General features: G+C 37.5%; 1 long non-coding RNA gene across 1 annotated transcript; it reads left to right on the top strand.

Moving 5' to 3' along the window:
• Positions 1-1,987: 1,987 nt before the first annotated feature.
• LOC131507139 (uncharacterized) lies at positions 1,988-33,497 on the top strand. The gene is made up of 6 exons (XR_009259355.1): positions 1,988-2,167; positions 4,427-4,521; positions 24,467-24,591; positions 25,340-25,412; positions 31,010-31,293; positions 32,167-33,497. It is a non-coding gene; the product is annotated as an uncharacterized LOC131507139 (long non-coding RNA).
• The last annotated feature ends 27,451 nt before the right edge of the window (positions 33,498-60,948 follow it).

The following is a 60,948-nucleotide window of genomic DNA, read 5'->3' as shown; positions in this document are numbered from 1 at the left end:
TTGTGGAGAATATAGACAGGAAAATCAACCAAGAAAACTTACGCGGTAGTAAGAAAAACATAGATATTCACGTTTGATTTGTTTTTGAATCCTAGCTCCATCATTAATTTGTTGTGAAAATTCTCAACTATTTTCCTTAATCTATGTGTCTATCCTTAGGCTAGCTAGTTCCATACCCCTTGATTATAGCCATGTACTATTGAAATAGGGAAGTGTGTTTTCTAGCTTTGTTCCTTTTCAAGAATGTTTTTCTATTTGGGGGTCCCTTGAATCTCCATAAGATTTTAAGATCAGCTTGTCAATTTCTGAAAAAAAAATGTCAACAGATATTTTGATAGGGATTGTGTTAAGTCTGTAGATCAATCTAGAGAGTAATTCCATCGTAACAACATTGATTCTTTCCATCCATGAATATATCTTGCCATTTATGTAAGTCTTCATTGATTTATTTTAATGATGCTTTGTAGTTTTCAGTATACGTACACTGCACTTCTTTTGTTAGATTTATTCCTTAGTATTGTATTCTTTTTTGATGCTATTATCAATGAAATTGTTTTCTGGTTTGCTCATTTTTAAAGTACAGTAATATAACTGATTTTTGCACATTGGTTTTTATATCCAGCAGTGCTGAATTCATCTCATTAGCTCTAATAGTTTGTGTGTGTTTAACATAAAAATCACGTAGCCTATAAATAAAGATGTTTTTACTTCTTCCTTTCCAATCTGGATGCTTCTACTTCTTTTTTCTTGTCTAACTGCCTGGGCTAGCATCTCCAGTTTAATGTTCTGTAAAAATAGTGAGAATGAACATTATTTTCTGACTCCTGACCATAGGGGGGGAAACTTTCAATTTTTCACCACTGATGATGTAAGCTGTTATTCTTATTTTTCTCACATTGAAGAAATTCCCTTCTACTCCTCATTTGGTTAAGTGTTTTTATCATGAAAAAAAATTTGAATTCTGTCAAATGTTTGTCTGCATCTATTGAGATAATCATGTGGTTTTTATCTTTTATCTACTTAATATACTATATTACAATGATTGATTTTCACGTGTTGAGTCAAACTGTATTTCTGGGTTAAAACACATTTGGATATTATTATTTTTAAACCACTGGTCTAAAACAATGTTTCCCCAGTGTAAGCATGGAACAAAAACTCCATAGGATGCTAATAGCTGCCCTATGGAAAAAAGAGGTACATTAGGTAAATTTAGGAAATGCTGGATTAGATCAAACAGGTTTTTGTACAGCAAAGTATCTCAGAGACTATAATATAGTAACACACTTTGCAAATCTCCAACAAGTAGGTATGGTATGTCATATTTTATAAACTTATCTGCAAAAGTATTTTGTGAGATTAATTTTCCATCAAACACACTGTAAGCAATGTTTGTCCTAAGAATTTTGATTAAACTTCTCTACCATATAGTAGTGACCGAGAAAAGGTTAAAACTTACAGGATCATCAACTGTAAATTATATGCTAATGTCTAGAAAAATTCTATCAATGTAAAATAAATATTTATAAAGTGTCTATTATGTGCCAGGTATTCTTCTAGGCACTGGAAAGACAGCAATGGGAAAACATGACAAGAGAAATCTCTGCTTTTGTGGAGCTTACATTCTGGAAGAGAGGCAAACAATGAATATAAAACTCATGCAACTTTTAAAGTATGTTAGAAAGCATTACATATTACATAAAAAAGAAAAATCAGGTAAACTCTTTGACATTATTAGCAATGATTTCTTAGATTTGACACCAAAAGCAAAGGAAACAAAAGCAAAAATAAACAAGTGGGACCACATCACTATGAAAGCTTCTACACAGCAAAGGAAACCAGTAACAAAGTGAAAAGGCAATGTACTGAGTAGGAGAAAATATTTGCAAATCATAGATCTGATAAGGGGTTAATATGTTAAAAGTATTTTAAAAAGCCCTCCACAACTCAATAGCAGAGAGAGAGAGAGAGAGAGAGTGAAAGAGGGAGAGAGCAAGGGAGAGAGCACATGTGCAAGCAGGGGAGGGGGGAGGAAAGGGAGAGAGAATTTTAAGGAAGCTCCATGCTCAGCACAGAGCTCAACACGGGGCTTGAACTTATAACCGTTGATGCTCAACCGACAGAGCCACTGAGGTGCCCCAAGAAAGTAGACCTTGAAAGTCCTTAGGTGATGTATGTTAACTAGACTTACTGTAGTTTTATTTTTTATATTTTTATTTTATATCTTATTTATATTTATGTATTTTATTTGCTATATCATATTTAAAAATTTTAAATATATATGATACTTTATATATATGTTTACTTTTTATATTTTATTATATTATTTATATTTATATATTTTATATATTTTGTTTCATATCACAATATATGCAAATATCAAATCATTACATTGTACACCTGAAACTCATATAATGTTATATGTTGATCATACATCAATTTAAAAACAAAGAAAAAGGGAAATTGGTTTAAGAAGACTTAGAAATTCCGGGTGGGAAGATAGGTAACACATTGCAATATTTAAGAGGATGCTCGGGATAAGTCTTGTTTAGAAGAGAAATGTAAGAGAATATCTACCTTGTTCAAAAACAGCAATGAGGTCATTATGGTGGAAGCAGACTGAGTGAAAGGGAGAGTAGGAGCAGCATTATTATGTCTAACCTGGATTATTGCAATAGCATCCTAATTTCACTGCTTCTACCTTTAGCTCTTCCCCCTACCCCATGGGTTGAGAGTAGATTCTGTGTGTGTAAGTAGAGGGGTATGGGGGTGGTTGTGGTGGTGCTGTTCGGTAAAAATAGAAGCAATAAAATTAGTTAGGCTCTTTTTCTTTTTCTTTTTTTTAAAGTTTATTTATTTTGAGAGAGAGAGAGAGAGACAGAGAGAGATACACATTTCATCCTTAGGGCAAAAATGGGCTTTTCCAGGGCAAGTTAAAAACAACAACAACAACAACAACAACAACAACAACAAAACCCTCTAGCAAATGGAGGAGGGACAGAGAGAGAGGGAGGGACAGAATCCCAAGCAGGCTCCATGCTGTCAGTGATGCAGGGCTTCAACCCACAAACCATGAGATCATAACCTGAGGTGAAATCAAGAGTCAGACCCTTAACTGACTGAGCCACCCAGGTGCCCCAGTGAGGGGTCTTTTTCAGTAATTCAGGGTCCAGAGGGTGGAGGCTTCAATACTGAGCAGTGAAGACGAGAAGAAGTGTTCATATTCTGAGCATTTTGAATATCCAATCAACAGTATTTCCTGGAAGCTTGGATAAGAGTTGTGAGAGGAGAAAAATCAAAAATGACTCTAAAGTTTTAATTCTGTGCAAGTGTTAGGATAGAGTTGCATTAGCAGAGAAGGGAAAGTATGTGGGTGGAACAAGTTTGTGGAGGAAAGTCAACATTTTAACATTTTGGAACATGTTGCATCTGCAATTTCTATTAGATCTTTCATGCGTGCTAACTCAGTATAGGAATAAAGACACATACATCTTTTACCTAATACCAGTAGAGACACCAACCTGCCACTAGTTTACATTATGAATAACTAAAGAGAAGAGGGGGAAAAATCCAGAATTGAATAGATGCTATTTATAACATCTATTCTTTAATTTGTGTCCTCCCCTCCATTTTCCAGGAAGTTGACTCCTTTTTAGAATTTGCCTTATTTGTGGACTAAAGAGCTCTTGCTTATTTTTTGAACCTGTTTTACCAAGCCACCCACAAAACAACAAACAGCAAAACATGAAAAGCAAAAAAACTCCTCCCGTTGGTCTTCTACAGAGTGAATAATCGTTCTCCAGGCTTCTGTTTTTAAAATGCACACCCGGGGCTGACACATAACTGTGAATTAATTAATGAGACTACTTCCCTCCAGCAAATGAAGAGGTCATGGAGGCAACAGGGAAAGCACTAGTGACTGTGGAGAGGAAACTATATAGCCTGCAGGCTGTAGATTATCAGGAAGGGTGTGGCACTGCTGCCTGTCATCCCTGGCGTATCTTGGGCTATGTTTCCCAGCTTCCTTTTCACATGACTGAGTTCCAGCCAGTGGACCGTGAGTAGAAGTGGTGTGTGTCTCTTTCCCAGGCCTGGTGCAGAAAACCTTTCCACCTCATGCTATTTATTCCTTCCCTTTGTCTTTGGTCGTAGACCAGCATGGTCATATTAGAAACATGTTGAAAACAATGGAGCCAAAACTAGAAGGAGCCTGGGTCTCTGAATCTCTGCTCAAAGGAGACCATCTGTCAAAAAAGAACTCTCATTTTGGACTTAACACGAGTAGGGAATAGATGTCTACTGTATGTGAGCTATCATACATCTGTAAGCTTATTTGTTATAGTAGCTAACGGTCACGAAGCTAATACAAAGAGAGAAATTGGGGTTCCAAAGCACACTTGTTTACTGCCCACATTTACCTATTTAGCTCTCCAGTTTGAAGCCAATTATTCCCTTCAAACCTCCTAAAAGCAGTTGAGGAATCAACTGGGCAAGTGGGATCACAAGTGCATACCTTTAAAGGTAAGGTTTAAATTAAACTCATGGAGTATTTCATGTACTATACTACTAACTTCAGGATAAATTCAAAGATGTAAATCTTTGAGGCTTGAGAAATTGGCAGCATTACTGAGATATTCAGTTTTCCCAATTTGATTTGCACTGCCAGCTAAATCTGTTTACTCAGTGCATGGTGGCATTTAGAGATCTGATTCAATGCTATACTTGAAAATTTCTGATCATACTTTTGGATCAGAGCCTTTCTCAAATATTACATCTTTTGTAGGGCAGTATTCATTACAGAAATGTTTTCTTAGAAGTTTTTTTTTTCCATTTTTAATATATCCATTCTTAAGATTTATAGGCATAGAGAATAAAGGCCATTTTTTAAAATGAAATACACGTGTCTTTCAAAGAAAAATAAATTTGTTTTCAACATGAAGGACATCTTCTGCAATAGCTCTATGTCCAAAATATATTCTTCAAAACAAAGCACACAAATTACAAAAGGGTATAGATTTTCTAATCTTATACTGAGAGGAAAAAGACAAATTAATATTCTTTAAGGAAATAAAAATATTTGAACGTTTTATGTACAAATTCAGATACTTGTAATAAAAATCTTCCAGTATGTAAACTCTGGTTTAGTTTTCTGTGAAAATGGATACTATAATAATACATGAACACTGTCAAGCTCCTCGCTTAAATATCTCCTTTAAGTAGTTGACATAAGATCCTAAATATATTTAGTTTACCTTGCAATATTCCTGATGATAGTAATAATATTGATAATAATAATAATAATGTTTTATTGAGCACTTACTATGTGTTAGGAACTACATAAAGTAATTTTCATGAATATTTTTATGTAACTCTCACAATGACCTTATGAAGAGACAAATATTATTTTCTGCTTTCCTAGTGAGGAAATTGAAGCACAGATGAGTTTAATGACTTGTTCAAAGTTATTTCTAGTGTGTGGAGAGCTGGGAATTGAACAGTCTTTGCAGCTTGGCTCTATAGACCATGCTCAATATTCTTGGAATATTGGGCTAACATATTAATATTGGACTAACATATTAAGTCCCTTTTATTATGTGCAAATCAATTCATTATTTTTATTAATGACATTACATATCAGGCATTAAAATAATACCTAATGCAAGAAATTTAAAAAAGAAACTATTAGTACTTATCTTTATATTAGTGCATATGCTTAAAGTTATTCTTATGGTTATATAAGTATTGTTAAACTTATAGTACTTATGAGAAATACAGTAGTTATTGTATTTATACATATATTAATACATTAGTGCTATCTACTATACATAAACTAAATCACAGTTTAAATACTGGGGAAAATTTTTAAACTTATTATTACCTAAAATGTAGCAAAAACTTTAAATATTTAATACAATACACATACATATACTATACCATATGCTAATATACTATACTAAAGAAACTTTCAATCATATAAATAATAATCACTATAAAGTACAATTAAATAAAATATTAAAAACCTCATTGTTTTGTGCTCATCTAAGGAAAATTCAATATTATTTATGTGGAAAGTATGAAATACATTAAATAGAGTGCTGGTGACATCTTTAAAAATAAAAGTAAGAGGGGTGCCTGGGTGGTGCAGTCGGTTAAGCGTCTGACTTCAGCCAGGTCACGATCTCACGGTCCGTGAGTTCGAGCCCCGCGTCAGGCTCTGGGCTGATGGCTCAGAGCCTGGAGCCTGTTTCCGATTCTGTGTCTCCCTCTCTCTCTGTCCCTCCCCCGTTCATGCTCTGTCTCTCTCTGTCCCAAAAATAAATAAACGTTGAAAAAAAAAATTAAAAAAAAAAAAAAAGTAAGATTTGGGGGTATTAAATTGTTTAATGTCCTTGCATATCTTCAAGTTGGCAAATATATTAATATTTATGTTAATATTAAATTCTGCTGAGTGAAAGATACACATTTCATCTTTAGAGCAAAAATGGACCTCTTCAGGGCAAGTTAAAAAAAAAAAACAACACCATTAGTCCACTGTCTGGCATAGTTTGAATAAATGCTAAAATACATAAATATTAAAGAGTTGTGTTAGGCAGCTTTCTCCAGAAAAACAGAACAAGTAGGATATATATGGATATATACATATAAGAGAAGATTTATTATAGGAATTGGTTCACATGTTTATGGAGGCCGAGAAGTCCCATGAGCTACAGTCTGCAACATGAAGAGACAGGAAAACTGGTGATATAATTCAGTCCGGTTCCAAAGGCCTGAGAAGTAGGGGAGCTGATGGTGTAAGTCCCAAAGTTGTAAGGTCCCTAAACCTGGAGCTCTGATATCTGAGGGCAGGAGAAGATGGATATCACAGCTTAAGAAGAGAGAGTGAGAATTTGCCCATCCTTCATCTTTTTGTTCTATTCAGGCCCTCTACTGATTGGAAAATGTCCACCTGCATTGGCGAGGGCAGGTCTCTTTACTTAATCTAATTCAAATGGTAACCTTTTTCAGAAACACTCTCAGGGACTCACCCAGAAATAGTTCTACCAGCCATGTGGGCATCTCTTAGTCTAGTCAAGTTGACACAAAAACAGACAAACAAACAAACAAAACCCCCAAATATTGACACATAGAATTAACCATTTCCAGAGTGTTTCCAAGTAAAAAGGTCCATTTAGACCTAGTTCATATCAATGAGTAATAAAAGTGATTCATCATCTAACAAATTTATTATCTGTATTAATTTATAAATAGTTTTAATGGTGCTGAATTAGTTCTTATAATAAGTTTTTGCTCCTATGCAACTTTTGGTCTATAATGTTTTGCTTTGTTTTATTTTTTACATTTTTAATCTGATTATCAGCCATTTCTTCATAGTTCAAGAAGTCAATGATAGACTAATTCAATCCATGTCAAGTAATCATGGTTTATAAATTAGTAGTTTTGGAGTTAATGAAATGATATTGGAGTGCTTAACCTAGATAACTAGAAAGACATGTTCAAGAGCTGCATTGACCATTACAGTAGCTATTAGCTCCATGTGGCCATTTAAATTTAAAATGATTACAATGAAATACAATTAAAAATTCAGTTACTCATTTTCACTAGTGGCAACTGAATTGAACAGCACAGGTACAGAACATTTCAATCATCACAAGACATTCTACCAGACAGTGTTGTTCTAAAGAAATTGAGCATTTTTTAAAATGAATCAATTAGGTTCATAGATAATTTACAAATGTCACTTTTGCTGGCAAATTTCTTATTTTCCATACACTTCTCCAAGCATACCTTTAATAACATGGCTGACCTAAGTTTGAAGTCTTACCTTCCTCTTGCTCAAGCCCTAGAGAAGGTACTCAACATGGGAAAAGCATGCCTAAAGGAAGCAAGTAGGAAAGGAAAAAGCAAGAGGCAGGAAAATGCACAAAGTGAACAATCAGCTTTTATGAGATCAAGAAGGTTGTCCATAACATACCATAGATGAATTATTTAGTCTTATAACTTTTGGTGAATAAAAATTTCCTTAAATGAGATATAATAGAACTCTATTATACATAGTACTCTATATAGTAGAGTACTATATGACTCATCAGTTGGGTGATTAGCCTAACATCAAGTAGTACAAATAAAAAAAAAAAGAAATTAGAAACAGCTAATTTAAAAGGATATAGGTAAATTCCAAGCTACTCAATAACAGTGTCATCCAAACTGCTGCAGAGAGTAGCATTTTTCTGTGATGCATCCACACATACAAAGTTGGGGTTCCCAGTCCTTCCTTCCTTTCAGCAGTCAGCCCCCTTCAGTGGGCTCTTGGTGTCTAGGTTTCCAAACACAACCACTATGGCTTGTCTAGATACTAATCTCCTACTTTGAACTTTTCCATCTGGGATTTCTTTCTCAGACCTAACCAAAAAAAAAAAAAAAGGAAAAAAAAATTCAAGTGGGGTCTCCAAGGCAATAGCATAATATCAGCTATTTAAATGTTCCAGAAAAGTTCCTAGGGGTGCCTGGGTGGCTCAGTCAGTTAAATGTCCAACTCTTGATTTTGGCTCAGGTAATGATCAGGTGAGATTGAGCCCTGTTGGGTTCATGCTGACATCATAGAGCCTGCTTGGGATTCTCTCTCTCCCTCCCTCTGCCCCTCCCCTGCTCACGCTTTCTCTCTTAAAATAAATAAATGAACATCAAAAAAAAAAAAAAAAGAAAGAAAAAAATGTTCCAGAAAAGTTCCTATTTCCATTACAAATACATTCATTCGTAGCCTCTAGCTGACCCAATTACGGTATCTCACTGTAATTAGATCTGTTACAGTTACCATCTTTTCTTTTTCAAACTGCATGCTAACTTGTCTCTTTTTTAAACACAATGTAATAAATATTAGATTTCAAAAATTCACAAAGACAAGCAAAAAGAAAAAGGTGTTTGCACATAAGCGGAGAAATAATTCACCGCGGTATTTAATCTTTGTCTTTTTAAAACAAACTCTAGCTTTGGGAGGAATACTGCAGGAAATAGAAAAGGAAACAATGTCTCACATGATTCCAAAAGTAGTTGAGGCATTATAAATAAAATATTTAGCTGTTTAACCAAATTTTTTTTTATCACCAAGCAACCCTGAGTTTTATGGCTTACTATGATTGTTCATAGTAAGTCATCAATTTATGTAAGATACATCAATTTCATCTGGAGTAGAATTAACAGAATATTTATAGGAGTATTTCAGGAAGTCTTAAATCATTTTGGTGGCTTTTTTTTGAACTGAGAAGAAAATAAATACTAAAAATTGTAACATCTAATGGTACCTTCTTAGGCTACTGTGTGTAATCACCTGCTGGTTGTCCATTTGACATAAGACATGGACGTGCCATACTGGGCATATTCTAAAGAGCTTTGAGCCTCCTGGAGTTACAATTTCTAGCACATTTTTCTTTACTAGGAGGAGAACCACAGTATTTTCTGGAGGTAAGATTTACTGTGATATTAAGCTTGGGAGTATAATAACATTTCCAGAAAGTCAAGAAGTTACAGACTTGACTCTGAGCTAGAACATATTCAATATTTTTATTGAAATGGAGAAATGGATGAGATAATAAAATGACTGCTGATTGTCTACAGTATATTTATATGAAGAATTTAGGAACCTCCTTGGAGACATCAAATTAAAGGAAAGAGGAATTTAGATATGACAAATTTATCTCTGAAACAAAACCTTCATTATTGGAGTTGAATTTCAATTTTGAGTACTGTCATGCTGGTCTGGTTCCAATTTGATTCCTGTAGGAAATAAGAGATCTGTTCTCTTCACCTCCAGTTTGCTCTTTTTTTTTTTTTTTTTTTAGTAATGAAAGTTTTATAAGGTAATTTGGTGCTAGATTAAGGTACTTTGTTGCTCTTTCAATTGAGGCCCATAGAGTCAGTGTTGTACATGGTCATAGGAGCAGACAGATTGACATTTACATGTAAATAATCATCCAATTCTTTGTTTTTTTAATGCTAAGTGATTCCCCTTCAATAAAATCAGACAGCATTCAAAGCCCTTACCCTGAAGATTAGGGATACAATGGGAAGCACAACAGACACAGTCTCTTCCATGAGAACAGTAACAGTTTCATGAAGGAGGCAGATCTCAAAAATAAGCACAACACTAATCATATAATTACAAGAGTGTGAGAACTTACAAAAGGAGGATCTAATCTATTGGGAGTCAGGCAGGGAAAGCCTCTTCCAGTAAGATTTAAGTTGACGTCTGCAGGACGGGTCAAGTTAATCAGGTAAATGGAGGGTAGAGAAAGCATTGCAAGCACAAAAAAGACCATGTGCAAAGACCGTGGGGGCAAGGATGAATCTACTGTGTTTGAGGAACAGAAAAGCTAGTGTGGCTGTTGCAAATAGGTTGAAGAAAACAAAGAACGATGAAGCTATAGAAGTAGGCAAGGACCAAATCATAGAGGGCTTTGTCAACCGTGATAAGGGTTTTAATTTCATCATAAGAGTAATGGGAAGTCATAAAAGGGTTTTAAGGAGGGAGTGACATGATTAGAATTTCCTTATTGTTGGTGAATGGATTACAAAGTGGCCAGAATGGATGTGGGGAGCCTATTGCAATAACCAAAACCAAGAGACATTTGCAACTTTAGACTAGCAGGGTAGTTCTCAAAGTGTTGTCTGCGGACCCCTAGGGCACCCAGAGATCCTTTCACAGGGCCTACAAGGTTAAAAATTATTTTAATAATAACACTAAGGTATTATTTATTTGCCCTTTAAATTGTTTTGACATTTGCACTGATGGAACAAAGCAATAATGGGTAAACTGAAAATCTGGCTCCAGTGAAGGCTTAGAGTCACCAAGTTTTTCATCTCAACATAGTTTCAATGAAAAACTGCACGTTTCATTTAAAAATTTCCTTGAAGAAGTAGAAATGTCTACAAATTTTATTAAATCTCAATCTTTGATGAAGTAGAAATATTTACTAATTTTATTAAATCTCCACACAACTTTTTATAATTTTTTTAATGTTTATTTATTTTTGAGAGAGACAGAGCATGAGCAGGAAAAGGGCAGAAAGAGAGGGAGACACAGAATCCAAAACAGGCTCCAGGCTCTGAGCTGTCAGCACAGAGCCCCACCTGGGGCTCAAACTCAGGAACCATGAGATCATGACATGAGCTGCAATTAGACGCTTAACCGACTGAGCCACCCAGGCATTCCTCAACATGACCTTTTAATACTGTGTGATAAAATGGTAAACAATATTGCTGAAGTGGCTCAAAGTTATTGCCAGCTTTCCATAGTAAAAGTTGTTATTTCTCTTTGTAATAGCAGAGATCAGGTGCTCAATGTAGCAGAGGGCTAAAGAGAGACAACATATGAGAGTAGACACTCTAAAAGAGAAGACAAGAGATAAATATAGGAGCATATAAGAGATAAATATAAGACCATAGGTAAATATATCCATGTGCATTTTTGTGTCATTCTGCAAAGCTATTCAATCTCCCAGTTCTGCCTGTTTTGAAACCATAAATAGGTTCTCAGAATGAACCTGGAAAGCCATTGGTTGGTGGGTACTAAATTATGGCTACAGTGGGTTCAAGGTGAATCAGGAGAATGGATTGTGTGCATCTCTTCCCAACTCCGTATTTGGTGATGTAGCTTGAAATCAAACATGGCAGTCATATTTATATCACATTAATTAGTGAACGCTACAAATTGGACCTCCTTTTTTTGTTTGTTTGTTTTTTAAACCTGGAGAGCCAATTGTTAAACATTTAGCAACACACCTCTGGTCTTAGCCAGGTCTCTGAATTCCTTCTCCCTCTCACATTCCCCCCAAGGCAAATCTTTGGTTATCTCCATTTACTTAATAATCTTTGTTTTTTTAAAAAAAAATTTGAGACAATAGTTGACATTGTTAAAATGTAACTATCTGGCATATAATACATACTCAATAAATATTTTTTGAATGTTGAATGTTAATTGAATACAATGTGGGTCCAAAAAAGGCTAAGAATACATATCTTAATTGCTATTGATATAATTTATGATCTGTTCTCCCATAGCACATATTTTGAATATAGCACTTACATCATATTAGAGTTATTTGTTTACATATAAATGCCAAAAATCTAGCCATTGAGACAAGGAATAGAATTCCTGAGCTCCCTTAATTCCAATTTACTTTCAAGAAAATGTATTCAGAGAAGGAACTAAAATCTTACTTAATTTCTTTTCTCAGTGATAATATATTACTTTAAATAATTCTAAGGTTGACATACATTAAGGGAAAAAATAGGGACTTGAGCATTTTCAGAGAGCCTCTATTCAATCATGCTTTATGATACTCTGTAAAGCCATCCTTCTCTAGTCAATAGAAACAAACAAAAAATGAACTCACTAATAATCAATTCTCAGTCATTCAAGGATTAATGATACAGTTTGTAGAGTCATTTGTTATCTCCATCTTTGCTTTTCTTTATTCTTTTTTTGGCTTCCTGCCACTGTATCTTTGCATTATTCATGAGAAACCATACTAGTGCCTGGCTGGGGAAATAAAGGGCTCTGAAATGCAAATCTTTCTTTTACTGTTTTTTAGCAGTTCTCCAAAAAGTGTTGTTGCAGGAGGAGCAGGTCAGGACAATTAACTTAAATGAGGTTTGTTAATATTTATAGGTTTTAAATATCCATTTAACATACTGGTAGATCTACTTAACTTTATACTAAAGTGGGACTAGAAACACTGCCTAAAGTTGTTTAAAATCTCTAAGAATCTTATATTTTGTCCATTCCTACACAGAATGAAAAAAAAATTAAAAATTAGATAATAATCCCTGCTCCTCCAAAAAAGCCTTCAAGTTCCACAATTTAAAAATGTATCTCTACAGCAGGTACTTTGTCATGATGAGTGCATTTGAGTATGTTCCTTGGAAGATAAACACTGGAAGATAAACAAAATGTCGGGCTTCAGTTATAGCAGAGCCTTCCAAAAGAAATAAAGTGACTAGTTAATCCTTAGAGTACTGGAATTTGTTGGACGGTTAGCCAAACGAATATTTAGGAGATTGCCTATGTGTTTCTGTATACATGTGCTCAAATCTTCACTCTCTGGTCTGAGGAAAGAGCAGAATGAAGAAAAATACAGAATACAAAGTACTGACCTCAATACAGAAGGAGTTAAGGGTTGTAAAAAATACGTGTGTGTGTGTGTGTGTGTGTGTGTGTGTGGTGGCAGGTGTGTTCAACATCACTGTCCCCGTTGACACTTGGGGCTAAGCAGCCAGAATCTCTAAGAGATTTTTCCTGATTCTCTCCGTGATGAAAACTTCTGGCCTAAGTGATGTTTCAGGCAGTCTTACTCCAAAGAATTTTTTTTTAATTGATGGTGATGCCATCTGTCTAGTTTGAAGATTAAACTAGGCTTCCCTACAACTCACTTGGTCTTTTTGCCTTGCTGCTGTGTGTGAGTGTGTATGAGTGTGTGTGTGTGTGTGTGTGTGTGTGTGTGTGTGTTTTCAGCAGTTTCTCAGGATATTGGAAAACACCCAGGCACATACACATAAATGTCCATTACATTTACCGTGTAGCATCTCAGAGCGCAAAACCATATTGTTCTGGGCACAGAAGAGAAATCTAACCCCCTATACCCCGTCACAAACCAGGTCTTGATAATCAGACTTTAAGTGAATCAACATCAACTGTATCTCTCAATCGCTTGTGTCTGTAGCAGCCACATTGCTGGTTGCATTGAAACCAGGCAAAGAGCCCCTGTGTTTGCATTGGTTGGCAGTGTGTAGAAAAATAGGAGTTGAAAGAACAAACCTAGACACTGTAGGTGCAGTTATCAAGAGACTTATAAATGCTGTGTGGTTCCCAGAAAAACTGTTTCCTGCCCTAGCCAGGTCAACCACTGGAGTGATGTCTGGTTTCTCTTCCTGTGTCAATAAATGGTGAAGGTCAGCCCCCTACTGTGGAGTAGGGGTCAGGAGAAGAGAAGAAAATGAATCTTTTATACTGATAATAGTTGTGGGAATTTTAACTTCATTTTTAAATCTATGCTTTTTCAAATAGTTAATTCAAGGCACATGTTAGTGACAAATTTCAGGAAAGTACAATTTTTAATTCTTTTGGGTCCTTAGAAATTGTTATCCTTTGTTCCTGAAATTTCCCTTGAGGCCTTAGCATATTTCTGTTCTTTTTGTGTGCTCTTTAGTTTCTTAACGCTAGTTCTAGAGTTTGATTTTGTGATTCAAACAGATTCACACTAAATCAATAGAGATACGCATTTTGAAAACTTTCCTGTGAGCTGCTATTTTACCATGTTATTTTTCCTGCATCAACCAACATCCTCTAATAGAGAATTATTTCCCTTAATTTCACGACACAAAGTGTCTCAGAACATTTTTCAGAAAAATGCATGTATTACAGATTAAAAACTGACATGAGGCTGAAACATCCTTTGTGAAAATCAAAAGGAGGGACACATAAGTACAGTTTTTAGACCAAAGACCCTGAATTCAGAATCCAGAATCATGTAAATGGATGGCTTGGCTGGAATTATATGATCATACGTAGGTAAAAAGGACAACAAAAAAATTATGAATTGCAGTAATTTTGTTTACCTCCCAATAGTGCCATGATAAGACTAAACCACACCCTTAAATGCAACAAATCTGAAATAGTTCCTGCTCAATCAACAAATACGTTTCATTATCTATTATGTTAATTAAAGTGATAAAATACTTTTATTCTTATTTATTAGGATGAAGGATTTAAGCTTCATCTTCAAAATGGTAATTTTGTAATTACATAGATTTTATTAAAGATATTTAATAATCATACTAATTACTTATAAATGTTAATGACAGAATATGATTCCTAAATATTTAGTTTGAATACTACTTCATATCAATACATACAAATCAGCAATTGCATGACCACTCCTACTAAAGCTTTCTGGATAAGAAAACAATTTGCCATGTAGAATTGCATTAAATTTTTTTTTAATGTTTGTTTATTTTTATCAGAGAGAGAGAGAGAGAGAGAGAGACAGAGACAGAGCATGAGCGGAGGAGGGGCAGAGAGAGAGGGAGACAGAATTCGAAGCAGGCTCCAGGCTCTGAGCTGTCAGCACAGAGCTAGACAATGGGCTTGAATTCAAGAACTGAGAGATCATGACCTGAGTAGGATGCTTAACCAATTGAGCCACTCAGGTGCCCCATAGAATTGCATTTTAATAACTATTATCATAACTGGGTGTGTAGTTAATACTAAGAAGACTTGATGTGTTTTATCTGTCTTTCCCAGAGAGCACCTTTAAGTAAAGACCATCTCTTGTGCCTCATTCCAGCTGACCCATAGGTCACGCAACCCACGTTCCAGCTCCACAGCCGGTAATCCCAGGACTTGGCACGTGTTCCCATCCCCTTCCAGTTGCATTTGTTTGTTGCCCCTTGGATCAGACTTTCATGGTCAGCCTTGCTCCAGGCTGTGGTTCTGCTAGGCATACTTGGTTTTCTCAGCTATGACTCCTTGCGCTTCTTAAGAATGGTTTGCACTCTCCATTTTCTTTCTGGATGTTGGCTCCTTCTTGTTGAATTCCTAACCTAGTTTTAACATGTCAGGCTCTAGTTCCTAGGCTTTGTAGTGTCTGGCCAGTGCCCCAGTTGAGCCCATTCAAGTTACAATACAGTTACATTATAACTTATTTAGATTGATAGTAGTTGTGGTATATACATTTTTATACATAAATGAGAAACCACTTTTCTGACATATTTGTTCCAAACCTATATTAATTTCTTCTGCTAAAATGCTCCATTTCCTTATCAGAAAATGCCAATAAAAGTTCCTTGAAGTATGAACTTAGTTTTTTTTCTGTATTTGACCTATCCAAAAAATTTGACATTTGTAACTATTTGTGATTAAATGATGAATGATAATGTATGTAAAAGCATTTAAAATAGTATTAAGTGTTCCAAAGGTGCATGTGGGTGTATTATCATTATGCATACCTAATAGTCTCAACATAAACCAGTGTTTTGGCTTATTACTAAATCTATAGTTGAGTCAGATTTCTATAGGAAGTAGCTTCTCCAGTATATGGAAATTTGTATGTTACTATCTCATTTAGGAAATTATTTTATGAATGCTCTACAAAAAAACTGTATCAAAATGAATTATAAGAATAAATGTCACTCTCAAATATGCCTACCATTTTCAGTTTTACCAGTGTGTTGAAAATACCTGATTAAATACTGAAAATCTGGGTGAGGATATTTGTACTTTTAGAATCACTTTCCCCATACTTCATATGAAAACAATTTCTTTTCAAATAATACTGTTTCTTGGTAAGAACACAAGGTTAGCCAACTAATGCAGTCACATGACAATTATCTTGAAGAATAACATGGAATTTACTTAGCAGAGGAACCTGAATTTTTCTACATTTTAAAAGATAAGAAAGTTAGGTAAATGCCAGTTAGTGTGTGATTCATATTATTCCATGGGGAGAAAAGTGAATGCTCTTCAAAATATGGGTGAACTGATCTCACCAAACATTTTGAAAATTATATAACTGTCTGCCTTCTTAGGATATAAGGATCATGTCCCTGTCCAGAAATTTAATTTATAACCCATGCAGGAATGTATTCATTACATTTAGTCTTTGTTTTAAATAGTATACTCTAAAATGAAAATACTTCCCACTGGAAAAAAAATGTTCATAACTATGTATTTTCTAAACATAAGTGGACAAACATGCTGAAATCAAAGTCACATCACAAAAACGAACCCAAAATAATTTGCTGGAGGAAAGTTCATGTATACTCAGAACCCATGGAACTCCAGCTCTTGCTAAAGACTTTGTAAATAAATCTTGTACAGCATAGTGGACTGGGGGTTAGAGGCTATTTAGTATAAATAAGCAAAAACAGAGCTCGTATTTGACATACCCTATTACAGAAGACTTTCCCCTAAGGTTTTCAAGTATTGGAATTCATAATAGAAAGCCAGATATATCTTTGGAAGTTTAATGGATCTCATCAATTATATGGCATTTTAAAACACGTATATTTGGACGATGAGCTATGGACTATTTGAAAAAATCCTTATAATGATTGTTCTGGGGATATGCCTGAAATTTTAATTTCCAAACTTGGGATGTCATTGAGCTTTATTATAGGAAAAGATAACTCTGGAATCCGTGCCAAGCAGAACATAAGGTTTTTCATTTATAACTCTCAGTTTCTTATAACAACCAATAAGGTAGGCATTGTACCCACAATTTGTAGATGAAGACTCTGCGATTCATGCTGTAAGAACTAGCTTCATGGGCAGTTCTCAAACTCACTCACTCATTCATTCATTCATTCTTTCATTCATTTATCTTAAGCAAATAAATTAATGCTCCATTCATTGAGAAAGATATATTTATCTACTACAGATTAAAAAGGAAACGGCACAATTCCCATGCCTGCAGGAACTCCAGGGATGAGTCAGTATGTGATGGGTCATTGATCCAAGAAGTTCTTTTCAAGAATGGGATGATGTGGCAGGAGTTTAGAATCTAGAAACGAGGGTTAAAGAAAGACTAGAACATAGACTTTTGCCTTTGGGATACTGTATACATACTTATAGATACAGGTTTCACATCTTCATTTTGAATCTCAAGGTGCTGAGGGACCATTTTCCTTCCATATTCTTTATTCTTGATCCTTCTCCCTTTCCTGGTCCTAACTCCACACTTAGGAACCAGCCTATTCTTCAGCTTTCATATACATATAGGTCCAGAAGACTTGAAATAGTTCTAGGAGCCAGAGGAAATACTACAAACTTCTCATTCCCCAGTGTTTTGACCCTCAGATTCTTGTGGAAGAGAACCCAGGAGGCTCCTTAAATTCAATTCAGTTCAAATCAATTCAAAAGTATTATCTTTCTCTAAAGACCATTGTTATGCCTCTCTCTGTTCCTTTCTCCCTTCTTCCAGGTTAACTTAAGAAACATGATCACTTCCACCTTTGGAATCTGTCTCGGTATCCCCACCCCCATTTGAGGCAAAGATGAGATGGATGGTGCTTAGATTAAATTTCTTACTTCAGTTTGTTTAATGTCTTGACTTACTTGAAGCACTGACTCTCTTCTTTTGACTCCCTAGCCTAAGCAATCTGTCAGCAGCCTATCACCCAACAGAAAAAGGTGACAGACCTGGGTTTGGCAACATGCAGTATATACACAATAGTGGTTTTTATCACCTTTGACATAGCCTAATATGAGTCATATCCAGGTCCATCTGGTTCAGTATTTTATTAGTATTTTATTACTAACAGAGTATCTAAAGAATATGGCATCCAGTTTAAAATTTAGGTTCATCCAACTTCTTTTGGTGACATACAATCATAACAGTTTAGAGCTAGAATGGACTTTTGTTTCTCCATTTAGTCCAATGTCCTCAGTTAACTTAGAAAAAAACAAGAATGATCTTTTGTCACATGCCAAGTAAAATATTATGTAAGCTTTTTATATACATATTCTCTATACATATATTTTATACTCTTTCAAATTCTGATAATAACCATCAGTGGAGAAATCATTATTTTCAGTTTATAGTTGAAGGCCCTGACATTCAGAGGATTTAAGAAGATTTTAAGATTTCTAAGAGAAGCTGAAACAGACATCTAAAAAAAATACTCTGTACCATAGAAAACAATGTTCAGGGTACAAAAGTAGATGTGAAGAAATCAGTTGTGACTTATTGCATTAGTCTCAGTAAGTCATGATGTCAGCCCAGACTACAGACTGTCGGGATGCAGAGAAGGAGAGAATAGAATCAAGGGAAATTCAGAGTATAGAACCAATGGGATTTAGTGATAAATTTGCTGTAGGAGGTAAGAGGAAAAAGAAGAAATAGCCAAGTTTAACAACCAGTTATTGGCTTGCAGAACTGGCTGAATGGTGGGGACTCTTGCAAAGATGCAAAGCCCTGACAATAAGATTAGGAAAGTGGAGGTGAGGCAGAAAGCGGAGCAAGGGTGTGGGGAGCAAAGAGATCATGCAGTGCTGACATGATACAGGCAACTTCTTCAAGCAGTTTTTAAGGTTGGAGGTTTGAGGATACATTTTCTACCAAATGCCCTCTCACCCTTTCCCTTCCCCTTATCCATGTGGCAATCCAAATGGCATTTGGGCTTTGAGTTTGAAAATATAGATGTTAACGGCATTTTCTGGGCAACTCCAGAGGTTGGCATTTATCAATGCACTTGATGAAAGACCTTGTGGTCTCCTTGGATGTAGCTAGATATTGCATAACTTGAGAGAGAGGAATATTGTTGTAGAAGAATTACTAATGTAATAGGGATCTCATCTCAACCTAAACTGGGATTTGGAATTTTGATGTGTGTTTGATGAAAATATTCAGCTAAAAGCTCAAAGAGGCTATTTCGGTGAAGTAGTTTACATAGTAGGAAAATGTCTCCAAAGAGGAAGATGTCTGGAGACAGATATGGAAAGGCACATGAGTGAGCAGGAGGCTGTCTCTTTTATTAATGAGTCCCATGGAATTATCCTGAACCCAGATGCAGAAGGGGCTGCAGGAAGAATGTTAGGGATCTGTTTTCACTGGCACAGAGGCACCTATCATGTGGCTTAGAAACCAGGGTGATGAAGCAGAAACATGTTAGGAAGAGCATCATTTTTCTCTCAATACTGTAAACATTTTGCTCCACTATCTTTCTATTTTGCATGGCTTCTGAGAAGACAGATGTCATTCTTATCTTTGTTCTCCTGCAAGTAAGGTATTTTTCCCCGCTTTTTTTTCAGAATTTTTTTATCTTTGATTTTCTGTAACTTCAAAATGATATTGATAAGGTATAGATTTTTTTTTTTTTTTTTGCATTTATCCTGCCTGGCATTCCCTAAGCTTCCTGGACCTGTGATCTGGCATCTGACATTAATTTGGGGGAACTTCTCAGTCTTTATTGTTTCAAATGTATCTGTTTCTCTCTTTCTTTCTTCTCCTTCTGGTATTTCCATTATATTTCCACCATGCACCTTTTGTGATTGTCCCACAGTCCTTAGATATTCTGTTTTTTTCAGTCTTTGTTCTCTTCACTTTTTGGTTTTTGAAGATTCAGTTGTCATATCCTCAAACTCAGAGATCCTTTCCTTAGCTCTGTGCAGTCTATTAATAAACCCATCAAAGGCATTCTTCATTTCTGTTATAGTGCTTTTTATCTCAAGCAGTTTTGGTTCTTTCTTAGGATTTCCATTTCTATGCTTACATCGCCCATCTGTTCTTGTATGATTTCTGCTTTATCCATCAGGTCCCTTAGCATATTAATAGTTGTTTTAAATTCCCTGTCTGATAATTCCAATATTCCTACCCTGTCTGGTTCTGATGCTTGCTCTGTCTCTTCAAATTGTGTTTTTTATCTTTTGGTATGCCTTGCCAGTTTTTCTTGATAGTTGTACATGATATATCTAGTAAAAGCAATTGTTGTAAATAGGCTTTAGTAATGTGGTGGTGAGATGGGCGGGGGGGGGGGGGAGAGGGGTGGAAACGAGAAGCATTTTCTAGTCCTGAGATTAGGTCTTAGTCTTTTATGAGCCTGTGCTTTTGCGCTGTGAAGGAACATCATTTCACCATGTCTAGGCATACATAACACAGCCTGGCTCTGAGATGGCAAAGGCTGCTTGGGTTTGAGGGTTTGCACTTTGGGAGAAGCAGAAAAGGGGTCTGCACTCTGAGAAGAGAGCCAGTGTTGAGTACCACTCTCACATGGCTCTGCTAACCAAGACCTTAACAAGGGATGACAAGCAGAGAAATCTGGGAGTTCTTTCAAACCCCATGCTCTGCATTTGAGGACTACAGAAATAGATGGATGAAACCATGCAATTACACATGGAGGACCATGAGTTTTCAGCCATTGCTGTTACCGTGGCTTTGTAAGCACAGAGTGGCGAAGCCTGGAGGAAATGTGGATTGCACCAGAATAGTAGTTCTTAAGATGAAATGTGCTTCAGAATCACTGGTGGAACTTTTAAAGAGGATCCATGCCATGTCCCATTTTCAGGGTTTCTGATTTAGAAAGCCTAGGGTGGCATCTTGGCAACTGTGTAATGAAAAAGCTCAAGTAATTTTGATGCTTATGCCTGGTCAAGAACCCAGGGGGAGGGTGGGTGGGGAATCAAATTTTTGGGGGTATTTCACTTTTAGAATTCATTTTTTCATAACTTCATCTTTTTATGCTCAGCTTTCCCCATTCCCACTAAAAAAGTTTCCTTTCTCTGATATTGGTTTTCTTAATTCTTCACCGAAGGCTTTTCTGAAGGAGAATTACTAAAAGATTCAGCCAGCCTTAGACTCTTAGATTCTTTATACTTGGACTCAGATGAAAGGAAAAATTGAGAATGTAAACATCCTATTTTCTTCCTTAGAAGAAAATGGCTCATAATTTTATTTTGTTTGATCAGCTCCATGTTAAACAACTGTGTGAATATTTTTCTTGAAACATCCTCTCTCTTCCACTCCTATCTCCACAGCTCACTCTACTGTTAGTTTTGCTTAAAAGTTATTAATGGAATTTGGACATCAAAGCACTTTCAGCTTCATGTCTCCACTCTGGCTCCACAGGCTACAACCACCACCCTCAAGAGTTGTAAGCTACAGAAATCATCCCACATCTTACTTTTGTTCATTTATATCTGGGTGAGCTAGAGGAGATTGTCTTTCTTTTGTAGAATCTATAGTATTGAAAATGAACTAGATCAGTGACCTAATTCCTGGTTAATGAGTCCTTTATTCCCTAATGTTCCCATTAATTTTCAATCCAATGGAATTCTTGTCTTCTTGAAATACAGCTAAAATATAATAACTGTGTAGTAATTATTTTCTTCAGTGAAAAAATTCCAAATGTCCATTCTATTAACTGAGCAAATGGAGGTCATAGTTACATCAGCCGTTAAATGTCTTTACAGGAATTAAAGAAAACTGATAATGCTCCAGTTTGAAAGAGCCACAATTAAGCAGTGTTTTTGTATTACTTCTCAGAGGAAGAAGCCTGAAGATTCTAAAGGGAGGGATGATGCATTAAGTGCTGGGAAAAAAAAAAAAAGAGAAAGAGAGAGTCTTCAGTCTTGGGAATGTAACAACTTAGTGGGGGGCTGAGTGCCCTGAGGCGGACTGACCCAATCAGCTGCTGGGAAAAGTAATACAGCTGTTCTGCTGGAGGGAGACACATTCTAAACCGGTATGGTCCACTATCGGGGAGCTTTTGGTATCATGAGAAAAGGAAGTGCTGTTCCTTTCAACTGAGAAACTGTAGAATGTCTCACTCATCCTTTTTTTTTTTTTTTTTTTTAATGCTGACTCCTCTTTTTGTTTTTATTAGCTTTGTGGTAAAATTTCCATTTGAAAATTGATGATACAAATCAGAAGTGCTTCAAATCATCTATTTAATATTTATAGATGAAATTTATCTCTTTCCTTAAAAAAACGTTTAAAGAAAACATATCTGAATTAGAACTTAGTGTTTACTGCACATAAGATGAAATGGAAACTAACCTCTTTATTGCATGTGGGTTTTTTTGTTTTTGTTTTTTTATTCCTTGGCTTATTCAGTTAATTTGGATTTACTATTTGTAAGGTGAAAAGAAACACTTTTCCCCACAACTCTGTGGTCTATTGGCTTACTTTACACAGTAGGAAAAAAAATGTGAGCAACTACGTATCATTATTATAGAACGGATTTTCAGATGGAACACTAAGAATTTACTCAAACATATTCCTTGGAACTATTTCATCATAAAAACCAAAATATGATTAAATTAATACTGCTGATTCAATGAGCTCATTTGACAACAGTTGCAAGGTGCAATTTGAGGAGTTTTATGGGCCAATGTTAGGGTTAGGCATATACTTTCTACCCCCAAGCCCCTGTATTGTATTATTCAGAAAATATAGTGGAGTCAATGGATAGGTCCTTGAAAAAAAATAGAAAAAAGAAAAAGAAGAAATGCCTTCTATTTCCCAATGCTTATTAATTCAAAATTTATTTACATTTTTCAGTGGATGGATCATGTAGTTTAATACATAAGGTGGGATATAAATAGTGGCAACACCAAAGACAGGCTCAGGGGACCATCTTGCAGGGCCCTTCCCCTCACCCCAGCTACCTCCACAAATTTAATAATGTTTTTTTCCATCTAGACCATTGCCATTTTCTCAATCATGTGAAAATCATCTCTCTTGAAAACATTTCTATTTTCATTGATCTGTGATTTATTTTATTTTTTTGAAGTGTTTATTTTTTTAATTTTTTAATTTTTATTTTTTTTCAATATATGAAATTTATTGTCAAATTGGTTTCCATACAACACCCAGTGCTCATCCCAAAAGGTGCCCTCCTCAATACCCATCACCCACCCTCCCCTCCCTCCCACCCCCCATCAACCCTCAGTTTGTTCTCAGTTTTTTAAGAGTCTCTTATGCTTTGGCTCTCTCCCACTCTAACCTCTTTTTTTTTTTTTTTTCCTTCCCCTCCCCCATGGGTTTCTGTTAAGTTTCTCAGGATCCACATAAGAGTGAAAACATATGGTATCTGTCTTTCTCTGTATGGCTTATTTCACTTAGCATCACACTCTCCAGTTCCATCCACGTTGCTACAAAAGGCCATATTTCATTCCTTCTCATTGCCACGTAGTACTCCATTGTGTATATAAACCACAATTTCTTTATCCATTCATCAGTTGATGGACATTTAGGCTCTTTCCATAATTTGGCTATTGTTGAGAGTGCTGCTATAAACATTGGGGTACAAGTGCCCCTATGCATCAGTACGATCTGTGATTTATAATTTAAGTAAAAACAAATAAGACAAGTCCCTTAACTTTCCTCACTGCCACTTCCTGCTGCCCCTCAATTCCTCCATGTGAATATGCAGACCCCAGACAAAGAGACAAAGATGATTTTCTGGAGAGCAGAAAGACTCAAATTAAATGGCAATATAGCATATGCTCTATGAATGGTTTGGATGAAGTCATTAAAGCAGCTCTTATTCTACCATCTTTATGTAAGTATGTTTTACAGAAAATCTATACTGGAAAATAAGGAAATAATGGGGATTGTCTGTGGATTAAAAATTATTGAATTGGCTTGAACTTACTTTTTTGTTATTTTTTTAATGTTTGTTTATTTTTGAGAGAGTCAGAGACAGAGTGTGAGCAGGGGAGGGGCAGAGAGAGAGGGAGACACAGAATCCAAAGCAGACTCCAGGCTCCCAGCGGTCAGCACAGAGCCCAACATGGGGCTTGAACCCACGAGCCATGAGATCATAACCTGAGCTGAAATCAGATGCTCAATCAACTGAGTCACCCAGGTGTCCTAAGCTTCCTTTTTGAGGGTTTCCATCTACCACCTACTTCCACTTACCTACATCCCACACAATATGGACAGGAAAAAAAGCAGAGTGCATTTTATAATTTCAGAGGATGGAAGACAGCAGCAATTAATTAATGAAGACTGAAGAAATACTTATAATATTTCAAATGTTCTTTTGTACTTATTTGACAAAAATCCCAAGATTCATCAGTTTCTGGAAACTCAACACAAGGTAAGAGCTGCAGCTGACTTTGAATCTGACATATGTGTGAAGTAAGAACGCAATTGACATTGAAATGCCAGTCTGTGATTTCCCTTGAGGTATTGCTTTAGTTTCTGTTCCATCAAAAGCACACCAGCTGTAACTATGTGTTAAATATTTATTTTGGAGATGGATAGAAAGGAAAATTAGACACAGCCTCCACTTTCAAAGATTTTAATCTGGTAAGGGTGACAGACTGAAGGGAGTACACAAATCAGATTTAGGGAGTGAACAAGATAGTGGTTGTGGGGAAAATGTTGAAGGTGAGCTGCAAAAGGAATATTGAAGCCCTGTGGTTCTGAGAACAGAAATGCTGTTGTTGGGATGTCTTTTAATTCCCATCTAGGTTGATAGGTAGAATTTTTTAATACATTCCACCCGAATGTGGAATCTGATAACACTCATTAGTTTGCCCATGGTATCTAGTAGTTTTATGACATCTACACCCTTAAACCTTGGAATGGTGTGTCCCTCATGGTGGAGGGGAGGCGAAGCACATAAACAATTTCAGGGACTTCTTTCTAAAGTCCTTAGGCAATCATCCAACCTCTGTGTGTCTCAGTTTCTCAATCTGTAAAGCAGTAATGCAATATCTATTCCACAAAATAGTTGTGAGAATTAAATGAGATAATCATATAAAGTATCTAGCACAGATCCTAGAGCAAATGTTCAATAAAAAGCAGTCATTATTTTATTCTTTCTTTCTTTTTTCTGTGAGACTGGCTTTCCTTCACTGTGACTGATGAGACACTAACCAAGCTGGGGGATCAAACAAGGGACGTTTCACCAAAGTAGGTGCAGGACAGATGAGTTACATGCCCAGGCATAAAATATGAAACAGTAAAAAAATCTGGGAACTTCACAGGAAGTTATCTGTGGGAATGTCTGGAAGACTTCTATAAAAACAACCTATAAAGATGATGCTTTAGCTGCGAATATTTTGTGGATTTAATATAATAAAATTAATATTATTAATTTCAGTATCAAGGGCAAATGCACATATATGGAGAACCTATTATGTGCCAGGCATTGTGCTTAGCTTACCTTGCATATATCACCTCATTTAATTTTCTCACCAATATAAAATAATACAGTCCATTATGCCTCATTTGAAATTTTAAAATAAAAAATTTATGAAAATTAGAATATTGAAATAATTGCTTGAGCAACAAAATCTGACCTGAACTGACATGAGATTATTTTTAGTCTTTATTTATCTCACTTAAAATAAATATTCATGCAGTTTGCTATAGAAACCTTAATGTTTGGTCATGGGGTGTTTCTCAGACCCCACTAGTGTAATGTTCCATATTGTCATTATAAAATAGTCTCCAAATTTCAAAATTCACCTGGACTCTAGGATTTTAGATAAGGTAGGGTAGACTTTTTTAAAAAAGATAACATTTATTGAGAGCTTGCATATGCCACGTTTGGGTCCAAGTGTCTACTGATCTTAATTCATTCATCCTCATAATAATCCTGGGACAATAATCTTGGAGGAAAGAGAAACACATGAGGTGATCTCTACCTTCATCTAGACTTTCTGCCTAGAAGTACTTTCCAGTGAAGTACAGGAAGGGGAAACCAAACAAAACTTGGGTACGTCAATGAATTGAGGGGACCGAAATCATTACTTGGGGAAGGCAAGGCAACTAGAATTTGTGAGGCAGACTGCCTATGAAGAGGGATCTATGCAGAAGTGCTCCAAGTATCTTCAAAGTAGCCCCATCAAATCTTTGGCTGAATATCAATCTACAAAGATCACTGGACATGAGCAATTTCTGGCGAAAGACAATTACCAGGAAGCTGTAAGCTGAACAATTCCTGGAGCTCATAAAGGTCTGAGAATCATTCAAGCTCCCATCAGCCAAAGTGAAGAGCCCTTCATGAATATATGATGCATTTAGTGGAGAGCCCAGAAAAGCCTCACCTTAAAAGTGGGGCTCAATGAGCATTAAAGGTAATCTAAGTTCACCCCAAACTATAACAAAATGCAACACTCAAGAACATAAATACATGATGTTCAGCATTCAACTAAAATCACTGTTTATGGGAAGAAGCAGAAAAATGTGACCCATAACTTAGAGAAAAGTCAGTCAATAAAACAGACCCCAAATTAAAAGGTAGTCAAATTAATTAACAGACAGCAATATACATATTGGACAGTGATAGAAAGTATCCAGAATGAAGCACAGATTAAAAAAGGCTGAAAAAAATTAGTCTTTAGTGATCCAGGAGATAATAACAAATGCAATTGGGATTCCAGAGAAAGGAAGGAAGATAAAAAATGCTTGAAGAAATAATGGCCAAACTTTTTAAAATTTGATTTGAAAAGTTATAAACTCTCAGAACCAAATGACAAAATGAAGCCCAAGTAAAACAAATATAAATCAAGCCTCTCCAAGACTTATTTTAATCAAATTGCTGGAAAGGTGTTAAAGAGGGAATCTTAAAAGCATCAAGAAAACAAACACACATTGCATGCAGAGAAACAAAGATAAAAATAACAGCAGACATTTTGTCAGAAATTTATGCAAACCAAAGACAATGGACTTATTTCTTTAAAATGCTAACAGAAAAAGATGTCAACTCAAAATTCTATATTCAGCAAATCTTTCATAAACAAGAATAAGGAGAAATTGACACATTTATTTTATAATTTATAGAGAAATTCAAAGAGCAAGTGATTAAAAAAATAAATTTGGGAGGATTTATGCAATATGATTTCAAGATAATAAAGTTATAGTACCGGGACACCTGGATGGCTCAGTCAGTCGGGTTTCTGACTTTTAATTTAGGCTTAGGTCATGATCCCAAGGTGGCGGGATTGAGCCCTACATTGGGCTCTGGGCTGAGCATGGAGCCTACCTAAGATTCATTCTCTCTCTCTCTCTCTCTCTCTCTCTCTGAGCCCTCCCCTTCTTGTGCCCTCTCACTCTCTAAAAAAAAAAAAAAAAAAAAAAGTTATACTACCAAGGGAGTATAGTAACAGCAGAGACTAGACATACATAGATTAATGGAACAGAAATGACAATCCATAAATAGACCAACAATTATATAATCAATTCATTTTCAACGAAGGTGTCAAAAATTCAGTGGAAAGGATTGTATTTTCAGTAAACTGTGCTAGAATAACTGGATATATGTACATACAAAAAGGGGATCTCAGCCTTTTTGTTACATCATACACAAAAAATAATTCAAAATAGCCCTTATACCTAAACATAGGAGCTAAAACTATAAATCTTTTAAGAGGAAATATAGGAGAAAATCTTTATAACCTTGAATTAGGCAGAGGTTTCTTAGATAAGACATAATCATAAACCATAAATGAAAATTTTGTTAACTTTACTTCACCAAAATCAAAACTTTTACCTGTCAAAAAACACTATTAAAAATTAAAAGCAAGCTACAAAATGGGAGAAAATATTTCCACAACATACATCTGTGTACCCACACACATAACTACAAAATATACAGAGAAGGTGTATAACACAATGATAAGAAAAGAGCAACATTTCAATTAAGAAATGAGCAAAAGAAAAAGAAGACACTTTGTGGCTAACAAGTTCATGGAAAGATACTCAACATCATCAATCGTTAGGAAAATGCAAACTAAAATCACCATAAAATACCACTATACATCCATTAAAATGGCTTATATTGAAAAGGCTGACAAACCCAATCGTTGACTAGGATGTCAAGAAAACTAGAACCCTCATGTATTTCTGGTAGGAATGTAAAACGCCCAATCACTTTGTGTAACAGTCTGGCAGTTTCTTAAAAAGTTAAACATACACTTACCATAGGATCCACTTTGTCTGAAGGAACAATAGTAATGTATCTTGGTGGTGTTTTTTTTTTTTTTTTTTTTTAACATGCAGACGTAAATTGTATGAAAAATTTAGCACAAAGAATGAGACAGGGAAATGGAAAATTCATGTATGTGAATTAGCATAATGCTATTTGAAGGAGCCGGTGATAATTTAAAAATTACTGCTCCTAAGGACCTGAGGGAAGAGGAAAGTATCCAAAAGTTTTTCCTTTCTGGCTCCAAAAATAGTTTCGTTTCTTGGATGAGAAAGCTTATCATATGCTGGGGCCTCAGCCTCCTTCATACACTTCTGCACCTCGGCAGCAAGCCCAAGCTGGGCAGGAGTTACCATCATCTTCCTTTTTCTAATGGCCTTCGAGGCTGGATGGTGTGGACTGTTTGCTGACTCCCCCCCCCCCCCCCATCTTTCCTAGAGCATGGCGGGGGTGGGGGGGGTGGGGGGGTGGGGGGGGGTGGGGGGGTGGGGGGGTGGGGGGGTGGGGGAGTGGGTGGGTATATAGATCTCTAGCTTCTTCCTCCTGTTCTCCTAAGGAGAGATTTCCTTTCCCCCCCGGGCCCTTGTCCCTAGCTGCATCTCAGGGGGGTCGCGGATAGACGGACAAGGCTTAAGAGGGGGAAGCCTGGCAGGGAGACAAGTGGATCCTAGAAGAGTTCTTCCCTGTGCTGTCGCCCACTGGGAGCCAGGATTGGGTTTGCAACAGTACAGTAAATTTCGCATCTAGGGCACTGGCCTCCACCAAACAGGTGTGTGCACACATATAGAGGGTTCTAGTTTCTGGCATGAAGGCGTCTGGCCCAAGCTTTCTCTCTACCGCCCATCAAAGGGGAGCAGAGGTGAGGGCTTGTAGGGATGGGGCCTAGCGCCGGCCTGGTCCCACGGGCCTTGACTCCCCCACACTGGCGCAGGCCCGTTCTGAGGAACAGACTGCGCATGCGCAAATCCAAAGGCTCCCGGCAGCCTCCAGGGGCGACTGGTGGGATGCAGGTGCCCATGCGCGAGTGCCAAGCAACAAGATCTCAGTGACAGAGAGGCAAGTGTTTCTAGCTGGTATCAGAAATTAAGGGACTGTTGCAGGGGAACACGCTGAACCGGAGCCTGCTGAAAATACCCGGCGCTGTCTGCTTTTAGGGCTGCCGGCTCCTGACTCAGGCCACTGTTGTTAGTCTCCCCTGGCTCCCTCCAAACACCACCTGCCCCTGGGCTTCTGAGCTCACACAAACCACTGTCCCTGCCGCCCTCACCTGCCCAGTGCCTCCGGTGGCCAAGGTAGGTCTGGCATCCTAGCCTCGCCACCCCCTGGGCGGGTGGAATCAGACATGTCTTTGGAATGTCACAGTGAGAGAGTTTTAATAAAAAATGGTGATGGAATGTTTGGGGGAAGGTGGGTAAGGGTACGATGCTGGAGATTTGTTTTTTGCAGAAGGCATTTTAAAAAAGGTCAGGCTGTAATGAGATAAAACATTTTACCTTAGCAAATCCATCACGTTAAAAAAAAATGTTAACGGTGTTTAGGAAAATAGAAGGGAAAACTGAATTTCTGGCAGAACACCAGTTGGTTATTACTGCTAAACTTCATCAAACAACTGTGCATTCTACTTAAGACTTCATTTTGGTGCCCTCAAATACAATCACAACTGCAGGGGGTAGGCTGCAGCTGTAAGACTGTCCCTAATGCTCCCTCATTCATTCAGGAATTTGATCTGTTTCAGAATTTTCCCTTTTGTCATTTGAAGTCACTCATGAAGTGGAAATGGGGGGATGAGGAAGGTGGGAAGGTCAGATTGGTGTGGGTAAACACAAAGAAAATTCGTAGAGACAGGAACAGCAACATCAACAAAAAAACCTGGTCCCAGAGTTTATTCAAAAGAGCAGCAATCAGAGGAGTTTCAGGAATTGAAATATACTTGAGTTAGGTGGAGGAGTGGGGAGTGGTTGAAGGGACAGGCTCACTCTCAGCAACGAGGAGGGTCATAGAAAGAGCAGAAGTAGTGCCTGGCAAAGTCAGTGAGAAAAAGACCTGGGTCATGAGAAGCCTATGGTTTTGGTTTAGCTCTTTATTACCTGCCACCATGTTGACACGGAGAACAAAGAAGGAGAAATAGCACTAAGGCAAAGAGTGAAATTTAGGAGTAGTTGTAAACTAGGTAAGATGAGGGGGATATTTTAAACAATGAATATGACTGAAATAGGGCTTATTTATATTAACTCTTGTTTGGCCCATAAATAAATAAGCTATTTATAAATAAACTATTATTTCCTGTCTTGCTTTCCATTTTTAGCTTCTAGAAATCTTATCAACAAATAAATAGGGCTATGTTCTTCCTAGTGCTTTAGTGATAGATATAGCTTCATGTTTATCCTTTTCTCCCTTCCACTGGGCTTAAAGTCCTAGAACTAGATAGAAGGGAAATAGTTTCAGAAATAAACACAAAATAAGAGAATATGTCTTGACGTATGGTTAGCAGTGTAGATATTTGTGATTATTATTTTTTCTGTCACGTGTTGATATTTGGAATCATAAAAATAATACAATTTTGTATTCTATATTCCAGAATTCCACATGAATGGTTTACGATGTTGGTGAAATATTCCCTATGATACCACAAAATGTCTTCTTAAAACCAACCAAATAATGTTGATCAGTAAATTTCCTTCTTCAATGATCTCTGTGGACAGAAGCGTTTGAGGCACATGAACAAGGAATGCTCAAGATTATTGGGATCTGGAAGGTACTTTGTGAACACATGAGGCTGCGCACCTGTACTCTATGATGGTGGTTGACATTGGTGGTGGGAAGATTTCAACTTTTCTCTAATTTAAGAAGATTTAAATAAAGGTAGGTGAAACATTGGTTAATAGTATAGACAACAAGTCTTAGAATGAGATCTTGGAAAATTTTGTACCCTGCATTTTGTTTTTGATTAAAAGTCACATAGACTAAAAGTCACATTTATCTGAAGGGTGTATTATTATTGAACAATTTGAATTTGCTGTGGTCAGGGTCTGTGCAAGTCTTCTTGGGATCATGGACTACACAGGACTGGAAGGGCCTTTAAGAAATGTGCTAGGTATTAGACTGGAATTATACTGGAATTAAAAGAAAAAGATGTTAGCTGGGTGAGATAAGGGTCTGATCTTTATTGAGATCTCACCTTCCATTCCAAAAAGCCAAAGTGGCTGCAAGACACAGGGTGCTCACTTTGGCAGCACATATACAAAAAGCCAAAGTAGCAAAAGTAACTGAGTAAAGCACACATATGGGGAATGCCTTTGCCCTACTTTTCCCTCATTTTTAAAAAGACCAAAATGATCTTTTGGATTCCAGGCTCTTGATACTTGATATAAATGTACATAAACCAACATTTTATCTGTTTGCAAAAGGTGATGACTATTAAATACCTTTTAGAGAGAAAGGATAAAAGTCAGAAGCTTGGCTGTGTCTTTAGCTGCTTTACCAATACTTAGTCTTTCCTATACAGGAAAAATCTAGGGCGATGTACTAAATCAAAGTAAATAATTGATTGCTTTAGCTAAGGGTAACTTGACAGTTTAGAGAGTTTGACTTATATGGTTATTGTTTGTATAAATGATGTGTTTTATGAACCATAATGATACGTGATAAAATTTCATAAACATCTATAGAAGTATTCAAATCACCTTAGATTAGATAGTGGACTTTTAATTAAAATTTCCCCACATTTTCTTGTAGACTTCCTGGTTGATATCTTGGAATCCTGGCAGCTTCTGAGCAACAGTTTTCCCAAGACTCTGAGGCAGTAGTTACATCTTTTAAGAATCCAGTTAGTAATTTTATCCTGGATACATTTTATTCTGGAGACATTTCCATTTTAAACAGTTTATGCAATTATACACACACATACACACACGTGTATGTACGAACACACATAGGGCCATGTGTAAAAGACATTATCCCTATAAACTCTTTTCATCTTATTCATAAACTAAGACTGAGTACTATCAAGGAGCAGATAGTTGTCTAAAAATCTATTAAGGAAGAACTTTGGATTTAAGGGAAATATTATTCATTGAACCCTCAGACATTCTCAAGCTAGAATTTACCCTTAAGCATAAGGAATGGAGAAATTTATTACCACCAGTTTTTATCTTTACTTGTTTTTTTACTCTGTCCTATGTAAGAAAAACCAATTGAATTAATGTGGTGTTGGTGTTATTTTCATGTTCTAGTAAGCTTAATTTAAAAACATCACTTATGTTCCTCTTCTTTTATACTATGTTTCTGAGTTGCTCATGTACAATATATCTATGTTGTGATTTCTCAGTTTCTTCATGGAATGTGCTATTTTAGTTCTAGATATCTGATCATATTTAAATGACTTAGTCTTTTCTGGTCAAATAGTAACTTTTTTCCCCCCTTCAATATTCTGCAGGGGAATTAAGCAGATTCTCATAGGTAGAAATGTTTAAATGTGTCTTCAGAACACTCATGGGAAAAACAGAATAGCTCTGTCATGTTTTTAGCAGCAAAACACTTAAAAGAAATAGTTCTCCAACAAAATTAGTTATGAAGCCCACTAGAGATAATCCCATCCTAAATTACTCGCTGCATAATACATTCTTATAAAAAAGAGCAAAACATGGCAGGAAGGTAAGATAAAGAACTATCTCTGAAACACATTAAGTCCTGATATATATTAACAACTATCAGTCAGTTTCTAACTTGCACTTTCAAATTATAAAAGGAAATTTGTTTGATATGCTTTCTATCTTATATTTGGAAAACTTAAAATAATGTTAGAATAGGTTAGATTTAGAATAGGTTTTTGTTTCCTAGTTTGAAGAAATACAGTAAAATCTTGGGTTTGCGAGCATAATTCATGCTTGTAATCCAAAGCACTTGTATATCAAAGCAAATTTCCCCATAAGAAATACTGGAAACTTAGATGATTTGTTCCACAACCCAAAAATATTCATATAAAAATGATTACAATACTGTAATATAATACAAAATAATAAATAAAATACAAAATATAAAGAAAAATAAACAAATTAACCTCTATTGCCTTTGAAAACCTTTGTGGCTGCTGTGAGGGAGACAAGAGAGGGGGGTTATCGTGTAGGACGACTTTCACTACCACTAATGGAATCACTGCTGTTTATTGGCTCAACGGAATCTTTTTCTTTTTGTGCAACTTTTAACAAGGAACCTATACAAAGACATTTGCTTTTTGCCTCATTTTGAGGGTTTCATGGAAATGTGACATTGCATTGATGATCACCCACAATCCCGCAGTGAGAGAAGGAGAGTGAGAGAGCAAGACTGAGAGCGAGAGAGAGAAGAAAAATCGTTGGCTCAGTTGTGATCATGTGACACTTGGCATTACATACTACTCATATTGCAAGACAGCACTCCTTTATCAAGTTAAAATTTATTAGAAATGTTTGCTTGTCTTGCAGAACACTCACAGCAAAAGTTACTTATAACCCGAGGTTTTACTGTAGTTAAAAAAAAAGTAAATAGTAATTGTGTGCCATGGCTACTCCTCACCATCTGGGTTTCAGAAATAGTGTTCTGCTCTTCCTCTTGGCTTACAAAACTAAGTTTCTATACTTCTGCTGCTGGGTAGACACTAAGGGTGGACAGGGAGGGACAGAAAGAACAGAATACACAACTTCTCTTTTAATTTCAGTCCTCTATCATCCATCAACCACTGAATGACCAAGCCTTGTTTGTACCCACTTGCAGCACCCTGAAATGAAGCTGTAAGAGACACGCCCCCAAACCCCTGGCAGTCACAAACTGATAACCTGTAGATCATTTTAGAGGGTTTTTTTTTTTATAACTTGAATTTCTTTTTGTTTTGTTTTGTTTTGTTAAGCCAGGATTTTCTGTTTGCTATAGCTGAGATACTCTAATTAATACACTAGAGGAAATACTTCATTGGTGAATGATTTACAATTAAACGATGTGTTAGATTATGTAAAAAGGTTTTTATCTCAGTCTGTCCCACAGAATAAATTACCCTAGAAAGGAGATAGAAAATTGGATGATGGTAGAAAGGTAAAATAGAGTCAGTAAGTCAAAAAGGATGTGGCAGTAGCCTAGACCAGAAGTCAAAATCTATTCTAACACATTCATTCAGATTAAAAATGTAATATACTATATATGTGCATATATATATATATATATATATACACACACACACGCACATACATGTATATCTATATGTAATAAATGAAATTGTGTATATGAATATTTCCTCTAAATGGTTCAGATAGTTCATATAGTTTGTATTTCTGATGAATCTTGAGTACTTTTTTGTTTCTCAAATTGTTAAACCTAAATCATTAATGTTGACTTTAGTCAACAAAGTCCTCTTATCTACCCATTTATTGAGCTTAGCTTCAATAAACTTTGAACACAAATTAAAGGTTTCTATGAACTAAGCTTCTTTTATGAAACTGATTTGTTTATCATCTTAGTATAAGCAGGAACAAAGGGCACTGGCTTAAATGAAAGGGGGGAGTCCCCTCTCTAGCCATCTTTCTTCCTATCACCCATTACCACAGCAGGTTGGCCCAGGGCCCAGCAGGGAGGCTGGGGCAAAGCTGTTCCTCCCAGAAGGGACCCTCTGTGGCTGTTCCTTCCAGTTGCTTGTGACCTACTAGCCTCTGAAATAAGGAAGGACAAGATGTGAGGACTTCCTATGTCACTTTCCAAAGACTTCAGCCCACTTCAAAGGCAAAGAAGGAGGATATTGTGTATCAAACAGATATGAATCCTGACTGCATATTTAGAAATGCTCAGTATGGTTGGTTAGAATTTAGGAGCAAAAGAGTTTTTCGTTGTGATCAGTTTCCTATTCTTTGGAGGAAGGTATCTATCTGCCCACCTGTCTGTCTGTCTGTCTATCTACCTATAGCTTCCTAGCTGAGCCTCTTGGTGCTATATTCTATTCTTCCAGTGAAAAGGATATAGTACACCATCACATCATTTGACAGGAACTTTATACTACAAGTTAGAAATTATATAGGAGGAACAGAAATGTATTTTAGGATAAGTTAGATAAGTAACATACCCTTCTCTCTAGGGTAAGGGAGATAAGTAACATAAAGTCACATATGTTAGAAAATATAAGTAAGTGTTTAGAGTCTTGGGGGGAGCATGAGAGGAGGGACAGAGTGTTGGCTAAGCAGTGATATGGCATTAGCCTAGACCAAGACTGCTGACTCTGATCTGCAGGCCAGATCCCACCTGCTGCCTGTTTTTGTATGGCCCACAAGCTAAGGAAGGTTATAACATTTATATTTAATTTGTTTTTTAAGTTTGTTTGTTTGTTTGTTTGTTTGTTTTGAGAGGGAGAGAGTTCGAGCAGGGTAGGGGCAGAGAGAGAGCAAAAGCAAAAGAATCCCAACCAGGCTCCACAGATGAAGGGCTCAAGCTCGTGAACCATGAGATCATGACCTGAGCCGAAATCAAGAGTCGGACACGTAACTGACTGAGCCATTCCAGGTGCCCCAAGGTTTCAACATTTTTAAATGGTTGAAAAAAATTAAAAGGATATTTTGTGATACATGAAAATTGTATGAAATTGAAATTTCAGGTTCCATACAGAGTTTTAAGGCATAGAACCATGCCTGTTTATTTACATATTTTCTGTGGCTACTTTTGAGTTAGAAGGCAGAGTTGAACAGGTATAATAGCCCTGCAACAAAGGTTTAAATATTTACTGTCTGGCCTTTTACAGAAAGCTTGCAAGCCCCTGGCCTAGACCAGTGCTCATCAACTCTTAGTATACATGTGAATCATTTGGGGATTTTGTGAAAATGTGTAGTTTCTGATTCAGTAGGTCAAGGGAGCCTACATGTCTGCATTAATGAGCTGAGGACCACACAGTAAGTAGCAAGTTTCTAGCACAGGATTAGCAAACTTATTTTTTAAAGAGCCAAATAATAAATAGTCAGAATCTGCAGCCTATCCAGTCTTTTTTACAACTGCTTACATCTTCTGGGCAAAGTAGACATAGGCAACATATAAAAGAACAGGAGAGACTGTGTTCAAATAGTCATTTGAACAGAAGCAGGCATTGGACTGGATTTGGCACACAGACTTACTTTGACATTCGCTGCTTTCAGGTATTAGTATTGGGTGTCCATTAAGAAATAGGCACAGTCCTACCCTCAAGTTGCTTACTAGTTCCATAACACATCCCAGTAATAATGATGACATATAGCAGTTAACTTTTATTGGGTAATTACTATATGCTAGGCTCTATGTTAAGCATATTCTCTTATATAATCATCACAACAAATCCTAGGAAGCAGATACTGTCATTATCTTTGCTTACAAATGAGAATACTGAACTTCAGAGAAAAATAATTTACCCAAAGCTGCCACAGCAAATCAGTGATGGGCCTAGGATCAGACATAACTCATGATTAATGAATGACTGTTGGATTATTAGATGACTGGATTAAATGTGTACACTCATAGGAGTTCCATAAGCTGGAGAAAAGACTGTGTTTCCTTCATTGTGAGTCCTGGTGCTTGAAGTCATAAACAATAAAAGCTGTGACATCTGTTTAGAGGCAACATTAAATGTAGGTGTCAGAAACTGGATGTTGGGCTCAGGGAGTGTAGGGCTTTCTTTTTCATGATAGATTTCGCACCTTTACTGCATGTTCTTGAAGTTAAGGCTCATAGAGATCTCAGAAAGCACATTTTTCATAGTTTTGAAGTTTCCATGATCCAAAAATGAAATTGCTTTACTTTATAATGTGTTATTTTAGGCACCAAATAGTATGGCATTCTGCCTTCCTTGTATACTTTGGAATTTTCAGTTGTACAATAAATGTCCCTTCTAACCACAGTGACTAGAATTACATTTCTCTTTCCAAATTCTTCTAGATTTTTTTCCCTTCTTTCTTAGCTACAGTTACTAAAGTAGAGAGTAGACCTTGACTCTAGCCTGAAATGTAAGATTACTTTTATCTGCCTTTACACTGTTATTTCCATGTAAATGAATGTTTCTAGGTAAGACACATATCAGCATAACTACATTCTGATAAATTAATAGATCACTAAGAGCAAACATGTTGTAAGTAAAAGTGCTTTGGAAAAAATTTTCTAAAGTCTCAGACACAATATCTTTAGATTATAGATAACATATAGAGATAAATAATTGTGTAATTTTTTAATGAATCGTCTGTTGAAAAACTTTCATATAATTGCTCTGATGATTAATAATAGTTTCCATTTTATAAACAATGTAGATGACAGGGCAAGGAGGAATACGGGAATGTTCGAAATCCTAGAACTGTATCATCTTAAATTTTTATTTTTTTTATTTTTATTTTTATTTTTTTTAATATATGAAATTTACTGTCAAATTGGTTTCCATACAACACCCAGTGCTCATCCCAAAAGGTGCCCTCCTCAATACCCGTCACTCACCCTGCCCTCCCTCCCACCCCCCATCAACCCTCAGTTTGTTCTCAGTTTTTAACAGTCTCTTATGCTTTGGCTCTCTCCCACTCTAACCTCTTTTTTTTTTTTTTTTCCTTCCCCTCCCCCATGGGTTTCTGTTAAGTTTCTCAGGATCCACATAAGAGTGAAACCATATGGTATCTGTCTTTCTCTGTATGGTTTATTTCACTTAGCATCACACTCTCCAGTTCCATCCACGTTGCTACAAAAGGCCATATTTCATTTTTTTTCTCATTGCCACGTAGTATTCCATTGTGTATATAAACCACAATTTCTTTATCCATTCATCAGTTGATGGACATTTAGGCTCTTTCCATAATTTGGCTATTGTTGAGAGTGCTGCTATAAACATTGGGGTACAAGTGCCCCTATGCATCAGTACTCCTGTATCCCTTGGATAAATTCCTAGCAGTGCTATTGCTGGGTCATAGGGTAGGTCTATTTTTTTTTTTTATTTTTTTTTCAACGTTTTTTATTTATTTTTGGGACAGAGAGAGACAGAGCATGAACAGGGGAGGGGGAGAGAGAGAGAGGGAGACACAGAATCGGAAACAGGCTCCAGGCTCCGAGCCATCGGCCCAGAGCCTGACGCGGGGCTCGAACTCATGGACCGCGAGATCGTGACCTGGCTGAAGTTGGACGCTTAACCGACTGCGCCACCCAGGCGCCCCTGGGGTAGGTCTATTTTTAATTTTCTGAGGAACCTCCACACTGCTTTCCAGAGCGGCTGCACCAATTTGCATTCCCACCAACAGTGCAAGAGGGTTCCCGTTTCTCCACATCCTCTCCAGCATCTATAGTCTCCTGATTTCTTCATTTTGGGCACTCTGACTGGCGTGAGGTGGTATCTGAGTGTGGTTTTGATTTGTATTTCCCTGATAAGGAGCAACATTGAACATCTTTTCATGTGCCTGTTGGCCATCCGGATGTCTTCTTTAGAGAAGTGTCTATTCATGTTTTCTGCCCATTTCTTCACTGGGTTATTTGTTTTTTGGGTGTGGAGTTTGATGAGCTCTTTATAGATTTTGGATACTAGCCCTTTGTCCAATGTGTCATTTGCAAATATCTTTTCCCATTCCGTTGGTTGCCTTTTAGTTTTGTTGGTTGTTTCCTTTGCTGTGCAGAAGCTTTTTATCTTCATAAGGTCCCAGTAATTCACTTTTGCTTTTAATTCCCTTGCCTTTGGGGATGTGCCGAGTAAGAGATTGCTACGGCTGAGGTCAGAGAGGTCTTTTCCTGCTTTCTCCTCTAAGGTTTTGATGGTTTCCTGTCTCACATTCAGGTCCTTTATCCATTTTGAGTTTATTTTTGTGAATGGTGTGAGAAAGTGGTCTAGTTTCAACCTTCTGCATGTTGCTGTCCAGTTCTCCCAGCACCATTTGTTAAAGAGACTGTCTTTTTTCCATCGGATGTTCTTTCCTGCTTTGTCAAAGATGAGTTGGCCATACGTTTGTGGGTCTAGTTCTGGGGTTTCTATTCTATTCCATTGGTCTATGTGTCTGTTTTTGTGCCAATACCATGCTGTCTTGATGATGACAGCTTTGTAGTAGAGGCTAAAGTCTGGGATTGTGATGCCTCCTGCTTTGGTCTTCTTCTTCAAAATTACTTTGGCTATTCGGGGCCTTTTGTGGTTCCATATGAATTTTAGGATTGCTTGTTCTAGTTTCGAGAAGAATGCTGGTGCAATTTTGATTGGGATTGCATTGAATGTGTAGATAGCTTTGGGTAGTGTTGACATTTTGACAATATTTATTCTTCCAATCCATGAGCATGGAATGTCTTTCCATTTCTTTATATCTTCTTCAATTACCTGCATAAGCTTTCTATAGTTTTCAGCATACAGATCTTTTACATCTTTGGTTAGATTTATTCCTAGGTATTTTATGCTTCTTGGTGCAATTGTGAATGGGATCAGTTTCTTTATTTGTCTTTCTGTTGCTTCATTGTTAGTGTATAAGAATGCAACTGATTTCTGTACATTGATTTTGTATCCTGCAACTTTGCTGAATTCATCTATCAGTTCTAGCAGACTTTTGGTGGAGTCTGTCGGATTTTCCATGTATAATATCATGTCATCTGCAAAAAGCGAAAGCTTGACTTCATCTTTGCTAATTTGGATGCCTTTGATTTCCTTTTGTTGTCTGATTGCTGATGCTAGAACTTCCAACACTATATTAAACAACAGCGGTGAGAGTGGGCATCCCTGTCGTGTTCCTGATCTCAGGGAAAAAGCTCTCAGTTTTTCCCCGTTGAGGATGATATTAGCTGTGGGCTTTTCATAAATGGCTTTTATGATCTTTAAGTATGTTCCTTCTATCCCGACTTTCTCAAGGGTTTTTATTAAGAAAGGGTGCTGGATTTTGTCAAAGGCCTTTTCTGCATCGATTGACAGGATCATATGGTTCTTCTCTTTTTTTTTTGTTAATGTGATGTATCACGTTGATTGATTTGTGGATGTTGAACCAGCCCTGCATCCCAGGAATGAATCCCACTTGATCATGGTAAATAATTCTTTTTATATGCTGTTGAATTCGATTTGCTAGTATCTTATTGAGAATTTTTGCATCCATATTCATCAGAGATATTGGCCTGTAGTTCTCTTTTTTTACTGGGTCTCTGTCTGGTTTAGGAATCAAAGTAATACTGGCTTCATAGAATGAGTCTGGAAGTTTTCCTTCCCTTTCTATTTCTTGGAATAGCTTGAGAAGGATAGGCATTATCTCTGCTTTAAACGTCTGGTAGAACTCCCCTGGGAAGCCATCTGGTCCTGGACTCTTATTTGTTGGGAGATTTTTGATAACCGATTCAATTTCTTCGCTGGTTATGGGTCTGTTCAAGCTTTCTATTTCCTCCTGATTGACTTTTGGAAGAGTGTGGGTGTTTAGGAATTTGTCCATTTCTTCCAGGTTGTCCAGTTTGTTGGCATATAATTTTTCATAGTATTCCCTGATAATTGTTTGTATCTCTCAGGGATTGGTTGTAATAATTCCATTTTCATTCATGATTTTATCTATTTGGGTCATCTTCCTTTTCTTTTTGAGAAGCCTGGCTAGAGGTTTGTCAATTTTGTTTATTTTTTCAAAAAACCAACTCTTGGTTTCGTTGATCTGCTCTACCGTTTTTTTAGATTCTATATTGTTTATTTCTGCTCTGATCTTTATTATTTCTCTTCTTCTGCTGGGTTTGGGGTGTCTTTGCTGTTCTGCTTCTATTTCCTTTAGGTGTGCTGTTAGATTTTGTATTTGGGATTTTTCTTGTTTCTTGAGATAGGCCTGGATTGCAATGTATTTTCCTCTCAGGACTGCCTTCGCTGCGTCCCAAAGCGTTTGGATTGTTGTATTTTCATTTTCGTTTGTTTCCATATATTTTTTAATTTCTTCTCTAATTGCCTGGTTGACCCACTCATTCGTTAGTAGGGTGTTCTTTAACCTCCATGCTTTTGGAGGTTTTCCAGACTTTTTCCTGTGGTTGATTTCAAGCTTCATAGCATTGTGGTCTGAAAGTATGCATGGTATAATTTCAATTCTTGTAAACTTATGAAGGGCTGTTTTGTGACCCAGTATATGATCTATCTTGGAGAATGTTCCATGTGCACTCGAGAAGAAAGTATATTCTGTTGCTTTGGGATGCAGAGTTCTAAATATATCTGTCAAGTCCATCTGATCCAATGTATCATTCAGGGCCCTTGTTTCTTTATTGACTGTGTGTCTAGATGATCTATCCATTTCTGTAAGTGGGGTGTTAAAGTCCCCTGCAATGACCACATTCTTATCAATAAGGTTGCTTATGTTTATGAGTAATTGTTTTATATATCTGGGGGCTCCGGTATTTGGCGCATAGACATTTATAATTGTTAGCTCTTCCTGATGGATAGACCCTGTAATTATGATATAATGCCCTTCTTCATCTCTTGTTACAGCCTTTAATTTAAAGTCTAGTTTGTCTGATAGAAGTATGGCTACTCCAGCTTTCTTTTGGCTTCCAGGAGCATGATAAATAGTTCTCCATCCCCTCACTCTCAATCTGAAGGTGTCCTCAGGTCTAAAATGAGTCTCTTGTAGACAGCAAATAGATGGGTCTTGTTTTTTTATCCATTCTGATACCCTATGTCTTTTGGTTGGCGCATTTAATCCATTTACATTCAGTGTTATTATAGAAAGATACGGGTTTAGAGTCATTGTGATGTCTGTATGTTTTATGCTTGTAGTGATGTCTCTGGTACTTTGTCTCACAGGATCCCCCTTAGGATCTCTTGTAGGGCTGGTTTCATGGTGACAAATTCCTTCAGTTTTTGTTTGTTTGGGAATACCTTTATCTCTCCTTCTATTCTAAATGACAGACTTGCTGGATAAAGGATTCTCGGCTGCATATTTTTTCTGTTTAGCACACTGAAGATATCGTGCCAAGCCTTTCTGGCCTGCCAAGTTTCAAAGGAGAGATCAGTCACGAGTCTTATAGGTCTCCCTTTATATGTGAGGGCACGTTTTTCCCTTGCTGCTTTCAGAATTTTCTCTTTATCCTTGTATTTTGCCAGTTTCACTATGATATGTCGTGCAGATCCATTCAAGTTATGTCTGAAGGGAGTTCTCTGTGCCTCTTGGATTTCAATGCCTTTTTCCTTCCCCAGTTCAGGGAAGTTCTCAGCTATAATTTCTTCAAGTACCCCTTCAGCACCTTTCCCTCTCTCTTCCTCCTCTGGGATACCAATTATGCGTATATTATTTCTTTTTAGTGTATCACTTAGTTCTCTAATTTTCCCCTCATACTCCTGGATTTTTTTATCTCTCTTTCTTTCAGCTTCCTCTTTCTCCATAACTTTATCTTCTAGTTCACCTATTCTCTCCTCTGCCTCTTCAATCCGAGCCATCGTCGTTTCCATTTTGTTTTGCATTTCGTTTAAAGCGTTTTTCAGCTCCTCGTGACTGTTCCTTAATCCCTTGATCTCTGTGGCAAGAGATTCTCTGCTGTCCTGTATACTGTTTTCAAGCCCAGGGATTAATTTTATGACTATTATTCTAAATTCACTTTCTGTTATATTATTTAAATCCTTTTTGATCAGTTCATTAGCTGTTGTTATTTCCTGGAGATTCTTCTGAGGGGAATTCTTCCGTTTGGTCATTTTGGATAGTCCCTGGAGTGGTGAGGACCTGCAGGGCACTTCCCCCGTGCTGTGGTGTATAACTGGAGTTGGTGGGCGGGGCCGCAGTCAGTCCTGATGTCTGCCCCCAGCCCACCGCTGGGGCGACAGTCAGACTGGTATGTGCCTTCTCTTCCCCTCTCCTAGGGGCGGGATTCACTGTGGGGTGGTGTGGCCTGTCTGGGCTACTTGCACACTGCCAGGCTTGTGGTGCTGGGGATCTGGCGTATTAGCTGGGGTGGGTAGGCAAGGTGCACGGGGGCAGGAGGGACAGGCTTAGCTTGCTTCTCCTTAGGTGATCCACTTCAGGAGGGGCCCTGTGGCAGCGGGAGGGAGTCAGATCCGCTGCCGGAGGTTTGGCTCCGCAGAAGCACAGAGTTGGGTGTTTGCGCGGAGCGAGCAAGTTCCCTGGCAGGAACTGGTTCTCTTTGGGATTTTGGCTGGGGGATGGGCAGGGGAGATGGCGCTGGCGAGTGCCTTTGTTCCCCGCCAAGCTGAGCTCTGCCGTCCGGGGGCTCAGCAGCTCTCCCTCCCTTTGTCCTCCAGCCTTCCCGCTTTCTGAGCAGAGCTGTTAACTTCTGACCTCCCAGATGCTAAGTCGCGCTTGCTGTCGGAACACAGTCCGTCCGGCCCCTCCGCTTTTGCCAGCCCGACTCGGGGGCTCTGCTTGGCCGGCGAGCCGCCCCTCCGCCCCGGCTCCCTCCCGCCAGTCCGTGGAGCGCGCACCGCCTCGCCGCCCTTCCTACCCTCTTCCGTGGGCCTCTCGTCTGCGCTTGGCTCCGGAGACTCTGTTCTGCTAATCCTCTGGCGGTTTTCTGGGTTCTTTAGGCAGGTGTAGGTGGAATCTAAGTGATCAGCAGGATGCGCGGTGAGCCCAGCATCCTCCTACGCAGCCATCTTCCGGAACCTAGCCCTCATCTTAAATTTTTAGATGGGGAAGAAAGTTGAAATATGACACTAAAATATGAAATTGCATAGTTATAGATTTTTAAAGTGAGAACTTTTGATGTTCTAATATGGCCATCTGTATATATTCCTATTTTTCTATGTAAGTCCAAATTGATTAAATGAAATCCTTGAAGTCATTTGCTTCTTCAACACAAATATATTAGTTTTTTTTCCCCTGAATTTGGGGATATGTGTTGGTTTCCCAGAGCTGTTGTAACAAAGTACCACAAACCCAGTGGCTTAAAACAATAGAAATGTATTATCTTCTAGTTCTGTAGGCTTGAAGTCTGAAATCAATGTATTGGCAGGGTCATATTCCTTCTGAAGGCTGTGGGGCGAATCCTTCTTTGCCTCTTCATAGGTTCTTTTTTTTTTTTTTTAAGTTTATTTATTTATTTTGAGAGCGAGGGAGAGAGAGAATTCCAAGCAGGCTCTATACTGTCAGTATAGAACCCCATGTGGGGCTTGAACTCATGAACCGTGAGATCATGACCTGACCTGAAATCAAGACTCAGGTGCTTAACCAACTGAGCCACCCAGGCACCCCATCCTCTTCGTAGATTCTGATAAAGGCCACCAATTCTTGGCATTTCTTGGCTTGTAGATGTATCACTCCAAAATCCACCTCCATCTTCATATGGTGTTTTCCCAGTGACTCTGTGTGTTCATACTGCTGCCTTCTTATAAGGACATCGTTCAAATTGGATTGGGGCCCCATTCTACTCCAGTTTGATGCTGTCGTAACTAATGACATCTGCAACAACCCCTATTTTAAATAAGGTCACATTTTGAGGTACTGGGTATTAAGAATTTACTGTACCTTTTTTTGGAGGACACAGTTCATCCATAACAATATAGGGATGCAAACATATTATTGTTTTCCATGCAGATTTTACAGTATAGGGAGAAGGCTCATGAAGATGCAGGCTGTACTAGTGCAATATGCACAAAATGCTGTAAGTCCTGCAGTGGGGAAGGCTATTTTTTTTCCAAGTGAAATGTTAAAGGAAGGCTTTCAAAGGCAATTGCCATTTGAACCTGGCTTTGAGGGACAAATAGGAGTTCACAGAGAAAAGGATTCCAGGGAGGAGGAACCTATCAGCCACATAGCTTTAGGTAAAGGCATGGATGTAAGAATGAATTGTTTATTTGTGTGATTAATACTAGTTACTCTTTATTGAGTATCAATATGTGTCATTTAACATTAACAACAACCTTTTGATCCCCATTCTGCAGATGGGAAAACTGAAATTTCAAGAAATTAAGTATTTTGTCTCCAGCTAACACATCCAGAAGGTGGTACTGCTGCGATTAGAACCCTGCAGTCTGATTACACAGTCTGTATTTTAGCCATTGTGATAAAAATTACAGTTCAGGGTATTTGGGAGTGCATATGGGATTGGTTTGACATAAGGCTGAAGAAATAGGTTGGAGATAAATTGTGAAGAAATTGGTTTGTCATTTGTTTTGCTTGACAGAAAATTGGTTGACTTCTCAGAGTAAACTTTTAAGGACTATAGGCAATTGAACAATTTACAAAGCTTTAAGGACAGGTGTCAAATGGCCACCTTCCTGTGGATTGAGGTTGGATTGTAGGCCCAGAGGCTAGAGAGAAGGCTATTGTCATGGGCCATGTTAGAAATAATAAAGGTTGGGGCCCCTGGGTGGCTCAGTCGGTTGAGCTTCTGACTTCCGCTCAGGTCATGATCTCACAATTCATGAGTTCGAGCCCTGCGTCAGGCTCTGTGCTGACAACTCAGAGCCTGGAACCTGCTTCAGATCTGTGTCTCCCTCTTTCCCTGCCCCTCCCCCGCTCATGCTCAGTCTGTCTCTCTCTCTCTCTCAAAAATAAATAAAAACATTAAAAAAATAAATAATAAAGGTTGGAACTAAGCAGAGACAATGGAGTGGGAGGGGGGATGAAGTCAGAGATACTTGTCAATCGGCGTCAGTCACGTGTTGAACCTAAATCAGCACCTCTGTTGCATGGCCATTCCTGATCCGTTGACTCAAGTGCTGAAATTAAAGCTTTCTCAACTGAAGTAGTTAAAGCAATCATTTCAAGCCATAACCCTAACCTTAGAAAGAGTCTAGTAAATATGTGCTGATGTGATTTAAATGGTTATGTTATTGAAGATACTAAAATATCTTTAAAATTCCAAAAGCTGACTTAACATATTTTAAAACAAACTACATAAAACTGTCAGAAAATATTTTGCCAAATGCTCTGATGCAATCTCTTCTGTTTTTATTAAGTTGTAACTCCTTTAGATTAAATTTGTCCAAATTGTTGTTGGAGGTATAGCTACACTTCTATAGCTCAGCTTATTCAACTAAAGCCTGATTATTGTAAAAAAAAAAATCTAATATTTCTTACCAATAGCTTAATTAATGTAACAACATTTAGTATTAATTTGAAAGCAAGGAATTATTCAATGGTCCAGGTTGCCTTTGTGTGGGACAGAGGGAACCAAGACTGCATCTCCTTGTGACTTACGACCCTCGTATGGGAAGCTGCCCAAACAATCATGAACACCTGGCAGGATATTTTTGGTATTTCCTAAAAAAGATATCAATTACTACAGGAAAGTTTGTTAAAATAAACTGCATTTCTGTTCAGTGAGTATCTTTTATTTTGAGAGATTATTTTATGCAGGTATCTGGTGCCACCACAGACCCTGCATTGTGACTTGCTTATCTTTAGTGACTTTTGGCTTGTCTGCGTGTATTTGGCAGCTTTCCCCAAGCGTTGGCTAGGGCCCTGTGATACAACTACCATTAGTCAGGCAAAAGCAAATGTAAACGATGTTTGTGAATCTTTTTCTCCACTTTTAGGCTGCCGGTTAAAAGTATAATATCATAAATTTTGAGAAAATGAGACATAAGCTGACATGTTTAAATACACGTTATGTCTCATTAAATGAGAATCTAGCAAGAAATGAAAAGAATGCTAAAAATTCTTTCTTTTTAAAAAATCTTTTGAATTGATTATGTATTGCACAATGAAAAATGAAGTTACCTGAAAATGGCGTACATTCTTTCCCTGGTGTCCTTTCAGGCACCTGAACACAACACACAATAAACCCTAAATTGTCTGAAAATGTTATATCTTCTTGTGATTGATTTTCAACTTGATATTTTGCATCATTGCCAGGTTAAAAAATTTTTTCTTTGAATGTTAATTTAGAATGTTGAACACTAAGTTAGAATTCAGTTGTTGTCAGATTTGAAACACATCTAGCAATTAAGGTGTTTAAAATTCTTGTACTTCATCATTTATGAGACACTATTCTTTTATAAATGAGAGTGTTTTGTAAAATAGCCCAAAGGACAGGGGGATGGAGAAGGAAAATAAAAAAACAGGAAGAATTTTCCTTCTTTGTTCAATTCAAACGCACATCCAGGAAGAATATTCAGTGTAAATAGTGATGCAAAATGCTGACAGTGCAAATTTACTAGCATTGACTAAGCAGCATAAATACGTTAACATTGTGATTTTCAGATTACTGATAAAATATGTAATACAATAGGAAGAAAAACCCACAACTTACTTTACAGCATCCGAAATGTTGCTGCCAACATGAAGAAAGGCTGTATGTCTTACAATATTCTACTGGACTTACCGTAGATTAGTTCTTTGGGGATATCTGGAACTAGTGTACCTGCACGTAAAGGTAAGACCAAGTGTAAGGAGCTTCTTCCTCTGGTTAACAAAACTCCTAGAACCTAACAGGGAACTGACTTGGAATCAGATGCTAAGTGGGATCTGTGATGCCTTTTTCATAGTGAAGAATCCAAACACATCCAGAAAAGGATCATATAAATATGCAGTTCATATTGCTATATAGTCTACCCACAGTTTCCTAGCAGTTTAAAAATGGGTCTGTAGGTAAAGGGATAGACCCAGAGCCTAGAAATAGAGCTGGAGCTGCAGCTGGAGTGCTTTCCAAAACCATCATTTCTCAGATCCCTGGGAAAGGGACAGAAAGGGCTGGTTCTGCTTGGCCCACTCAGAGATTCACTTGATTAGGATTCAGTCTGGACTGGACCACCTCACATTTATACAATCTGAGGTTCTAACTTTATAATACACAGTCTCAAATTGTTTTAGAATCAATGGCACCTGGCCAGGGAATCCTGGGCATTTCAGTCCCTCCTAGTCACCTACTGTTCACTGCAGAGAGAATTCAGCAGTGGTACCTGACATTTTGCTCAGTGCCCTCACAGACAATAAAAAATGGTGGACAGGGGTGCCTGGGTGGCTCTGTCAGTTGAGCCTCTGACTCTTAATTTGGGCTCAGGTCAGGATCCCAGGGTCATGGGACCAAGCCCCACTGAGTGTGGAGGCTGCTTAGGATTCTCTCTCTCTCTCTCTCTCTCTCTCTCTCTCCCCCTCCCTTCCTCTGCTCCTCTCCCCCACTTGTGCTCTCGTGCTTTCTCTCTCTCAAATAAGAAAAAACAAAAGCGGACACAACCAGATCCACACCAACTGGCTTATATCCCATCATAATGGATTCTTAAATGATTACACATTAATCAAATTCATGACTATCACTGGTGCAGAGAAAGCGGCGATGTTTCTGGTATCTTGTGCATTCTAAGAAAAAGCCTTTTGGCATTTAACTTTTCAGACTTTAAGTCATTGAAGTAGGATTTTAACAAAGAAAATTAAGTGTGATAAGTCTACAATTTTACAAAGATACTTGATTTATTTTTAAATAATTAGAGAGAAATTGTAAATAACGGTGATGATGCAAATCAGAGAAGAGGTAACAATTCACTAATCTGGAGGGCTTGCCCTGCCTGACCTAGAAAATTTTGTTCTTACATGTGGAGTGTAGATCAGGTGTGCTGCAGGGCTGGAGCCTGAATCTGCTGCCATAAATTTGGTTCTGAGTTTATTTTTTAATGTTTCATGATTTTGAGAGAGTGAGAGCAGGAGAGGGGCAGAGGGAGAGGGAGAATACCAAACAGGCTCCACACTGTCCACTCACAGCCTGATGCGGGCCTCCAACTTGTGAGCCTGTGAGATCGTGACCTGAGCCAAAATCAAGAGTCAGACGCTTAACCGAGTGAGCCACCCAGATGCCACTGGTTCTGAGTTTAGATTATTTATTTAAAGCAGTTATTTAAAATGAGACAGCATTTACAAAGAGATATTAGGGCTGCCAGTTAAAGTTTCTGAAAAACCATAGAACAAGACAATTTAATGAACAGAATAAATAGTGGGGATTTGGAATGATTTTTCAAATCTATAACAAGTGGGAGAGAAAAAAGAATTACCAATTTTCCAGCTGTTTGGAATAAAACAGTACTTTCTGGGATTCCCATTTCATATCAGAGTTGTTTAACCAGAAAAATGCTGAAGTGATTAAATATGAAACCATGAAGCCAAAGCTCAAGAAAACTGTTTGCTCAGAAATGTTTCTGGAATGAGCCTTCAGCTTTAGTTGTTATTTCTGTTCTGTTGGTCAGTGATGAAATGTGCTATAATCAGCCTGCTAAATTATCCACAGAGGAAGGTTTACTTTGGTGGTTTTAAGGTATCTTCTTTCAGAATTGTGATGTGACAGCATATCCCTTAACAGCCCATTTCCTGAAGGATACTAAGCAAGAGCCAAATCCAGGAAAAAAAGAAAAGTTTAAGATCTCTCTCCTTACTGTGAGCCCTTTCCATGTTTAAACACAGACGACACTCTTATAATCTGGCTTAAACTGAACGCTGCCACAAAGGCACTAAATATTTATTATGCAGAGACCCAGGGCCAGTTTCTCACCAGACAAATTAAGACATGTCTTTACCAGCATTTTGCTTGCCCAAATGTGAAACAGAGGCCAAAATGAATGAAATAGCCTTATTTTTCCTATGCCAATTTAGTAGGAGAAAATTTTAATAAGTTGATGTATAAACAACATTAGTATCTTTTGATTGCCTATTAGGAATTGTCAAGAGTTTAAGTATTAATTACTACATAAAGTATGGTGTCTCTTTAGGTCTCAATCTGGTCCTTACTTTGTCCTGGAAGTCCTCCCTGGCCACCACTGTCACCAAATAATATTGGGCCTGAAAAGCTTTTTCCTCCTCAGGGGTTTTACATTTTATGTTAACTCTAATTTCTATAGATTTTTTTTTTTTTTTGTCCAACAGAGTAATGCCAAATGACTAATTATGTAAATGTATGTGTTTTTTTTTTTTCAGATGTAAAGTTACTCATAAGATAAATGTATTTTCAGGATGTCAGATTGCTGTTATCAGTAGAGCTAAATCCAGAGACTAGAGTGAATGGAGAAACTCATTAACTTACTGTAAAAGTGAACGTATGTCTTTGAAGGACATCATTTCTAACTTTAAATACAGATAAGCCCAATATAATGTGATTTAATTGGCCTATATTCTCTAAATTTAGTAGTACCAATTCCTGAGATTTTGAAATTATTTATAAAAAAATAAACATAACATTTTAGAAGCCTTTTTGGTCAAAGCTGTATTATATAATAGGTTTTATTTTCCTTGGCATTTTATGAAAAAGTCAAAAAATAGCTCGACCAGTGGTGTACTTACTGGTAAATGTTTATTAATCAGCTCTGGAGATGAGGTTAGGGAAGTCTTGATTCATAACATTTGACAATTAACATGATGTAAATACTCCTACATGGCCAGTTTCAAACTACCACTGGGATGTCAACTAGCTTAAAAACCTCCTGAAAGTTTAATAAGTACCTCTTACAATACAGAATCAGTCAGCTCCAGCACACTGGCTAAGACTGAATTTGTACAAACCATAAAACGATCTTCAGAACTTAAGACTTTGTCAAATTAGTTACCTAATGTGGACAGGGAACCTCAGATACTCTGCCTTATGACCCTCCAAATACCCATAGAAGAAAGGAAAACATAATAAGAATAAGAATGGGAAAATTCTACTGTCTTTGCCATATCCAAGATCGTACATCAAATATATTGAAAAAGTATATGGAATTTAATGAATAGTTCCTTAAGACTTTGAGATAAATGACTGCCTCTAAAATATCAAGATTTTAGTACTAATAAGATGTTGTTGGAAGTGTAATATCAATAAATAGCTGTGAATAAATAATTTGCTGACAGTTACCTTTTCTTGTATTACTTTTTAATTTGTATTCTTTTGTTGTTTCCTCTTTGGTATCCTTTTTCCCTCAAATCAGTTTCTGTGCATCAGTGCCAATTTAATTCACCAAAACAAATATCCTTATGAAAGCTCTTTGTCAGCTAGACTGTTTACAATGTATAAATAAAACCAGTGTTTTTTTTTTTTTTTTTTCTCCTTCAAGATTGCTCTTTAAATGAAAAGAACATTATAGGGATGTTGCTAATCCTGTGCCAGAGTTTGGGGAATTTTTTGAAAAATATTCTCTGAATAATCCCACCCTACCTGGAAATATTTATAATTTAGAGAAAAGAGATTTAGTTATTTGTTTAATCTGCCAGAATTAAAAGCTATAAGTAAAAGCTTCTTAACTTTATTCATTCCTTTCAGCAGCTTAAGCCTGGGTCTGAGAAGGTCTGTGTTGACTAAATTCATTGCTCTTGAGATTTTTTTTAAATTTGTAGCTGATAAGGAGTGCTTTTACAATTAATGTATTCTAAGGTGGTCCTTGGGTGTGATTTTTCCTTTTTAGGTAAAACCAAGAAATAGATTTACCAAAAAACATAATCAAATAATCTTTACTGAGTCATCTTTTTTTAAAAGGGCTTATTTTTTTTTAACTTGCCTACTCCTCTCTCATCTATTCTTTGTTCAGACACAGAAGAGGCATAATAGTGATGGTTCTGAACAATGATGAGGAAAGGTAGTTCTAAAAAGAGTAATGGGATCAGAGAAAGCTTAGAAAATGACACTTCTTTTCTGGGCTTCAAGAGGTACTCAGATAGGTAAAACAAGTGGAGTGCATTGATTTTTTTAAAATTTATTTTGTAAAGCACTAGGAACTTTCCCTTCCCCAAGGACTTAAGCCTGCAGAATGGCTGCCTTTAAACACACGGTGTTTTCTTTCCACCTACAAGGAAATTATTAATCCATGGTCTTCCTAATCCTTCTGCATTGGCTGTTTGTCAGTTGGAAACACTGATAACTCCTATTAGTGAGTAGGTGTTAAAATAGCGCATTTGTTTTAAAAGAAAAACAAACAGATACACATCTTACAGAGGTCAGCTAGTCACACAATGTACTGTTTGGAAATTTCCATTCACTTATGTTTAGTTTCTGTGTATGTTGAGATTAAACTCTGATTCTTCAGGGAACTGTTTTTCAAATTACCCTACTAAAAAAAAATAAAGCACCTCCCAATCTGTAGCTACTTTGGTGAAAAAAAAAAAGAAAGAAAAACAAAGCTTGTATCTCTTGATGGATGTTGGAGGGAGATCATGATGTACCTACAATATAAATTTGTTGAAAAAAAAGAAGGTAAGGTAAGCTGGTACACTAAACTAGTGAGTACTTCTCCTATTCTGAAAACTGAATCTATATTTTCTCCTGGATACAAACTTCCTGAGGACTTTCTTGTCTTTAAAGGCACAGGGACAAGTGTTAAGTGTTAAATGAGTTTATCTTTTTTCCTTGAGTTGAATACCTTGGGTGCTTAAAATTATAATCTCTCCACAGTCTGAAACCTTCCCAGCAAAACAAACAGTAAACAAATAAACAAAGTACCCATCCAGGGAGATTACTAATCTAGTGGGTGACGGGTTCTGTGATTATGTATGTGATTTTGTTCCCTTTAATTTTCTTCCCAGATTTCCTTCTGTAGCATCCCTCTGTATTCTATAAATTTTGAGTTTCTGCTTCTCTCTGAAGTATCATCAGTTAACTGAAATATTATGTCAGTTGGTAACAGTTAGATCCTTTCTATCCATATCTTCAACAGGATTCCTAAAGATGGAAAGATTTCCATCCTACTCCCTTTAAGGTATATAATAATATCAAGGGATGCTTGGGTGGCTCAGCCAGTTGGGCATCCAACTTCGGCCCAGGTCATGATGTCACAGCTCATCAGTTTGAGCCCTGTGTGAGGCTCTGTGCTGACAGCTGAGAGCCTGGAGCCTGCTTCAGATTCTGTGTCTCCTTCTCTCTCTGCCCCTCCCCTGCTTGCGCTCTGTCTCTCTCTCTCTCAAAAAAACAAACAAACAAACAAACAAAAACTTTAAAAAAATTTTTTAAAAAGGTAGATAACATCAAGATGGGTCTTCCATTACCCATCCCCCTGCTCACCATGAGTGAGAAGAAAAAGTATAAAAAGGACACTCATTTCTAAGAAATTGTTGGTTCTTGATCTGAGCCTTTACAGACCTCAAAAGAGAAAAACATAACTATAACTGACAATATTCATTTTGTTAAAGAAGAATGTTTCCCAGGGTTATCAACAAGGAGATTAAATAATAGAGAGGAAAGGTAACTCTAAGAAGAATGGTGGGGTCATGAGAAACAGAAAAAAGAAAGGCACATGAATAGTTGTCTTTGTTTCTTCTCTGCCTTTGCTTAAATATTGTACAGTCCTGCATCTAGATTCATCACTGTTACAATCAGGACTACACAATTACTTCAGATTCTCCTGAAGCCAAACCTCTAGGCTGATCAACAGTTAAACTGTATTGAAAAACCACAGAAAGTAACATACAAAACCAAAACAAACCCAAATTACCCAAACAAAAAACTATTTAATCAAATGAAATTTTCTCAATTTCTGCTCTTTTGAGTAACTATGTCATTAGTTAAACAGCATGCTCCTTTGTATCATTAGTGTGTCTTTGATTGCATCTTTCCATTGACCTTAATCTTCAAAGATGGTGTTTCCTTTAATTTAAAAAGGTTTCAATATTCCCATCCCCTTATTTTCTAACTGACTTGCTGCTGGGAGAGATTAACTGTTGCCCTAGAAACACTCAAAACATCAATTTCCCTGGAGCAGTATCTCACTAATCTCAGCACTCAAATCACAATGTTTAGTTAGAGCTTGTTCAGTGAGTACTTGAAGGTTGATTAAATGACTATTAAACTTCCCAGAGCAACCAAAGAAAAAGCTCAGAAGTAGCAGATCACCCATGTTGGAAGGCAGTTCCTTCCATTCAGAGATCATCAGTTTTGTCAAGACCACCTAGAAGATGCACAATTATCATTTACTAATGGTAACTGCAGAATTATAGTAATCCCATGCTTAACATAGATATAGCCTCTTTCAAATTTTCTAATATTTCCTAAATGTGGCATTTGGTCAAAACATATATAAGTATCCATGTGTACATGCATGTGTGTGTGTGTGTGTGTGTGTGTGTGTGTGTGTGTGTGCATGCGCTCCATATGTAGACTATCTTTTTTTATTTGCTTACTCTCTCCCTTGTTGAGGTACCTTCCTTCTGTTCTTTGTTTGGTAACTCTGCTGGTAGAGATTTGGCAATTTAGCTTATGTCTCCTGAGGAATGCAGAGAGGACACATAACGGATTTGAAACCTATTTCCAAGGTGTTTGATTTCACCAGGACAGGAATAAGATTGGGTATTTGTAATACAGTTTGACTTAGGGATTAGACTGTTTTCTGACAGAAAGAAAGTGGTAAGAAGGATGCAGTTTCAAGTATGCCTACAAATGAACATATCTGCTCATAATAATAGTTCCTGGGAGAGGGAAGACCAAAACAAAAATAAAACAAGACACATAACACTATCAACAGCAACAGAAACAAAAACTTGGTTCATAAACCAGGAGTCCAAGATTTTGCAGGATGTCAGTAAAATTCACATGAGTTGCCAAGGGAAATGCCAGTTCATCAGTTTTGAAATGACTTTCCATTACACCATTAACAAATACTTCCAATCCCAGCTTCCAGTCTAGCTTAGTGGAACATATTGCCCTTCTATGAAGGTTTGGGGGACTATGTACAGCATTGCTGTTCGTATTCCCATTTCATGCGTGAAACTGAGGTATAATGGGTCAGTCTATTTCTCTGGGCTTGCACAGCACCCTGAAGCAAGAGAAGTATAATTATATTAAAGTCTACTTTGAAAATTGTATAATATTTTGAAATATGAGTTCATTGGAAATTTGGGCTGTTATGAATTAAAATCTAACTTGAGTGTTTGAAAATAATTCATATTTGCTTTGCTTTCTATAATTGAAGTTTACATGTAAAATCCATTTTATTTATAACATACTGTGACTTATTTTTTCACATGGTTGCTAACCATGCACCTTTTGGAATAGTTATGATTTTTAAAATGATAATCCTGAACGATCTGTTTCTAGGCCTAGGAAAATATTTGAATACTCTTGCTGTGTGATTTAATTTTGCATTGGCTCCAGCTGCTAATTGCAGTCTATTTTCTTCCAGCCAGTGGCCATCAAGATGCCTTTCTAAGATGCCTTAAACCCATGCTTTATTTAAAATGTATGCTTTCAAAGGTGATCATCCACTTTAAAAAAAAAAGACACCGAAAATAAATAAAGATACCACGTCGTTTATTCCATGGGATATTAACTAGGGGGAGTGTGTGGGGTCCTGCTGTGGGGCTCCTCATCCTTTCTTTTTTAAAGATAAGGATGCTAGGCCTAGTGAGATGGTGCGGCTTGCCAAGGCCACACAGCTAGTTAGCGGGGAGCCAGCACTGGGGCCCACATCTCTTGGCCTGCAGTTGAGACCTTCACTGCTGTATTTCAAAGACACCATATTTAGAAAAGATTTAAATGCTGAAATTTTCTCTCCACATCTGTATTTTTCAGTAAATCAACCTCGGACATGAATCATACTCCCTATTTTCAGTGTTTATCTGAAAAGTCCTGGAATTCTGAACATTTTGAAGTTTGCCTTTCATTAACTACATTGAAAATAATGAAAGAGCCAATCCGACCTCCTGTCCTGAATGTACTGCTCACTCTGATGTATTGGGTTTACAGCTGCTTTGAGCCTCTCTCTTAAACAGCATCCTCTTTACCTTAATGCAAAGTTATTGGGAATTTGCAAATCAGCTGAAATATTTCATAGTTACAACAATGTTATTTAGTGTTCACTATTAAAAATCCACAAAGAGGGGCTCCTGGGTGGCTCAGTTGGGTAAGCGTCTGACTTTGGCTCAGGTCATGATCTCAAGGTTGGTTCGTGTGTTTGAGCCCCACATTGGGCTCTATGCTAACAGCTCAGAGCCTGGAGCCTGCTTCAGATTCTGTGTCTCTCTCTCTCTCTGCCCCTCCCCTGCTAATGCTCTGTCTCTCTTTCAAAAATAATAAAAGAAACAAACAAAATTACAAAAGAAAATCCACAAAGAAAAAGATACTCATAGCCCCTCTTTCCTCTGGTTATTATAAATAATTTAAATAATGTTAAGATAATGTTCTAAAGTAACATTTCAATTTTCAACATGTGTGACATTTATCATTTTAATGCATAGAAAGGAACACTTGACTCATGAGGAATATTGCTTTTTCAACTAGTAGGAAGTGCATTACCTTAAGTATTTATACCTGCTTTGGTTCCCTTGAGGATGAGAACACAGTAATTATATTTTTCTTCAGTGCTTACAAGCTGCTAATCCCAGGAATAAACACTTTATGTGCCTCATTTTATTTAATTCTCATGGTTACCTTATAAGATGGTTATTACTATCCTCATTTTACAGATGAAATAATTAAGCTGAGGGATTAAGACCACAAAGTCGATAAATGGCAGAACCGTGATAAAATCCAAGCAGTCTCAGTTCTGTTCCTAGCTTTGTGCCAGAATGTAAAATTCTCTCAGGAGGTGACAGCTTCCTAGCCTCAACATTATTTGGTTGCCTCTGTGGTCAGGGAAGACTTCCTGGATGGAATAATGACCAGGTTGAGACCTGTGGAAACATCATGGGATAGTGGTTGAAAACCGAGGCTTTAGACACACAGTGCTAAGGCTGGTATCCCTGCTTTGCTACTTACTAGGCTTTAGTCTCCCTATCTGTATAATGAGGAATATATTACTACATATGTCTATAAGTTTGCTATGAGCATGGGATAAGGTAATCCATGTATTTTACACAGTGTTGGGCATGTAATGTGCACTCAGAAAAGCTTAGCTATATATATACTTGATTGGTAACAAAGACAAAAATGAATTTTTGAGGCTCCTGGGTGGCTCAGTTAAGCATCCAATTCTTGATGTCAGCTCAGGGCTTGATCTCAAGGTTGTGAGTTCAAGCCCCACATTGGACTCCACGCTGGGGGTGAAGCCTACTTAAAAAAAAAAAAAAAAAAAAAAAAATTCCTAGCCCATTGTCCATATCACCAAGCCATAAAAATATTCTATGAGAAAAGAAGAACTGAATGATGGTTTGGGGACTAGGGCTGAGAGAGGTTTCTTTCTTCTTTGAGTTGCTCAAATGTCAAACCTTGCTTCCAAGAAAATAAAGCAGCCAGTCAGGAGGTGATTATGATATAATAACAAACTAAAACACAGAACATAAACTGGACGTGGTCCTAACCTTCAAAAAGCCAAGGAAGAGACTATGTAGCCAGAGATCCCATGAACAGAGGTGCACACAATCATTACATAAATGCACTGTTGGGGGTGAGGTGTGGGATCCTGGGTAGAGACTAAGGAAGTACTGTAGGATAGTGTCCTGGAGATGATGAAACACTTGTTATGTGAAACAAATGGGGAAGACCTATTGTTGAGTCAAAGAAGCTGTTCTCTGTGCCTAGGATATTTATGGCAAAATTTCTGGGATAGGAGTTGCAAAATAAAAAAAACACACAGATCTTTCCTAGCACAAATGAAATTTGTTGGCTAAAGTATTGGATGAAATGGCAGCAGTTGGGCAGAGTAGAAACATAAGGTGAAGAGTTCTAAAGGATATGGTTTAAGTATATGGCTCAGGGTCAAGTAATTAGAAAACTAGAGATCTAACCAGGAGGAGTTTTTTTTTTTTTATTTTGTTTTTTAACTTTTATTTATTATTGAGAGACAGAGCATGAGCATGGGAGGGGCAGAGAGAGAGGGAGACACAGAATCTGAAGCAGGCTCCAGGCTCTGAGTTATCAGCACAGAGCCTGACACGGGGCTCGAACCCACAAACCGTGAGACCATGACCTGAGCTAAGACCATGACCTGAGCTGAAGTCAGACGCTTAACTGACTGAACCACCCAGGTGCCCCTAAACAGGAGGAGTTTAGGGTCAGTCTGTGTTTCTCTTTCTCCTTCCTACCTTCCCTTTCTCCCTTCCCCCACCACACACACACTTCTTGGATTATTTATCGTATGGAATATTTCTTTATCCCTCCTCTCCCCACTCCCCTTCTCCTTGCTTGACTAACCTATGCAGTCTTCAGATCTCAGCTTTATATCTTTCTTAAAAAAGTCATCCCTCACCACGGGCTGGGTTAAGTCTTTTCCTCTGTGTATCAGTGATATCCTCTGCTTAACCCTGTCAGATGTTTTCTTTATTGCTGTGTAACAAATTACCACAAACGTAATGGCCTGTGGGTCAGGTATTCTGGATGTTCTGCCCTGGATCTAAGGCTAAGATCAAGATGTTTGCCAGCTGTGTCTTCATCTGGAGGCTTGACTAGGCAAAATTAGGCTTCCAAGATCCCTTAGTTTGTTGGCAGAATTTATTTCCTTGCAGCTGTAGAACTAAGGTCTCTGGGTTTTTTTGTTTATGTTTTTTTGTTTTGTTTTGTTTTTGTTTTTTGTTTTTTTAATAGCTATAGGCTGAGACCCACTCTCAAGTCAGGTCTTCGTCATGTGGGCTTCTCTATAACATGGCAGTTTGGTTCTTCAAGACCAGCAGGAAATATGCTTAGATAGGAGCTTATGTAACATTACATAATCACAGGAGTGACTACATATCACCTTTAACTTATCATGTAGCCTAATCAAGGGAGTGACTGTTCCTTCCTATTCACTAATTCTGCCCAAACTTAAGGTGATGGGATTATACCGGGTGTGTACACCAGGGGTAGGGGATTTAGGGAGCCATCTCGAATTCTGCCCACCAAAATATCCTTTATCACATTGAATTATAATTGCCAAATTGCTGAGATCCCAGAAAGACTATCTCTCGGTGACCCTGTAGCTTCTGCTTTGCATAGCTCTTGGCAGATATTGGACTCTCAATAGATACTTGTTCAGTCACTTAATAAATGTTGACAGTTCAGTTTGCAAGGTAGAAAGCATGGAGCCTGAAGAGGAAAGATCTTTGTAACCAATATGGTTAGTAGACTCATAGGTGAAAAGATGTTGCTGAATGGGAATAAAGGACAGAGAAATTTTGAACTAAATCCAGAATCTACAGAATCTATTAATGAGGTATTGGGGAGCAAGAATTTCCTGTGCCCTACTAGGTCCTTCTAGGTGGAGTAAGAAGCAAATTGACATGAGGCAGATTAATAGGAGAAAATCACATTCAATTTCCTATATATGGGGAATCCACACAGACATGGAAATTCCAAAGATAGTCAGACAAAATGAGGTATATATGTCATTCTGAACTAAGGAAAAGGAGTAGAGGTCTGGGACTTCAAAGGGAAGGAATGTAATTCACAGGAAGACATAAAAGAGTAAATGTTTGGTAAACTAATGTTTGCTGAGCCACTCAGAAACAATGGGACAGGGGCAACTCTTGATTTTGGCTCAGTTCGTGATCTCACGGTTCATGAGTCTGAACCCCCTGTTCATTCGGCTCTGTGCTGACAGCAGGGAACCGGCTTGGGATTCTCTCTCTCTCTCTCTGCCCCTCCCCTGTTCTCTCTCTCTCAAAATAAATAAACTTTTAAAATATTAAAAGGAAATGATGAGATATAGAGGATTTTGATCAAACAGGCCCTGCTAAGTTCCTCCTTGTCTATCATATCTATAATAATGTCGTTAGCTCTAGTGATAGCTCTCTTCCTGGAGCAGGTCCTCTAATTAAATTATTTTTAGGCAGTTTTGGGGGAGATAAATAGCTTTTCCTGAATTTGCTGAGTTTTGCTTTTTAATTCAAAATAACGTTCATGCCAAAATGGCCCATCTTAGGATGGCCTGCCTATGGCCCCTACAGAGAATAGTACCATCACTGAAGTGATAGGGAAACTGGATGCTGTATTTTTGGAGGTGGTGATTAAGTGGTACTCAGCAATGTTTGGTTGATGATATTGCACGTGGTGTTGAATGAGTAAGAATAAACAGTTCCCACGAATTGTGCTAATGTTTGGAAGGCCATGATGATAATCATTGCTTAAAAAAATATTTATTTGAGCTTTTCCTCTGATTGAGGCACAAGGGTAAATACTGTTGAAGAGTGTATCAGAGCTGAACCAAGAAAATATAGGAAATTTAAAGCAGGGAATTGGTTTACTTAGATGATGGGAAAGCTGAAAAGCCAGAGAAGGGACAGTGAGGCTAACCAGAGATTAGCAACCCAGAAAGCCACTGCCCTCTAGGGTTCCAAAGGAGGAGATGATCATATAGGAGCTTGGGGGCCAGGGTTATGGAACTGGGATTATAGAGGAAAGTCAGATGCTGGCTGACTCAGAGAAGGAGGAGAAATGCACTGGCTTCTCCCTTCCTCCCACCCTTCAAACCTAGTGTCTCCTATTAATTGAACCCAACTGGAGACAGTAGATGAGGGAGCAGGGGAAATGCAGGCAGCAGGCATCAACCTTCTTTCCCCAGTGTCTCTGGGGGTGGGAAGGGGTGGGCATGAGAAATGGAACTGAGGGCAAAAAAGCTCAGGAGCAACACAGGGACATAATGATAAATGACACGAATCTGTCCTCAAGGGGCTTGCATTTTGCTAAAGAGCCACGCATACAAACAACTGTAATAAAGGAGGGAACCACACTTTCTGGAACAGCATGATAATTTTAAAACAACAAAAAACAAACAAAACACAAGTTCTGGTATTCAAAAATGGAGTTTGTACAAGGAATTAAATCCAATATTGATTGGACTTGTATTTCACA

This window comes from Neofelis nebulosa, chromosome 3 (genome assembly GCF_028018385.1).
Source record: "Neofelis nebulosa isolate mNeoNeb1 chromosome 3, mNeoNeb1.pri, whole genome shotgun sequence".
Taxonomy (NCBI): Eukaryota; Metazoa; Chordata; class Mammalia; order Carnivora; family Felidae; genus Neofelis; species Neofelis nebulosa.
Note: the sequence above shows the minus strand (reverse complement) of the source record. Positions and strands in the feature narration are given on the sequence as shown.